The sequence below is a fragment of the Patiria miniata genome, unplaced genomic scaffold (genome assembly GCF_015706575.1).
Source record: "Patiria miniata isolate m_02_andy unplaced genomic scaffold, ASM1570657v1 HiC_scaffold_7, whole genome shotgun sequence".
Lineage (NCBI taxonomy): Eukaryota > Metazoa > Echinodermata > Asteroidea > Valvatida > Asterinidae > Patiria > Patiria miniata.
The window spans coordinates 34,560,533-34,611,816 of record NW_024037074.1 but is presented as its reverse complement, the minus strand read 5'-3'; the positions used below and the strand labels follow the sequence as shown (position 1 = coordinate 34,611,816).

At 41.0% G+C, this 51,284-nt stretch overlaps 3 protein-coding genes across 4 annotated transcripts; all 3 read left to right on the top strand.

Annotated features, from left to right (window-relative positions):
• Positions 1–2,674: 2,674 nt before the first annotated feature.
• Positions 2,675–3,649, top strand: LOC119745139 (microfibril-associated glycoprotein 4-like). The gene has a single exon (XM_038221362.1). It carries the CDS (start codon positions 2,675–2,677, stop codon positions 3,647–3,649), a length of 975 nt encoding a protein of 324 aa, XP_038077290.1.
• A 3,282-nt stretch (positions 3,650–6,931) lies between these two features.
• Positions 6,932–27,123, top strand: LOC119746456 (glycine receptor subunit alpha-4-like). Its single transcript, XM_038223415.1, has 10 exons — positions 6,932–7,268; positions 10,439–10,566; positions 15,304–15,374; positions 18,837–19,054; positions 20,614–20,696; positions 21,361–21,498; positions 24,364–24,593; positions 25,096–25,224; positions 25,884–26,177; positions 26,684–27,123. Exons 1-10 carry the CDS (start codon positions 7,057–7,059, stop codon positions 26,894–26,896), a joined length of 1,716 nt encoding a protein of 571 aa, XP_038079343.1. The 5' UTR covers positions 6,932–7,056; the 3' UTR covers positions 26,897–27,123.
• Positions 27,124–30,899: 3,776 nt separating this feature from the next.
• On the top strand, positions 30,900–50,831 carry LOC119744578 (ubiquilin-1-like). Of its 2 annotated transcripts, none has more exons than XM_038220573.1 (13): positions 30,900–31,092; positions 33,642–33,744; positions 34,784–34,833; positions 36,669–36,872; positions 38,660–38,785; positions 41,460–41,588; positions 41,942–42,095; positions 44,383–44,541; positions 45,575–45,720; positions 47,110–47,193; positions 47,833–47,948; positions 48,905–49,178; positions 50,035–50,831. In XM_038220573.1, the coding sequence occupies exons 1-13, from the start codon at positions 30,982–30,984 to the stop codon at positions 50,173–50,175; spliced, it is 1,797 nt and encodes a 598-aa protein (XP_038076501.1). In that variant the 5' UTR covers positions 30,900–30,981; the 3' UTR covers positions 50,176–50,831. The 2 variants fall into 2 exon arrangements, with proteins under 2 accessions (XP_038076501.1, XP_038076500.1); XM_038220572.1 differs by having other exon boundaries at positions 44,380–44,541.
• Positions 50,832–51,284: the final 453 nt, after the last annotated feature.

Below are 51,284 nucleotides of genomic sequence, written 5' to 3'. Positions count from 1 at the left end.
CACAATAAAAACAAGAAACAAGAAAAGGAGCAATGGTTGTTGGACTATGCCTCACTCACTAGAAAGTGAAGAGAGACATGTCTATCATCATTACACTGCAGTCACATTTGCCCTCAACTGATTCCCTACTTAATCCTAAACTGGGGCCGGGGCGAAATCCGCCCCCTCACTTTTTGGCTGGTCTCGACTCGAGACCAGCCAAAATATCGAGACCAAAGGGGACCGAGACCGAGACCAAGACCGAGACCACAGCTCCCGAGACCGAGACCGAGACCGAGACCAGCAAAAAGTGGTCTCGAGACCGAGACCGAGACCGAGACCGGTCTCAAGACCTACAACACTGGTGAGAATCATATTACAGACAAACTTTAAAATACCAACAAGACTTTAAAGGAAACATGCAGTGGAAATTCAGCTCATCTTGTTCTCTTGCACATTATTATGTGTCGCAACAATACATACAAGATCGTTATACTTGTTTTCGTTGGAAGTGACAAGAAAGTGGTAGTTTTTCAATTGTTAGCAAATCCTTTCATCAATACAATCGCATGTAATGGGCACTATTTTGCTTTTGTCAAAAGTCTGTGTGGGGGGGGGCAACGATATGATATCCGCCACTTAAAAAAAAAAAGTGGGGGAGGACTTGTCCCCCACCGATTGACGCCCATGAAAATATAGTTGGTTCAACCGGTCACGGAAGATGACCCGGCACGTCGATTCAGTTCGTAGATACAGAATACATGCCAAGAGTGCCGCCATTGTGACAATCGAGATGATCCACGCAAGTTGTGGTGTGCTTGCGGGACGTCTGGAGGTCCCGCAACTGTACGGGTGGTTTATGGGCACACGCAGATTTAAGGGGGCTTCGTGAATAACCCGCAAGTGCTTAAGTGAGGGTTGCGGGGAAGTTGCGCACCCGCAAGCATTTACGGGTGCTTTGTGAATAAGGACCCTGTCACTTTCCCCCACCCCAACGCCCATCCCCTTCGGGTTTATTTTTCAAGTACCCCTGCCCTTGCACCCCCCCCCTACCCCCCCCCCCAAAAAAAAACTCCCACTTCTCCCACCTCCCCACCCCACCCCACCCACCCCACCCCACCCCAACCTACCCCACCCACAACAAAGAGCATGGACATAAACCCTATACATGTACATGTACCTCTTCCCACGTATACTCATCCCTTTCCACTTAGTTTGTGCGCATGCGCCAACATCTCGCTAATGCCATCGCTATTGGTTTGTCAAAATGGCAGCGCCACGGAAAGGAAAGACTCGCCAAGTTTCATCTGAAAACATCATCTACATTTCGATAGATCAAGTGAAATACGTGCCACAGGATGAAATCAAATATTGTTATTTTATTCACCATGGTTTGTGATTTAAATTCGATGTTTTCAAGAAAATGTCGTTTTAGATTGTCTACTTTGCATTTCCACGCCATTATCGGTTAAAAAAGGGCTCAACTTTTGTTGGAATCTTGAAATGTTCTTCGGTTTCCCCAAACACCCCACTTATCACAGCATTTGAATGAATGAAGTACGAGTGTTTAAGATGCCATCATGGGGTTTGCGAGTTATTGCGAATAGGTTTGCGTTTGTTAAAGTTTTATTGTAGTTTCCGTCCAACAATTACAGTGCATGCATAAAGAAACGCTAACTGCGCGAAAGTCTAATTTGAGTCAGATTCAAGTGGAAAAAACAGAGAGAGAGGGAGAGAAAGAACAGTTCTGGCGACGATTGTTCAGATTTCTATCTCGGCAACATGGTGCTTCTTTGTAAGAGTAATGCAAGTAGTTACAAACTTCTTTTAAAGAACAAATAGTTTTCAACAGTGACTTTTCACCGATACAAAATGTATATATCCTTGGTGTAAACTCATCGTGAATTTCATCAAAATGTGTAGGTTGTTTGAAGAAGGCCGTTTTATCTATGAATATCATAGGAGTTATTCGTGCGTTAGATCATTTCCACGCTTTTGGTCTCCAATGAAATTGAAATGCATAGACATTGCGCTATACAGGTAGATGTAATATTACGACCTTCGGTGTAATTTTGTTATTCGGAACCATGGAAGTTGAAAGCAGGTGTAGTGAACAAATGTGGACTCTGAAAAACGGAATCGTTGGTTGTTATGCCCATGCCAAAGTGAAGATCATTATGGCAATGGCACGTCACGTGTTGAGGTTTAGAGTCCATATAAGGTAAAAGAGATCAGATTTCAAAGGAGTCCAAATTGTATATGACACTGCCTCCTGAATCAGCGTGGTCGATGGTCGCCTGGCAACCAGTGTGCCAAGAGTTGCATTTCAATTATTTGATCCATTACTTCGATTGGTTCAATACCTGGAAAATAACTGCAGTAAGGTCCCCAATAAACACGTTCGTTGTTAATAATGTGGCATGAATAGCTTCCTATTAGTGCCGAGTTACTTGTCAGGGCCATTTTCAGTTTCCAATCAACTTGAGCAGTATACATTTGTTGTATAATGTGCCACTTGCACATTACTGCTGCCGCTTGCCAACTGCAAGTGATACAACTCGCAACATTTCTGATAGTAATTCCTTCGGCTTAGTTCGGATTTTCGGGGTTGGAAATGTGGAGCCCTTGGTTGGTTAGCATTCTCGGTGTCCTTTTTACCAGTGTTCTCTTCATTTGTGGTGAAAGGCCCACAAATATGTGTAACCACCTGGTAAAACCGGATTTATTCGGTGCCGAGCACCGAGTACTGCGAGGCTTTGCGTTTCAAAGCGTCAGAGTCGTGTCTCGTGCAGCATGCGCCCGAGACTGCATCTTGGAGTATCGGTGTTTGTCGATCAACTACTTCGAGGAGGAGCGTCTCTGTGAATTGAATAATGCCACAAGGTCCCAGTACCAAGAGAACTTTGATATCCTACAGGGGAGCTTCTATATGGACTATGACAAGAACACCACTCTCTTGGAAGACGGTGGCCAACAACTGGGGGTCTTGCAAGTGGCGTCTTGCGAGGAGTTGCTTCAAGCTGGTTTGTCCGTTGGTCATCGATTCCCCAGCGGGATCTACAGTATTTACCCCAACAATCAAACTACGGCGGGTGGCGGCCTACGGGTCTACTGCGACATGGAGACCGACGGAGGGGGCTGGATCGTGTTCCAGAGGCGGCAAGACGGGTCGATGGGCTTCTACCTCTCCTGGGCCGCCTACCGGGCGGGGTTCGGGGACCTGGCCGGGGAGTTCTGGCTCGGGAACGACAACCTGCGCGCCCTGACCGAAGGAACTGGTAAAAGTTGGGATCTGAGGATCGACATGGAAGACTGGGATGGCGAGACTGCTTGGGCGGAGTACGGCGACTTTAGTATTACGGGAAATGAGTACGTCTTGCGAGTGAACACCTTCAACAAAGCCAGCACAGCTCAAGATTCGTTGCTGGAGACGCACAACGGGCAGCCATTCTCAACACCGGATCACGACAACGATGGCAATTTCTTCCTCAGTTGTTCGAGCTTGAATGGAGGGGCATGGTGGTACAAGAATTGTCACGATTCTAATCTCAATGGTGTCTATCTTTCTGGCTCCAGTGCCCCCTACAATCAAGGCATACAGTGGGAAAGTTGGAGAGGAGACAGCTATTCCTTAAAGAAATGCAGCATGAAGATGCGGGAAATAATTTAACTCGGACCGTTCTTTGACACGCGCATTTGAATCTCTATGTCCTGACGAAATTGGTGTGACTGTTGGATTATCAAAGTGGGGTAGAAATATTGTGAAACTTTGACTCGTGCCTTTTACATTAAAATGCAGTACATGTACCTTCGTCTTTGAACTTGAATGAAGATTTTACGGACATATTTTTGTTGTTGACTTTTTGTGTGTGTACTGTGCATTTCTTTTACCAATTGTGGCGCTGTTGCTGTAAATATCAATGTGTGCACAAACTGTATCTTAGTACTAGAAAATTCGATCTACGTCACGCTACTTTGTTTATTCATAATATTGTTCGTAGATTGCTGCATTACGTGGTTATTTATGAAGCAACACAGAAACAATTAGAACTACGCAAATAGAAAAAAACAATCCCATAAATTGCTTAAAATGGGACAATATGGTTTTGTTTCAAAGATTAAACCAGTAAGCTTAAAGGGAATGTACATCATTGGCTTTTGCTGTAATTTCAGAAATGAACTATTTTGAGGGGTTAGTTTAACAGATCAAATATTGTTACACTGACATGTTTGAAGTTTTGTGTTTGAAAATGCTGGAAAAACCAAGAAAAACAAAAATGTTCCAGTAGTCTGGTTCCCTGACTCCACTAATGATAAAATGGATCATTTTTAGATGCCGGAAAATTGTAAGGTAATGGAACCAGTCTAACTGGCTTGCACCCGTTCATGAACATGTAACCAATAGCAAACAAAATTTAGACTGAAAAAAAATGGTAAATTTGGAGCAGTAGTTGAAAAATAGTTAGGTTTTTCCAACGGTGGTCAGCCGACCACCGTTGGAAATTTATACGAAATACCACTTTTCTTGAAAATGACTTCACACCTGGTGCCATAATTTTACAGGATGCTTTAGACTGTCATTTACCAACATCCTAGTAAGGTTTTTCGTAAAAAAAAATGGTAGTTTTGTTTTTCGATGTTTGCAAATGTTGTATATTCCCTTTGAAATAAAATGTGCTTATTTCCATTTGTTCTTTATCTGCAAATAAACTTTTAATATGAACAAAACGTCTGGTCCATTAAACTTTACGACATATTTTTATTTCAGGCTAGGCAGTCAGTAAGCAGTTTGAGGCAACTGTTTATTTATCTCATTTCTGAAACACAGGTTGTACACAACACATTGAATACCGTAAACACCTGTTTTCTTAACTAGAAAGATAATTTACTTATACTCCCTAAATGCAACACTTTAAATCGAAATGTTCCCGGCCGTTGCTCTTCCAAGTAGGCTATGTATTATCTTTTCTCAATGACAAATCCTTCAGTATGTGTTTAAAAATAGACGGTGAAGCCTTTTTCCCACAGATTTCCTTCCATCTGTGCATCTGAACTAAATGCACGGTTTGAGCATTACCACTTTAACTGCTGGTGTCATAATGAAATTCGGACTCTTATGAAGTCTGGTCTCTTTTACCTTATACGGGCTCTAAACCTTACCCGTTTACACGCCACTGTCCTAATTAATTCACTAAGACATGCGCAATACCAATGAGTCCGTATGTCACAGAGTCCAGATTTCACACTACACCGCCGGCATGTGCCAAATCGATTGCAACGTGTGACAGCTGGTCAAGATTTGCCTTCCTCGTTGACATTATTCTAAGTCAATAACAGTGTAAAAACAACAAATATTCTCATATCCTTCTGAGTAAGAACACGACAGCTGTGTTAAGCACCAGGTGCATAAACAAAAGCGTGTTAATGCGAGAAAACGGATTTTTAAATCGCCCAAACAAGACATCCACGTCCGCATCGACTATCAAGATACAGTTAGTTTTTGTTAGTTAGTTTTGCCGTAATGCAGATCATTTTAGGAAATTCAGAATGAGCTGAGAGCTAATTGTCGTGACATTTTTAACATTACCTTGTTGAATTTTAATTTAACACCGGTTATTGATAACATTAATATGTTCTTGATGTTCTCGTAATGAAAGGTCGATGTGTCTGCCAGAATTATTTGAATCGCATCACTGGAGTCTGCAAATTGTTGTTGTTTTTATTCGGAATACGATGTGCACCGTAAACAAAATTAATTCTCAAATAAATTCATTTCAATCATTCAGTCACCGGAACATTTCTAGACTATGTTTTGCGCAGTCATCACTAGTCTACTGTCTCTGTTGAGGATCGAATGACTGCTTTCGATCATCGGGAAGATATGCAACTGCAGTTGTCATGGTATAGACGGCGGAACTTGGGAAGGGGTGTTCATGGTGTACATAACATTCACCGAAAAGCAAAACATAGACGCGCCCCTATCGACGAATAAGGTTAGCCCCACCCCCCCCTTTCAAAACCGCCGATGGAGTGTATCATTATTCCTGTCAGGATGGGATATTGATCCGGCTGTCTGAAGTGGAAATTGCATAACCTAAAAAATTAACGCACTGTTATAATTAACTGTATGCGACAGTCTGGGGTCATTAGACTTACACTCGTGTGCTATCACTTAATTCCGAAACAGAAGAATAATACATACATGGAAAAGGTCAATATTCTGTTCTGTTTTGTTTTAATTTTCGTGATCGCTTTTTTTTTCAATTGACTTGCACATCTATCAGGGAACTGACCAGACGTTTTCTCCTTTAAACATGTATTCGTTCTAAGGCTAAATCCGCGGGCTGTTTTATTATACCCCCTTTCGAGACTCGTCAAGTCTCGTTTGTCTCTGCTGTAGCAGCTCGACAGTGAATCGTGCGCTAGACTCAGGCCGAGTGAATTATTATATAAAACCATTTAACATGGGCTGAATGCATCTGGCGGTTTTCGAGACCTCACCTTCGTCTCCAGCATCGGCTATTAGAAGATTCTGACGTATAGGAACTCCAGATACAACAGACCGACGTTAAGACAGCGGGGATGGGGGGTGTCATTTAAGGCGTCTCCACATTAAAAAAGTCCAAATTTTAAGGGGGCCGACTGGCCAGCCAATTACCACAAATTCGAAAAGCGGGGGGAGGGGGATCAAACCTCATTTGACGCTAGGGGCGTTTTCTCTTTATTCATTATCTCATAAATCCGTAGAGTGCATGAAGGGAATTACATGTAACATCGAGGTAAAACACGTCGTCTACATTCCTCTTGGTTAAATTACTTTAACAAAAAAGCCATGAGAGGCGAATTCCGAGTACGTGGCACCTGGCAATAATGTGCGGGGGGCGTGCCCAAGGCCCCCCACCCCGGCCACGCCATGGGTTTAGAGTATTATCTTTTGGTTTGGACCTCAAAGCTGTTTAAAATTAGGGAAGAAGCCAAAGCTGAGACACACCCGTAGTTTCGAACAGCCTTGTAGACCCTCCGTAGCATTGCATGCTGTTTAATTAGTGTACCTGTCTGTAATTGCATTCGTCACAAATGAGTGACGTCCGTTTGTGTGGAGCGTCATTGTTCTGCTCGTGTTTGACTATCGGCGGATCAGTTTTCAGTTGGGCCTCAGTGGATGAAAACATCTGTGCGCTGTTATGCGGTAATAACAGGGACTTACACACGGCATACGCATGCATGACTGCAATGAATATGAAACTACCGGTATGGGTGGCTGTGGTGTGCAGTCTTCACACGATCAGGTGAGGAATTTGAAACGTGTGTTTACATTTTTAACAAACAGTACGTTTATAATCCGTTGTTTCGCCATTTTGTTTTGCATTGTTGAAAAAAAAACACAATTACAGTTGTTGCATTATCATTAGGGATTGTGGAACTAATATTGATGACTTAAGGCATGCCATTTTGAAGACGGATTTCTTTTTTGTTTTATCGCATTGGGCCTTTTAGTCTGAATCCCGGCCTTCCAGCATGCCAATCTGGTATTCAGTATTCAAGTTGGTTTGTTAGTTGCACAATAGTAAACAATGTCCTATCAATTTCAACGAAAACTGGAAATAGATTGCACTTTTCGAGGTACAAGAAAGTTGCTTCATCGAAATGAAGGTTGATTCTTCTAACAAAGACACAAACGAAGAGTTCGAAAATTAAAGAGTGGCCATAGGGACATTTACAGGGCCCAATTCGATCCAAATTTTCACAACAAAAAGATAGTAGGCCTATTTCTGTTACATTTTCACATTCAGTCGTGTTGATGCTTCAAAATCACGTGGAAACTCGGGAGGGGGTTCAGAATAAATAAAAGTTTAAGTTGGTGTATACGTAATTTTTGGGTGCGGCACCTTGAAAAAAATATTTTCAAATTGATTTGATAATTTTCTAACATTACATAATAGTTATGAGCTTTCCAATGAGACATCGCACTAAAAAATCGGTCCATGACAAGTAATCAATGTATTAATTTTAACTTCTGAATTAAGAGCGGTGCACTCCTAATTCGGTCTTCAATTTCTGAACTGGAGCGCCATTTAAAACCAACTATTAAAACTGTATAATTGCCTTCAAAAACAAACACACACGTTTATTTGTTATATAGGCCTACAGGACATATTTTTCCTTTAAATTTCGAAATTTTGAAAAAGCACATGTATAGCCTACCGACTCTATTAAATTATGTTTGATTCCTCCTGCAATGATATGATAATGTTGACGGTGGACTATGTTGTAGTTTGAAGATCATGTACTCCCGTCTTGTTACGAGTATGGCACTGCGTTGTTTCATTACGCAAGGCACTCAAAATAATGACATTCCTAAACTGCTGCCTCGGTCAAGGATTATATGATCACTCATGTATGTTATGCTGATGAAAATTCTGGGTCAAATTCGATCACGAATCGAAAAATTGGACCGGACACTCTTCCGGTCAAAATGTCAAATTATCGAGCGAAACAAACATTTTAATGTTTTAGTACACTGACACTTTCGCGTGTCAAAATGACACCTTTTTGGGTCAAACTTTGACCCGAAGAACGTCCCTATTCATAGATTTAACCACTGCAGGGTGAGTAAACTAAAAAAAAAACCTAAATGTCGGGACCATTGTTTGAGTGAACTTCTGCTTGTAGCACTTTCAAAATAGGATATGAAAGCCCAATTTATTGGCTTTCTATATAGTCGTTCAAATCACTCATGTACATTTGTAATTGTAGGGATGTGTGTGAATTGTTTACGTTTTGCTGAAAGAACGCACATATTTTTGTGATCCGAGGACAGAACTTTAAAACGGTGGTTGTGTTTAAAATCCGTAACTTGAAAAGTACATGAGTGATTTGAATGATTCTTGTACTAAAAGAAATTGGGCTTTCATATCTTAGATTTTGAAAGTGCTACATGCAGAACTTCACTAAAACAATGGTCCCAACATTTGGGTTTCGTTGGTTTTTTTTACTCATCCTGTATAGATTTCCCTGTCAATAAAACCATTCGAACATGTGCCAGGAAAAACTGCACTATATAGAGCCGATAGGGAGCACCAAGCAAACCTTTAAGAATAGAGTTACACTAATACACGTACTGCAATATTGATCCGTTGAATAAACTATGCACGACAAGCTGTAGGCCTACTTAGCAAATCTAATTAAAAATGTTACATCTTATTTGACGTACATCAATTAGATTGCACGCCGTCATAATGAAATTTATTTAGATGTGTATTGTTTTCATTTGTTTATAACAACGTGTTGCAAGGCCCTGTATTGTATGTCTATTTATAGAACGTGTTTCTTATTGGTTTTGGTCAGTGTAAACGTAAGTATTGTGGGACATGCACTATACCCCCCCCCCCCCGACGTCATTTAGACGCCTATACGTTTGTTTTACTTTCATGTTCAGGTTCGGTTAAAACCATGTGGTACTCACCTTTAAGCATTTTGGAGTCAGGTTGGCGCGTAGTTACTTTCCTCGCCTTCCACCGCTGTGACCTGGGTTCGATTGCCTGGGCTAATATATGGATTGGGTTCTCAGTCCCTACTTGATTCCTTGGGTTTTCCCCCAGAACACTCTTCTGGGGTTTTCCTCCCACATCTAAAACTGTAATGTCTTCTCGTTGTCTTCTTCTGACAGAATTCTTATGGCTTTCGAGCTACAGTGTCGATTGTCGGGGGCACTTTTGAGGAATGCTTGGTTTCATTACCAGAACGATATAAATACATTTTAAAAAGAAAAGAAAAGAGAAACACGAAAAAAAGGAAGAGAAACATAGATCTTTTGCACTGCAGCCATGTTTGAGGTCTGTGCGTTTGTGTCACTGGAATATATGCATGAGCAGACTCTCAAATATGGCTGTTAATGCAAAGGGTATGTTACAGCTTTACATGTCCGCGTCGTATGTGAGTTTCAAAAATTAGATATTTGATTTGAATTTATTTGTATACTTGACTAACTGGATCACCGATATGTACATGTACTCCGCGTATAATCCCATCTGGTTCTCGATGAATAGATTTTTGTATAGTATTTGGACTTTAATATAGACCATCTCATATATCTGGGCCATTCTATACATTTAGAGTCGAAAGTGTGATATCTTTCCTACCCCTAATACCTTGGTACTTTGTAATTTGCCATTAAAGTATCATTGAGAATGACTCCAAACGATTATTGTGTTTGTTGGGTAGGAGGTTTGCTGTTCATAATCATCCTTGGAGGACGACTGCATTAAGGGGTACATCAGAATTATAAAATCGTAGATGTCAGATGTAACAGCTAGGGACAGAAACAAACAAAAAGTGGCCCCCACATTTATAGAACGACCCATCTGTGAGATACTGGCAAGTATCAACTGTCAGATGTTTGCACTGGTGGGGATAAAAATGTTTGACTACGGATTTTGCTTTTATTTTTCAATTTCAGAGAAACGAGCTCGATGTCAAGTGAGGCAACACCTTTAGAGCGCAACACCGAGCTCGAAAATAAGACCAGAGATCTGTTCGAGAGCCTCCTGGATGGTTACGACAGGAAAATCCGGCCTTTCTTCGGCAGTAAGTGGACTTTTTTGTTAAAGGGTTCATGTGCTGAATTGTTTCCTAGGAAAACATTTTGTCCAACTTTCTACTCCTCTTAAATGTAAGAAAACCATTTCACATCCCTTTTTGTGTAATTTTATTGAAAAGTGCACTTCTTTAATCATTTAAAATATGCATGCTGGGGGCGCTGTTGCTGTGATGTCATTTCAGGAAGACACTGTTCAGTTTCGGGGTTTTCTGTTCAAATTGTAAACCCAAACTTTGCTCATTGAAAACATTTGTGAGTAAGATTTGCTCATTAGCTTACTGCTATGTACTGACACAACAACGAATCACCAAAGAAAGGAAAATTTACGGCGGCAAAATATCCAAAATTCTAGCAACTTTTTGTGCTGAAATAAGCTGTAACATTGAAGTTTCTGCCCGGAATGACAACACAGTTTTTTTTCTCATGAAGATTCAAATTCGCATTTACCATAAACCAAAAAAAGGCACCAAAATACTCTTTAAAATGGCAAAACGTAAATTGGAAATGGCCTCGCCTGCGGTGACGCAATTGGATTCTGCTTGAGAGAGATCGCCTTCCATTGTACGTGTTCGAAAAGAAAGGTTCACATTTTACGTGTTCGAATAGCAATCACAATAGTTTCTAAACAACCCGACACGAAAGGACCACAATATGACAGAGGGATGCGGTTCAAGGTTGATACAAATTGCAGGCAGACAATAGAAAATGTAGCCCTCGATTTTTGTAAGGACTATTGTCCGCCTGCATTTGGCAGGCCTAGTTGATTCGATTGTCTGCCTGTATTTAATGGATCGCCACTTCGACGGTCGTGGATGTTTTCTCTCAAACGGTGGGCACAAATTCCCATTCAATCCAGCGTATCAAAGTGACCACACCAGACTATTTGCTCCTGGGAGACTCAAAGCTGGGCTGAATTGCAGAACGGACTCTTTCGAGTTGTAAATAAGCCCTACGTAAAAACCCTGTTCAATGACGGTCATTCCGAATGTCATTTTATGTTGAGCTTTGGAAAGCTTTTTGTTTTTATGCGGAATCGGAATACCCTCATTAATGATAGTAATAAAATGGACAATTTTAATTGGGGGAGGGAAAAACTATGTAGTCCAGTTCTTAATTGACCACAGGGGCGGATCCAGGAATTTTTGCGGCGGGGGGGGGGGGGGGTTATTGGTTATACATCATCAAATCAATGCTGAAATGCAGACAGTTTTATTTTCTCCGAACACTTGGCCTCCGTAAAATCAATATGTGGGGGCGGGGGGGGGGGCCTCGTAGCATACTTTCAATGAGAGCGCTGTTCAAATCCGACGATCATGAACACTAGTCTTTATTACAGACTATGTACAAATACCTCCGTACCACAGCTGGCTCAGTCCGAATGTTGTGCACAGGCGGACATTATTACCGGTATAATTGTCATAATTTTTTTTTGGGGGGGGGGTGTCAGAGCGGGGGGGGGGGGTTTCTGTGAAACAAAACATTTGAGCGGAGTTGGAGGAGGGGTTTCGATCCCCCCCCCCCCGCGATCCGCGCCTGGACCAACCTAACCGTGAAATGAGCACACAAATCGACTTTTGCTTCAACCCCCCCCCAACCCCCGCCGGTAGGGACCTAGTCCATGGAAAATAATCCAGAGGAAAAAAAAGGATTTGGCTATAGAGGAATTGTCTGAAGAACGACATGCATGTATCAGAATGATAAAGACAGCACGGTGCACGTTACGAAAAACTGAATACAAGTCGTGCGGGCAATCTGCGCCACGTTATTGACGATCACTCGCAAAGCTTTCAGGGATATTTACACAAGGCTTAGGACAATACGCCATTCCTCGACTTTGCTGGAACTTTCAATTTTTACAGGAGATCTTTCGTCCAGAGTGGGCTCTAACCATAGAGCTATATTAAATTTAATATAGCTCTATGGTTCTGACGCGTTTCAAACGAAATGTTGGAAATATTCAAAATATATTGGTTCACACAACTACACTTTGAAAAGTCATGGTTTCTGTGTACAAAATAATGAATCCTCAAAAATCTAGCTCATTTGGAGCGCTAATCGCAATTCCAGGGTTTTTTTCTTTTTTTTAAAGCGTTGCTCGAAAAGCATGTGAACACTGTCATAGTTTGCAGGTCTCTACTGCATATGAGAGGTAGTTTTTATTCAAAACTCTTTGATATTTGATCTTTCTGTGTCTCTCTTCTAATTTTTTTAATAAGCGGTTCATGATTCGATGCCTTGTTTAACTGCTGGAAACACGTATAATAATAATCATCATCATCACCATCATCCGTTTCATTAAATGGAATGGCAGAAGCAGCTAGCATTGACAAAGTTATGCCACATATAGCCTTATCCTTCATGAGCTGCTTGATCTCAATCATGTCAAGACCAATATTTCATTGGAGATGGTGTCAGGATAGCGAAGTTTTCTCCCATGGAAAAAGCAGACAAAAAGCGACTCCCGCGTCAGACGTAAACAAACGGGCTTTTCAACATTTCTCTAAAAAATATATTTTAAAAACCGCTAAATTTAGACACACACCTTTAAACATAACCACACGACAAATATCATGAGGGGAAAAGGGTGCAGTGACGCAATATGTGATGAAGTTTATTATGGGGAAATTTCCCGACCAGAACAAGTTTGAGTCAACGATTTAACCCTAAAAGGGCCGGGGCGGAATCCGCCCCCCAACTTTTTCCGCGATAGCCGTGACATTTGTTTTCGCGACCCGAGCTGTTATGACTTTTTAGCCTCGAGCCTTAATGCGCATCTTTTGATACCAAAAATATAAAAATCGGACCTACACGCCGTGAAAACTGAACTTTCCCATATACATGTACCGTCGTGTACACAGAGCACAATTACCATTCGTACATAATAAATATTAATTAGCCATAATTCCAAAACCCTTTGACCTATAGTCATGAAATTTCTCGGGTATGTTCGTGATGAGTTGCTCTATGCATGTACCGAGTTTCAAAATGTTTCGTCACTCGATGGCCGAGATCTTGGGGGGGGGCGGAATCCGCCCCCCGGCTGAGAGATGGGTTAAGTCCTTAGCTCAAGGGAAGTATGAAAAGACTCATCCAAAATTATCTTGGATTTTGAGCTAAATAGTCTGGCCCCATTTGATGACTCAGAATGATTATTGTGTCGTCAGCTCCACGTGCACAATTTGTGGATGCGCGGAGCAATACATCTATTTTCATTATCGGCCCCTTATCAACCTTGATAGCTCAGAACATTGAGGATGTCGGCCTATTATGTTTGTCTAAAAAATAATGAGCTGAATGATTTAGACCTCGACTGTCTCGGTGGTCGCGATGACGACGATCGATCGGCGGTTTATTTTTGGCTTAGTGACAGATTAAACTGGTTTTGCAAAACAAAATCAGGGGAAAAACGCACTGCCAAGCCCATGCAGGGAAGACTGTTCATAACCCAACTGACATTTAGACGTTAATTTCAAGAATTCTAAGTCCATCACTATAACAGCTAATCCTTTCTCTGATAGAGTCACACACTTTTTCCATTATGCGATTAAAAAAAACTGATCGAAAAAGAAGAGTACTGGTACCAACTTTCGAAATTATTTCGTTTAAACTACTGTCAATTTGTATGGAAACAGTAAAATGTTGTATAATCGCAAATAAAATCTGGTTGACTACACCTTTGTTTCCGTTTGAAACAAAATGTGAAAATTTAATGCAGTTTTCTTTGATAATAAAGCAATAATCTGAACGGGGGAGGGGGGATACAAGGGAGAGCCACGGTTTTCGAGCCAGGGCGGGTCCTCCCAAAAAACCTCAACGACACCCCGCCTAATACGCCACTGCATGGGTGGAGCTTAGTCCCGAGAATACATAACACAGTGTGGCGCCCCCCCCCCCAAAGGAAACCCACTTTTGACAGCAATTTTCACCTACTCGTTGAGCATATTTCAAAAACTCAATTTAATGGTATTAAAATATTGATCTTGAAATATAGGCCTAAGTGACGAAAAAATGATTGCAAATGCATATTTTGTCTCTGAGATATGAACTTTCTATGTGCCAAACCTCTTTGTCCACGGACGGCTTTATTGCAACCGCTTGACTGAGCTAGCGCCGGAGCTTAATTTTAATACAAAAAAACCCACTAAACTAGACTTATACACGTGGACAACAGTGATTTTGGTGACTTGTATTCAAATTAGCATAATAACACTATTCTTGCGATTTTTTAAAAAGCTTTTTGTCACCATGTATGGCTGAAGAGCTATACTTCACTTTATTATAAAAAAAAAACCAGTTTAAATAATTAAGTAAGTTTATAATTCCTGTCAAAGTGTGTTTCCTTCTTTCTGCACCACCTGTGCATTTTACATGTCGGTCTGATACGCGAAGGTAAATAATTGACGCCTCGTACCTTGAGCGTCTGTGTTTTTGAGAATATTAATGACACTTTATATGAACATGAATCTGCTGTGTAAATTGAACAGCCAGGAAATTGTGACAACATTTTAAAATAAAGCATTTTAAAAGGCTCCACAAAACAAACCAGAACCTGCCACATGGCCTCGGCTACTCATTTCAAATTCATCTTCCCCGACAATAATTTACACTGTAATATCAACGATGAAATGACATGCTGTGTAACATCTTATCTGATGCCTGCAACCGCTCTGAATAGTTGCCATTATTATAATGACTTTCGTTACCTTTGCAATTCCCTTCCCAAGCTGGTCGGCCTGTGGACGTGAAGGTGGATATCTACCTGGCTAGCTTCGACAACATAAACGAAGCGGGCATGGTACGTTTGCTTAGTTAGTGTACAGTACTTTGTCAGACAAATTGCCAAGTAATAACTTCGCATCAATGATTGATGAGATTCCTGGTTTAAAGAAAAGAAATCAAGGAAAAATAAAGAAGAAACATTTGCAAGAAGAAAGACGTTATCATATTTCCGGCTGCTGTCATAGGCCATTTGTTGTTAGATGGCCCAACCCTTTATAGTACATGGTTATACGAATTGCCATCTATAATAACTCTGCATTAATGATTGATGATATTCCTGTTTTACAAAGATTCATGGAAAAATAAAGAAATAGGAGATATATTTACAAAGAACATACGTTGCCAATGGTTTCGTAATTCAGTGAGATAGCCAGTAAATTATTATTGTGTTTTTTTTTCTTGAAAAAAGACAAGGAACATTAGGTGTGCAATGAACCTATAAGGTTATCGGCAGACTTTTAGCCTTTGGGATTATACGTTGGTTTTTGTTGTTGTTTTTACTTTATTATTTATTTTTATTTTTTGTTTGCTTGAAGGACGACGCCAAGTGCATTTTTGGCCAGACCCTTTATAGTACACGGTTAGACGAATTGTCATCTACATGTATAATAATTCTGCATTAATGATTGATAATATTCCCGGCTCAAAGAAAAGAATCAAGGAAAAATAAAGAATTTGGAGATATATTTACAAAGAAGATACGTTGCCAATGGTTTTGTAATAAGCCATATTCAGTGAGATAGCCGGTAAATTATTATTGGGTTGGTTTTTTTTCGTGAAAAAAAGACAAGGAACATTAGGTGTGCAATGAGCCTATAAGGTTATTACTATCGGCAGACTTTTAGCCTTTGGGGATTATACGTTGGTTTGGTTTTTTTTTTTTTTTTTTTTTTTTTTTTTTTTTTTGCTTGAAGGACGACGCCAAGTGCATTTTTGACATTTTTGATTACTGGCATCATTCACTAGAAGGCTACTAGCCAATTTTAAGCCGCAGCTAAATTGCCACACTGGTTACACATTTTATTTTTGTATAAACTGTAGGAATTTAACCTCGTCCACGTGGCGTCGAGCAGTACGCTCCCATTAGCTGCTGTCTCACCCCTGGTATACTGGATCATTTGCACGTTCAAAAATCTTGAACATTTGAGGTACAGAATAGTCTTAAGCTTGGCCATGCTTGAAATCAACTTTTGAAGTTGTAAGTTATAATCGTACATAATCATGCAGTAGGACTATACAATATGTCCCCAAAAAGTGTCCGTCTGACTGTTAATGAAATAACCACAAAACCATGAGGTCAATTTTGAAATGTTTGGATGTGCATGTACTCCTGACCTTGGCCTCAACCCCTCTGAGTTTCATTTAATTTCAGTCACGCATCAGTGCACAATTGTCAATTGAGCACAACAGCATTTGTGGACACTGTGACCAAGTTCTATGCGTGCCTTGATCAATTTCAATGCTGTGTTATGTAATCTGTGTAAAATCCTGCACGTTGAGAAAAAAAGGCTGATGTGGTTTGGGATTGGAATCATTTGCCCTTGAGCATTAAGCTGATGTCTTGCCATGATGACTGATAGCCAGGCAAATGATTCCAATCCCAACTGCAGCCCTTTTCCCAACATGAAGGATTTTACACAGCTACTGAAAATTTCTGAAAATTACAGCAAAAGCAAATGATGTATATTCCCTTTAATACAGTACTGCAGTTGAATAAGGCAAGGAATTTGGTCGCAGTGTCCAAACATTTTACTGTCATCAATTGGCAATTGTGCAGCGATGCGTGACTGAAATGAAATGAAACTCATAGGGGTTGAGGCCAAGGCTTCGGAGTATCTGTAGTTATTTCAAACAGTCAGACAAACACTTTTTTTCGGGACATAATGTACACATGATTATAAGCAAAATAGAAAAGGGTGGATTGTTTTTTAATTCGTAATGAATGCCAAAGCACGTAATACGCAATGGAAATAGAATCTCTGAGCACAAGATACGCATACATTGCTTTCAATCGCGAAATACAGGACACACGTTTCCCTCCCAGGGTTTATACTATTGTCTCGAGATTGAAGGTAGACACTGGGAGCGAGGTTGGTGTGAGTTGTACTTTCCCAAATAAAAGCAAACTACCGTTACGGTTCGAATACCGTTAGCCTTTATATTGTGCGCAGGTATGACAGTATCACGACCAACATACCAACTAACTGGATAATCCATCAAAGTGCCATGTACTTAAAGGGAATATACAACATTTGCAAACATCGAAAAATAAAACTACCAAGTTTTTGCGAATTACCTTAATAGGATGTTGGTAAATGACAGTCTAAAGCATCCTGTAAAATTATGGCACCTGGTATACTGTCATTTTCAAGAAAAGTGGTATTTTTGTATCAATTTCCAACGCTGATCGGCCGACCAGCGTTGGAAACAACTGGCTTTTTTTTCAAATACTGGCCCCAATTGACCATTGCACTTGTTTGCAATCGATTACAAACCTATGAACGGGTACGAGCAAGCTAGACTGGTTCCCTGACCTTACAATTCCCCAATGTATGTAAACTGCTCTGTTTCTTCTTATATGGAGTCAGGGAACCAGACTACAGGAAATGATCGTTTTTCTTGGTTTTTATAGCATTTTCGAACCCAAAACCTCCAAAAAGTCAGTGTAACTATATTTGCTTTATATTTCCAACCCCCCCAATTCCATCCATTTCTGAAAATTACAGCAAAAGCAAATGATGTATATTCCCTTTAAATATCATGCGAACATTTTTTTTTCTCATCTTGTTTGCATGATGACTGTTTGATGGAAATTTAGCTAGTAGGCCTACATGTATTATGTAAATATTTGGATATCGAAAGACCTTTAGGAAATAGGACCTACGGTCATACGATGAAATATCATTGAAACCTAACCGCATTAACAAAATAGGGCGTACATATTTGTATATATAATTTTTTAAATATATATTTTATATCTTTTTTAAAGATAAGTCCAGAGTTTTTAAAAATTACAAACAGGTTAAATAATCTTTTAATAATTCTCTGAGTTTAAGTTATTAGCCACAATCCCTTTAAAGTTGGTGTATATACGTGCTTTTTGGATGTGGCACCTTGTGGCACAAATAGATTTTCAAATTGAATTGATAATTTTCCAGCATTACATTAGTTATGAGCTTTCCAATGAGACATCGCACGAAAAAAAATCGGCCCACAACAATTATTCAATTATTAATTTCAACTCTTGAATTAAGAGGGGGACGCTCCTAATTCGTTCCGTTTGTGCGCAACTTCTGATCTGGAGCGCGCCAGTTAAAACCACTTTTTAAAACTGTATAAAGGCCTGCAAAAACAAACAACCAAATTTATTTGTTACAGGACATAATATTCCTTTCGTTCGGAAAAGAAAATCAAAATTTTGAAAAACTTTGGACGAAAAGCCCCTCTTCTTATCTTTCTACTTTCAATTACTTTGTAGGAGTACGGCGTGACGATCTACCTCCGTCAGCAATGGAACGACCCTCGCCTGCGCCACCCTGGCGACGTGCCCCTGCCGCCCACCTCCCACTACGTAGACCACCTCTGGGTACCAGACCTCATCGTCACCAATGCAAAGTTTGCCGAGTTCAAAGACGTGACTTTCCTGAATCGCGTGGTAGACATTGATGAAGATGGGACTGTACTTTACGTCTGTAGGTTAGTAGATTAAATGTGATTTTCGAAGGGGACAAGTGTCTATGGAATACCCCCTTGCACAGCAAAGGCTGTTTGGTAATGGGAGCAGATTCGGCGTCTTGATCTCCAGATTCTGACCCAGGCGCCTTCTTTATCGGGTCTTCCTTGACCCGTTATTGTATGACAAAAACAAGGTAGCCTAGCCAAATTGACCAATCTACAGCTTAGTCCACATCACATTTCTGATCGAACTGACGTCACAATTTCTAAAGTTGATTCCGATTGGTTGGCGCGCAGGGTCACATAAAATGTGCATGCTGGGATATATCAGACGTTCGTCGTGTGGCTCTGCACACGCGAATGTCTGATACTCCAAGTACTGAGTTGTTGTGTCACAAATAAAACGAACCGTGTAACGAAATCATTCCATTACTAAACATGGGCCGATTTTTGTTTTAATCTATCTTTCGGGATGAAAGTCGAATACGGCATTGACAGTATACATCTTTAAAAAGTTGAGTAAGAAAAACTACAGGTCATCGCAAGGTCTGTGAATGGTTTCGGCTGTGCTACTCGTCAGCAGAACTCCTGGCACTCCCCGTGACTTACAAAATTATAGCGATTATAAAAGAAAAATACCATAGAAACCGATATTTGCAGCTGTGTATAAGGTTACACAGTGGGTAATGGAATTGCTTAAAATTGCGAGGTGAACCTTATTTTTTTTACACAACCTGGAAGGGAACCTTGGTATCAAAGATTAGATAAAAATGGATGCAAATATATATGGCTTCCAACTTGGCCTATAGACCATCTATACCAATTATGCACGGGAAACTGCGCAATTGTCTATGGCGTGGATGTGTATAGTTTGTATATGACTATTTTTTTTCTAGTTCTGGTCATCCATGACATATTGATATATTATATTGTACTTGATTCGGTTCAGTGATAACAATGATATTTACTTGTCTGCTATATATAGCGACTGTTTGGGTCAGTGACAATGATATTGTATCTGGCAACCTTAACATGGTTGTCGCGAGGGGGTGGGGGACAAGGGGGCGCTCCCCCCACCCCCACCCACCCCCAACACATGGAAAAGGGGGGGAAGGAGGGGGAAAAATAAGACGAGGTGAGAAGTCATATTGCTGTTAATTTAATGCACATTTAACAACATGGGCGTCCGCTGGGGTGTCAATGGGGGTGGGGTGGGCAAATGTTCCCCGCCCACCCTCGAAAAAAATGATAAGTTGAGAATAATATGCTAGAGAAAGTACACGGATTTTGAGAGCTTTGCCCCCCGCTCTAGAAAAAATTCCCGGCGACGCCCATGTGCATAAGTCATGTCATCCGCTCTCAATAAATCTTATGTAAAGCTATACGAGGTTTTCAAATGAAAATGAGAGGAAACCTGATTTAGTGAACAATCATTTGACATCTTGAAAACGCTTTGATCATTTCACTTAGTACAAGTATCCAATCTTTTCCATTGAAATCCTGGCAATTGTCGGCTGCTTGCAATCTTGGATTTGTTTATTGATTCATTCACTGCTTTCCATTTCATTCTTTTCAACCAGGCTGGCCTTGCAGTTATCGTGCTCCATGGATTTCCATCGTTTCCCCATGGACAGTCAGGGCTGCGAAATCGAACTTGAAGGCTGTTAGTTGACAATCTTTTTTTTTTTAGTTTTCATTTTCGACAGAAATAACAAGAAACAGTGACACCGTTCGTGGCCTATTGTTGGGAGTACATGTTAACATTCAGATCTTACATATCCTCTAATGTTTTAACAATAACTGATTCTCGATCATGCAGGATACAATTATACAGACTTATATCGCTGTGTTTTAGGCTGCACTGCAGTTGATATCAAAATATGAGGAGTTTATTTCCAATGCGCGATATACGCCATTTTGTTCCATTTTACAACTTGCGCGCCCTCCTTGTTTGGATGGTTGTTATAGTTAAACACAAGTTAAGAATACAATAAAGCGAAAAAAAGAAGTCCCGAAACAGCTGGTATAATGTTTCGATTCTTTATGAAGTTTCATAACCGCGCAAATTTTCACTTTTTTCAAATTGATATAGGCCCTAGGCCAATCGCGTTTTGCAAATAACTCTTCATGTGCTTGATATCGGTATATAATAATGTACACATTATGGTTTTATATATACATATTTTTGCCATTGAGACACATATTGGGCGGGTTACCAAATGGTATAGCTGTTGATGGAATGAAATATTATGTTTCATTGAAAATACTAATCAAGTCTAATTCGTTTTTGGTTAACCAAAAAACCCTGCTAATTGTTTCATTTGCAGTTGAGTACACCACAGACGACCTAATCTACCATTGGGATATAGAAATGCCAGTGGAATACCATCACAATCACCTCAAACTGCCGCAGTATAACCTGGACGGTAGCAATGTGCACACGTGCTCGCGAGTCCTGCGCACAGGTAGGTTTATACATGTATTCGCTCGTATACCAAACTAATTAACACGCTAAACTAATTGGACACGCTGACAATGCCAGCGCTTTGAAGCAACCTATCGCCATCTTGGGGTACCCAGGACGAACGCGCAGTGAACTCTAGTTTTGTTACGGGTAGTTAGTGTTGGATTTCGTCTTCAGGGTTTAGGCGGCGAAATTGAAAGAATTGCAGTTTCGGAAATTCGTTTCTAGGGTCTGAGACCATGAGAAATGATTCGAGTATGTGAGACGCACTTTGAAAATGTTGTGTCGAGTATGCCTACATGCTCATTGTAAGGTTATTATTGGGCACATATCGACTATGTGCATCACAATCATGTCCAAATGGTGAGATGTATAGGCAAATCACATACTGTAATATAGCGATGTATGAAACGTATGAAGCAGCTTAGAATAATCGTGTTTCAAAACATGAGCTCCAAGCCGCATATACTCGCACCATTTCTTCCGAGGAAACCCTTAGGCCTATAGTTGTTTTTATGAGGCCGGCCCATATAATATACCTTTCTTATGAGGCCAACTTCCCGCTTCACCACGGCGCGGTCCAAAACAGTTGCTTCTCGACAAGCGCGCAACTACAGTTTGTCACGGAGGCAAATTATTTTCGCTTTGTCTACTGAGACGTAAATGATTGAGATACACGATATAAAAATCCCAAGAGAGAGGTCGTTATTGCAACACTGCACTTCAGGCATGGCTGATTAAATTAACAATCAAGCAGCGTAATAGGTTGTCCCTAAATAATTACAATACATACGCCCACCAGAAGAGTATACACCTGGAGTTCTCTGAAAGTCTGTCTGGACGAGTAATTACAACAACAAAAACCGTTGGACAATAAAACAAATCAATTAAGTCCTGCCCATTGACAGCGTGGGAAGACCGAAATCACTCCACACAGACCCATTATTTTATATAAATTAATTCTCAACTATCAATGCAGATTGTCAGTGCCCTACTTTTGCAATACCGCCGTAATTAGCCTAAGGTCGATTTAATGCAACATAATTAGGGCAAGTTCATGTCCCATTTTTAAAAACTTTTTAATTATTATTTTTAAATTCGCTGCCAGTCTCCTTCATTTCAACTGTACTTGAAGGATATAAAGTTGCACAAAAAGTGTTCCAAAGAAAAATCAGAATTTTCGCGCTGAACCATTTTAATCTAAAAGGCCAATACTCATTCCTTCAACTGCAGAACAGACAACAGCGCCACCATATGGTGGTGTGTACCCTGGCGACGAGGTTGATATTGAACGTCTTTAAATAAACCTTGCCGCGCTCGGCGAAGAAGTTACTTGCATCTGCTTGACCCAACATGCTAGTTCGATCGTTTGCTTTTCATCGAGCTGCTGGTATTATGTTTTGTCATGGCTGAGGTTTTAAAAGAGCAAAACTTAAACCAACACAATCTCAAAATGTGCAATCAAAGTGTTTATGAATGCAGGCGTTTACACAAAGGTGTGAGGGGGTCTTGCATTCTAAAAAAAAAAATCTGGGTAAGATATACTCGGAATCTGAATCCACATTTTTTATATCAGTCCTTACAAGTGACCTCTTTCAGGGTCAAAAATGACATTTTGACCCAGAAAAGTGCCTTTGACCCGGCAAAGGACTGAACATATTTGGATTCAGATTGCGGGTCAATCTGACCCAGGAGTTTGTCTATAGACTTTGGGGTTAGTCTGGACCACCGTATTTGCGAAACAAAATATTTAATTTGTGGCTCATTACAATCTATTATGACCACAATACAGATAAGACAGGCAATGGATGAGCAACACTTTGGAGCATGAGATGGACATAATATTGTCAAGATTCAAGCATTAATTAAAGCAATGTCGGTTTTGATGTAGGCCTACACTCTGTAAACACTCCAGTTAGATTAAACTAGTAAACAGTCAACCTCATGCATGCACCCAGCTGACGTGTACGGCGCATCCCAAAATACCCGCAACATTTTTTTTTTGCGAGGCTCTAGCGTCGTCGCGGAAACACGTATCGCCATAATTTTTATATCATGTTAAAGCTTAGAATCTTAAGTTTATTCCTGGTAAGTATTGGTTTGATGTTTAAAAGGGTTCTGAAATATTTCCTGTTCAAATAAAGCCATGTCAAAAACAAACGCAACTGATTTCATGGAAAATCAATCATGCGCATTGTTTCTAATGTGGAAATGCTTCATGTTGATGATGTGACGATCTCGTTGCCTTTTACTTTCTGTGTTTCCATTTCTTTTCGATCCACGTAGACCACACCTTAAATAAATTCACAATATTGTTCTTCGTTTCAAGTTTAATGTGTCACATATCAACTGGTTTTTGTTGCTTCAACAGCTTGTTGACTCGAGTTTACATTTGATGTACCGCATAATCGATTTTCCTTGAAATCGGTTGAGTTTGTTTTCGACATGGCTTTACTTGAACACGAATAATTTAAAAACTCTTTTAAATATCAAACCACTTCTCGCCAGGTATAAAATTCAGATTCCAAGCTTTAAAATAGTGTACGTGTTTCTGCGCCGACGCTAGATCCTCGCAAAAAAATGTTGCGGGTATTTTGGGACGCGCTGTAGTATAAAGCTGGGTGCACGTTTCACTGTTCGGTGATTTTACAGTGTATACGCAAATAAATTATGTTATTGCCCTTTGCGCCCATTATGAATCCCGGGAAGGGACTGTCCCTTCCCGGGCTTCATAGCCCATGGGTTTACCCCACGCATTCAACAAAACCAAACAAGTTGTGAAGAGCAATAATAGAAGTACAAGGTGATACTGCTGGCGATAATCAACGATGGCATTGTTTCTCGCCATTACATTTGCATGCAACAGGAAACTACTCCTGCATCGGCCTTAGACTCATCTTCAGCCGTAAGATTGGCTACTACATGCTGCAGACCTATGTCCCCAGCGTCCTGTTGGTGGTCATGTCATGGGTCTCCTTCTGGATACAGATCAAGGGATCCCCGGCCCGTGTGGCACTGGGTGTGACCACGGTTCTGACCATGATCACCACCACCAACGGGGTCAGACAGAACCTGCCGCCAGTTTCGTACATCAAGGTAATATAGAAGCCCAGTGTAAAATTGTATGGCGCAGTTCGATCCTGCTCTAATCGATCTGTAGATTGGCTGTTGGGTCCCCATTAAACAGGCCATTGGTTTCATGCTGAGCATGTTGCTAATTCAAAACGTTTTAAGACGAACCCCAATTTTGTAACTGTTTAGAATATCTTCTGTAATTGCGAACTATAAAGTATAACCGCATGTTTTTCGTATAGTTCGATCATTGATCCCTAATTCTGCCATAAACGACCTGTTAATTTCCAAATCACATATTACACTCTTAAAGATAAAGTCCTTGGTCCGATTGTACACATTTCTGGGTCAAAAGGGCCGAGGTTTCCGGGTCATTTTGACCCGGAAACTACGGCCCTTTCCAATGATTCAGAGAATTGTCATTATTTTCTTGCCCCCAAAGTGTCATTTTGACCCTAGAGTGTATCAGGTAAAATATGACCCGGGAGTTTGAAGATTGTATCCGCAATGTATCTTTACATTATAGGCCATCGACGTGTGGTTCGCTTTCTGCCTGCTTTTCGTCATTGGTGCTCTGATGGAGTTTGCTCTGGTGCATTACCTAGTGGACCATAAACCCAGCATCAACATCAAAGACCGCATCAGCTCACTTAAGGTAGGCCTACTGTACATGATTAAACCATGCAGGACGGTCAAAGATTTCAATTGAAAGCTTTGAGGTGGTCTTGAATCATCATTATTGCTCCGAGTCACGTTATTTTTACCTCGCGTTAAAAAAGCCACATGATACCCTCTTTCAACTCGTATAAATTCACCTATCTCTTACGCATGCCAGCTCTCCTGAACAACCTTTTTTAAGGGCCAACGCAATGTATTTTTTATGCAATCCTTGAAAATGCACCTTTGTGGCCCATGTAACCTTCAATTCAATTGTTGTTTGCCATTTTCAAGGGTATTTTGGTGCCGTTTTGGGTTTTTATGCTAATGTGAATTTCAATATTCGTGAGAAAAAGTGTGATGCCATTTCAGGCAGAAACCTCAATGTTACAGCGATTTCAGCACCAACAGTTGCCAGACTTTTGGATTCTTTGCTGTCAGAGATTTTGTTTTCTTTGGTGATTCGTTATTGTATCAGTACACGGCAGTAACCCTTTTCTCACAAATGTTTTCAATGAGCAATTTCTGATGTGCCCTCAGTTGTCCGGAAAAGCATGGACAATGACTTGTTTAAAGTGTTTCATAGATGTGCACTTTTCACTAACATTAACCAAAAAGAGATTTATGTTTATTACTTTTAAAATGATTATCCAAAAGCGGAAACAATCAGTAGAGGGCGCACCTCCATCCCCTACAACACGCAAGCAGACTGAGGGAGGCGACAAAAACTGCATCGTCCTCACGATAGAGAACAAACCTACCACCATCAGGCGCGCCCTCAGCGGCAACACATCCAAACAGGCGCCACCAAGCGACACCAATTCAAACGAAGTCATCTCAGTGGACAAACTGACGGAATCCGAGCAAGATGATGTGGTTGAAGAACAGGGGGCGTACGTGAACCACGCCCACTTTGAGATGGAGACAATGGCTGACCACACCCAAAGACAGGTTTGTATTCCAGTGACAAAGAGAAATCTTATTACACTGAATCTTGACCCCTGATTGATTTTGGACTTACGACGTGGAGGCATCAACGTGCACATGCAAGCACGTGCGTATTCGCTCTGTTCAAGCTCCGCCATAGGCATGCAGAGCCTCGATCTGGCACTGAGTTTATACAATGAAAATAGCCGGTTTTGTGATCTAAACCCCGACTCGGGAATCACTGAACCGGCTATTTTCATTGTGTAAACTTGCCAGATCGAGGCTGCGCATGCCTATGGCGGAAGCGTGATTATGTTCGAACTTGTGAAGTCGCTTTCGATTGTCATGATTGTGAGCGTTTTCATCCCGTTTTGTGATTCATTTTTAAGACTATTTGGTTTGGCACGACACGGGACGCCTATAAAACTAGATGTTAGAGGATTGAAAACGGATTTTAAAACGGGCTATTGTGACACCACCAAATCATATTTTCTTCCACTTTGTACTTGGTGTTACCTTACCGAGTGCAGGTGACAGTGAACGGTGAGACAGTGAACCCATCCTCCCGTGTGGTCTGCGTCAGCGGCACGTGCGGCGCCAAGCGCAAGCAGCCCTTCCTGGACACGGGCAAGCGGATCGACGGCATCTGCCGATGGGCATTCCCGCTGGCCTTCATCATCTTCAACTTCGGGTACTGGATCGGCTACGCGCAGGAGCATGAGACACCACAGTTTGTCCCGTGATCTGCTTGGCGGTTGGGTGGTGCCGTGGGACAGTATAGAGGCGGTGTGGAGATGTTTTTCCCCCAACTGTTTGAAAGTAATATAGGCCAAATTCTAAAAATGTATCTCATAAATATATTAATGATTCGCATAAACAAATTGACATCCTGGATGACAGTACGACAGTGATAATATACAAAAGGTAATTTTGTACACATTTTGTAATCAAATTTACAAAAGCACAAGAATTAACCATAAACGTAAAAATGATGTCAACATGAAGGAAAAGCTGAAGCAGAGCTTTCGTACCCTTCTCTTTAGAGCAGGACAAGACTTAAAGTAGAAACACACGACACGGACGAAGACAGGGCAATGTTTTAAAGAGTGAGATTTGGTACATTGTTGAATTAGTAAACAAATGATGACTGAACAAATCAGGAAAACAATTCTTATATGTAAGTTTAGATAATCGTTTTTCCTCCAATTCTTCAGCAAATGAAACCACACAGTAGTGTATATACCAACTGAGCTGAAACTTCAACAAGTGAGGTTTTATAACACTCTCCGTTGGATTTTGAAAAGGGGTTATTATAAGAACCGAACAAAATGCATGAACAGCAAGATCCTATATGACGCGTGCCTTTAATATCCGATCCATGAGATTACCTGTCTAATCTTTTCTTTTTTTCATTCCCGTCATATTCAAAATTTATGGGACTAATTTGTATACTGTCGGAATGTTTCAGGCGAATAAATTCTATGGTCTCAAAAATACTGTATGTAAACGTTCATAACACAAATATTTCCAGGTATAGTTCCCATTATAATGTGTGTGCTGTTGTCGTCCATGACTAAACTTGTAGACTTTGTTAATATCAGATTTAGTTTGTATTTTCACTTATGCATTTTCCCTATTTATTATGTACAGTCGAAGCCTAAGGACACAACTTCTATAAGAAAAGTGTTTCTCATCCCTAATTTAGTTTACAGAAAAGTAATCTTTCTGTTCTTATCAATAATTATGTATTGGGGCCCAATATAAATGCTGTTTCTTGTCGTTCTTGGTAAGGCAAGAATGCTATATTATAAGTAGTTGTTGGGCACGGTCCGTAAGTTAAGACCTAATCCGAGCCTTTACTGATGAGAGACCCCCTTCAATGGTGAGACCATTGAGGCAGTAATCTGGTTCCCGGTCCGCACATTACTACTCCTAACAGGGGCAGGAACCCGGCAGTGTGCCCTGCAAAAACTGAATTCAAGCGGAGACAACAAACGTCTAGTGAACTGTGTATAGACTCCACTCAGTCGCCGGTTGGCCGCGCTGCATGCTCGGCGGACAAACATGTTCAAATCACGGTGACCCTATTAATGATTGTCCAATGCCTGACTGTGTTGTTGATTTTCGAATTTCCCACATGGTATAATTTTGACGTATTTGTTTTTTACAACACATGACCTGATACCTCAGCTGACGTCATCGCCTATGGTAACAAAACATTCTTTAAAATTCAGGTTGCATTTATAAGTATACACATTTAAAGTTTAAACTAAGCCTTCCTGCGCTTATTATTATATTCAACCCAAACCAGGGTCCACATTTATGTGACATAATTGAAATCTGCAGCTATATTATACAGAAAAGACATTATTATGAAAGTATAGTTTATGTGTATATCGTACGTATATTTTATTATCACCAAACAGCTACTGTATATTGTACAAGAAAATTTAAACAGTGTAAACTTTGATTTTAATTGGCTGCAGAGGTTAATGACCTCGTTGCTTTAAAAACATTTTTGGTAGGTGTATTATAATATTTTTTTAATGGTGATGAAATAATAGATTTTAGATATAACCATTCAGATATCGGTTTTTTTTTATCGCCGTCATTCAGTTAAAAAGTTCCAAAGCCACAGACCGCCATTTCTTTGTCTGCAAAAGTCATTATGTGTAGGATAAGCAGTAGCCTTTCGCCAAGGCCATCGTGTCTTAGAGCGGCTGAGCTGCGTAAGCCCAAAAGCACGAGTGGCAAAGCCACGAGGCCTTTTCGAACTTGATTTTGTTGAATTATTCATTGTTGTTGTGCAAATAAGAAGAGTGCTGAAAGGTTAACCAATCACAACGCGGATTTTGCCTAGTCGCTTCTATTTGTGAAAGAAGAGTGAGTAAGGAAGTTAAGATGAAAAATAAGTTCATATACAAATAATTTCTTGAAATACTTTTATAAGTAAAATTAAAATAAGATAATGTAAGAACAATTACGCGGTCACGATCTCGTGGCAAACTAGACTCGCATTTTTTGTTTTTAAATGTTGTGCAAGCATCTGGGCGCGTCGACGCGTCCGGGTAGTAGCCACGCACGCACTTAAAAGGCTGATGATTGGTTGGAATTTTGCTACCCTATTGGGGTAGCAAAAATCGAGATTATACAGAAAAACATAAGAAATTCTTGACAAGTTGGAAAAGGCCCTCGTGGCTTCGCCACTCGCATGTGTGGTCTCCCGCTCCAGTCGCCTCGCTTTTTCGCCGCTTTGTCTAATGCCGGCAAGTTAAGCCGCGATGGCCTTGGCGAAAGGCTAGATAAGCAGTAACTAATTAAAATGCACGTTACGCACAATCATGTAAATATTTTCCCCAAGGAACGTCTTATTTTGTGTGTCACTTTAAAACTTCATTTTCATAGGAAAGGTTTTATGAAAAAAAAATACGCCTTATAGCTGAAAGAATGGAAATTAAAGGAAAAATAAGTAATGTGCTAATGTTCAAGTAGTGTTATAATGACATTCCATAACCATGTATTTTTAGTTGAAGTACAACCCTTGATCGGACTTTATTTAACTTGGCCCGATGTTTATCAAAGGCCAAGCTCGATTAAAGATTATGACTGCCCTCCAGACAAACTATTTCGGCTAATGTGATGTATTTTCTTTTTCCATAGCACCCCCCCCCCCCCCCGGTACAAAAGTAAATTTTGTCTCTAGCTCCGGGAAAAGCATCCATGCAACACGATTTTGCCTACAAGTATATCCGTAGGTTTCCTTCGTGCAAGGACACCGTGCAAGGACACATAAGTTCGATCACCTCACCGCTATAGCGATACCAATGCCGAAAAAGGCTGGGGCCCACATCAGGGTGACCGTAAGGTCATGACTAAATTCTGCTAAATGCACTTCAAAAATCTGTCAGATATATCAAAAATCTGTCAAATTCCCCAGAATTACTTGAAATACACTATAAACACTTTAAAGCACATGCAGATGTTGTAATATTGCCTTAATTAATTTTCAAATAACATTATAAAACAATCTTTAGCCACATAAAGATAATATGAAATTGCATAAATTTCAGGCAAAACGCGGTTGCGTCAAGACGAAATCCGGTTCCCAGTGAACCTCAGCACCTAGACCAGGCAACTTGTCCTATTTGCAAGGGTTTGTTTGAAAAGATTGAAGCTTTTGTAAACAAATGTACCATTTTTTTGCAAATTTGCTGTTTTTCTGTCAACCATTTTTGCAGAATTCTGCCAGAAATCTGCCAAAAAAATCCATTCTGTCAAATTTTCTGCCAAACTCGTTTTTCAACAAAAAAATCTGTCAAAGTTAGCCGAAAATCGGCTAAAACGGTCACTATGGCCCACATACAAGTGGCAAACCTATGGTTGGGAGAGATGTGTGTGAAAATAAGGAACATAGCCTTGAAATCAATTTGGGACCATTAATTATATTTTTTCAGTTTTCGGCGCAGAGGCCGTTATAGCCTATTTTGTTGTGGTTGAATATTTCTAGGAATTAATTTTATTTTGGTGGCCAGCAGTTGGAAATTAAAGGTTTAAAAAAGATAAAAACACCGAGTCTAATTCCCAATTGAAATTCAAGGGAACATTCAAACATAGTAACATTGATCATGAACAATCCGAGCCAGGCCAGAGGCAGAGCTTGCGACAGGTTGCGCGGAAATGAAATATTGGTGGCGCTATTAAAAAATAACGGTGAGATAATGGATAATTCACTGATGATCGTCGGAGTTCCGTAATTCCATGTAAAACCACGATAGGACAAGTTGGGAACCAGTTAACTGGCGCATGATTACGCATAAAATCGCTCAAGATGGCGGAAGAAACTGCAGTTCCCGAGACTGGAAAGTTGATAAATATTGTTGTAAAAACACCGAAAGACAAAGAGACCGTCACTGTGGAAGCCACTGCGACGATAAAAGAGGTAATAAAATATTATGCACTCGGTTTTGTGGGATATTATTCTCATTCTCTTGTTTATTTTTCAATAGAAATATTAGTGAGAGTGAGACTAGGAGTGCGTAGATATTGCTGGTGGTACATTGCACTTGCCCAAATCTCGGACAACTCGGAAAAGGGATTTAAACCCTTCCCCACTGTGTCCATTGTTTGATGATCTGTCTGTTGTTTAATAAAGACTGTGTACGTGTTTCCTTAAAATTGGTGAGTATCAAATAATATGTTTAAGTCATAACTCGGAATAAGCAATAACTTGCATCGTGTGCGTGTCCACGATCAGACGATCGTGACGATGGAGATTGGAGTTGGGACCGTACACGAACTGGCACGGATCAATGTGCGCATCACGCAACAGTGCACAACATTGTTTCTAAGTTGCTGCGCGATTGCTCTTGGGTTTATGCTAATCAGAAGGTATTATAGGGCAATTTCCACATGTTTTCATGGTTATTGATCGTAATTAGCTTGAGTAACTCCAGCTGACATGCTCATATTCATCGCAGTGGCTATTGTTACGGCAGCCGTAACGCATTTCCCATTTTCTATCGTTACGGTAGACTGCAACCTGGCAACTTTTATAAAAAAACATGACAAGAAAATATAAAATTAGAAGGAAAAAAGTGAATTTGAACTTTATGAAATTCGGACTTTATTTCCCTTTTAAAAAAAATCCTCCAAAGCCTCAGGTTAGAAAAGGAAAAAAATTCGAGTGCAAAACTGAGATTCGAACCCGCAACCTCGCGGTGCAAAATCCTACCCTCTATCGGCTGAGCTGGCGCACTGCTCGATAAAACGTGGGGAAACAAATAATTATATACCTGCGTGCGTATCAAAAAAATATCGTAGAGGGCGCTAAACAACGAGTGCCGTAACGATAGCCACTTCGCATATTCATTCACATGTAGCGCTGGAGACATAACCTAGTCGTGAGAGTGTGGTAACAAGAGACCCTAAAATAATGGCCTCTCAAATATTGTCGATTTTCACCTCTAATATCCCACCTCAGATGTCATTTACATACCTCATACATTCAGCAGTCATTCACGAAGCTAATGATCGACTTGAAACAGACCACACAAAAAACAAATGTGAAAAATCTTGATGATTTCGGTGGCTTGTCCATAAAAAAACATCCAGGTCCAACGGCTGTCGTCCGTTTTGTTTGGTTAATTATGTAAATGCATGCCTCACGTGATGACATCGAAAAAAAATCTGCGCGTGCGATGTTATATCACACCGCTTTCAGGCACCGCAAGTGAGTTCAATTTTTCGTCTGGTGCGTTGTCGTGGAAAGCATTCTCGTTGTCTTGCTTTCCGCGACAACGCACCAGACGAAAGACGTCCTGGGTATAAATTCTACCACCATAGCGAAAAAAATTATAACACATTTTTTTCATAATTTTTACCTGACGGAGGAAGCTGAAATTTTGCTTACATATTCCTTGTGTCCAGAATTGTGCATGCGCAGGTTTTAGGCAAATATGTGTGTGGGCGGTGTGTTTACCGAAAATAAACCACAAGTTCTACGCTTGCGTTGAAAACATTTTCAGTACGAACTCTACGCGTGAAGACGTACACGCGTGTGCCGTTTGCTGCCGTGGCGGCAGCGTGCTAGGTGTGCATGCATGCGTGCACGTAATCCTAACACGGGTAGTTCGTAGTGAAAATCTTTTCAACGAAAGCGTGGAATTGCGGTTTATTTTCGGTAAACATGCCGTCCGCGGACATATTTGCCGTTCCTAAACCCAGCGCATGCACAATTCTGGACACAAGGAATATTTAAGCGAAATTTCAGCTTCCTCCGTCAGGTAAAAAAATGCAAAAAAAATGTGTTATAATTTTTTTTCGCTATGGCAGGAGAGATTCATACCCTGGACTCCGTTGCAAGTACACAACAGCGTCTGACCTGGACTAGCCATTCCCGGATAATCTAGTGACTTGTCTGCAAGTCTACAGGGACTGGATTTGCGTGCAGTGCACGTGCTTATTCACGGAATGACGTTGCGTTTGCGTGTTTTTAAACAAGTTACATGTATGCCACATTATCTCTTTCTATTTTTCGAAATATATATGTAGACCTAGTTTCCATTGGATTACAAACTTTTTGTTTTGTTTCTGATAACTCAGGCCTTGTTTTGGGCCCACTTTAATAAGCTTTGTGGTGAAAGATTGTGATCAATTTTGGCTTGCAAATTAGTACTGTACGGTAGATGGCAAAGCCAAATCAAATCTCGTGATGTTGTCTCATTTTGGTGATTGGTGTAGGGCGCCCAACGTAACACGTGATGTTTCCTCCTTGGGGTATTTGAACACGCGTTCTTACATAACCTACATTAAGGCTATATTATGGAAGGAAGAGATCCACTGTCTCCATTCAACATTGCTTTTACGTGTAGGCCTACCTGCACAAGTGTTAATTGTATGCATATACATGTATATTGTGATAGACCTTGAAATGATGACGAAAGCACATGTTTAAGAGTTAATTTTTATCCTTTTTGGTTTTTGTTGCAGTTCAAGGAAGAGATATCAAAGAAGTTCAATGCACCTCCAGAGCAGCTGTGCTGTATATTTGCTGGCAAGATTCTGAAAGATGCCGAAACCTTAGAAACACACTGTAAGACAAGTGAAAATGGCCTTGGTCTAACTGTTGTCTTGGTCGAAGTCTAGACTTGGATTTGATTCTTGTAATGCATTTAGCCCCAATCCCTCTGGCAAGCATGGTTAGGCCCTAGTCACACATTCATGGTTTGGAGCTACAGATCTCCACGGTTTGAAATTCGTAATAAATCGTGGGAGTACCGTATTCATCCTTAGTACATCCGTGGCTATCAGTCATCTTCCTTGGGTATTCATTGAGAGGCTACGGAAGTTTGAAACTGTTCATAACTTCCTTGGTGAACCGTCATGAAAATTAATCCTTAGTGCAACCGTGGGACATCCGTAGGACAACCGTACTTATTCGTAGTGTTATTCGTGGCTATTCGTGCATATTCTTGGAGATTCGTAGCTCATTCGTGGAAGAAATCTCTACGAATTCGCTACGAATGTCTTACGGATATGCCCGGATGTGCTAGGGTTCTGCTAAGGTTGTACGATGAATATCCACGCTTATTCATAGGAGAACCTTGGTCATCCGTGACCCAATCGCAGACAACTGTGGCGTTAACGTCATTATTCTTAGTAATACCCTCGATATTCTTCACCAATCCGTCTATATTCTTGACAAACCATGGTGTATTCGTAGAGAAACCGTATGACAGTCGTGGCTATCCGTCCTGAAACTGAAGTGTATTTTTAGAAAGTCGATTTCTCCACAAATCTCGACGGTTCATCGTGATCAATTGATCCTTGTTAAACCGAGGATATTCGTAGCTCCAACCGTGAATGTGTGACTGGGGCTTTAAGCCGCCGTGGTGATATAGGACGCTATCAAGCTTACTTGGGATGGAATCGAACCTCTGACCTCCGGCTTACTAGTGCAGACGTCTTACCACTCGACCACTGAGATGGTGGGGTCAACTGGCCGGTTAAGCCATGTTTGATTTTAGTCTTTTGATTCAAACAATATGTTGACATCAATAAACACTTGGAAATGAAAATATGACGGTTACTCATTTTTGTGAAAATGAAATTGATTTTTCTTTTCCTTTCAGCAATTAAGGATGGGTTGACAGTACATCTTGTCATTAAGTCTACTAACAAGGTAGGTTATCATTTTTTCCCCATATAAATTACATTATTTGCAGCTCACACTTTTAAATAACCTGGAAGTTCATTGTCGAAAGCTTCAGTGTTTTGACAATGTTTAACTTGCGTTCCTCAATTCTATTTTCGACTTTCATCTTAAAAAATAGTTTCTAAATAGCTATTTTCATTGCAATAAAAAAGTTGTTGACTTTTGAATGAGACATGTTTAGTTATTGAAACATTACTTACAAATTTCAAAATTCTTTGCAGCCTGACAATAATTCCATTCTCGTAGGATATGCTAGTTCCCGCTCCACAATCAATATCAATAATAGACAGGCCAAAAGCCAGTTTGCTTGCAAGGCAGATCTTTTTGTGCTCAAAATATAAAAACTTTTTTCCCAGAGGATTGAAGACGCCCCCTCCCCTTTCACCACCCAAAAAGGGGGGAGGGGGTCGATTGGTTGGAATAAAACATACAAGTTTAAACTTTTGTAAGAGAAAAACAAATTGAATTTATTGAAGAGCAAGGATAGCACAACCTAAGTTAACCAATGCTTATCCTGCTAAATTTATAGGATCCAAAACTAGCCAGTGTTCTGTTAGATATTAGGATCTTACATTTTGTAGTGAATTTCTCCATGATACATATTTTCCTGATTTCAGCTTTTTTTGTGTAAGATTTTTTTTTTGATTTCAGGATTTTAAAAGAATCCCTTTTCAACATCTGGAATTCTTTAACAAAAACATAATTTGTTTCACCTTTAAATGTTTCTATGGAATCATAGAAATGGGTATTTTAACTCTTTCAGTGCCCGCAAAAGTTGAAAAGTTTAACCCTAAAGCATGTAAAGTGCCTAACTTCGAGCGTTTTTTCTAATTGTTCAAAATTCTGTAAAAAAAAAAGTAAATAAGTTTGACTCACTATATTTGTTGTTGTTGCTCTCTGGTATATCCTTGGTACATTGGAAAGTCAATAGTAGTCACGATAGTGCTACACCCTGAAACACTGTCCTGCACACAGGGGAATTCCGCACTTTTTGCAGAAAATACGAGTGTCAGTGCTGCGCCCTCTCGCAAGAACTCGAATAAAGCAAACAAATACAGGTCGTACCTGAATGAAAATGATATTATTAGAAAGAGCGAGAGCGCCCCCTTGTGATAACATGCTTACTCTACCTCGTACATGTACAAGGTTTGGCGATTTTAAGTACAAACATTACCTCGTACATGTACAAGGTGGGCACTTCGAACTAACAAATATACTTTGTACATGTACGACTTTGGCACTGAAAGAGTTAAGGGAGTGCATTTAGGCAACTACATTGTACAAATACATACCACAGACCCTATCTTGTTCTGAGGTTCTCAGCGACCCTCAAACCCAGTGCCGATTATTTTGTGATTTTTTTAATTTTTCCCCCATGTCACCCATGACAAACCTCCAGCTGAATTACTCCAGACACACGTACCCCATCACTCAATTACAAAGACATTCGTGATGCGATCAAGCTTAATAGTCATTTGTCGCGAATTTTCATTTGGAGATTCAGGCCAAAATAGGGCCACCTCATCACATCACCTCAACACATCTCTGGGTGTTCTGACTTCCATAATTTTGGAACTAAAGATGGTATCAGCATGCGGTTTTCACAGCAGTAATGCTGAGATTGTGCTCTTTTCAAATCTGTAAAAAAAAAAAAAAAGTGACCAGGGTTGACAAACGACTCATTTAGCTTGATTGCATCACATTTACTGTTCATACACACACACACGCAGTCCATAAACCTCAGGTTTATCCCCGTTCTATCTCACTGTTCATCCCGGTATTTATTTTGCCCCCTCTCTCAGGCTCAAGAGCAGGCAGCCACCGCGGCACGCCCACAGTCCTCCTCGTCCTCCACCAGTACGTCGTCCACCACCACCCCTGGTACCACCCCAGCACCGGGTGGTGGGGGTGCCAATCCTTTTGGCCTAGGGGGACTGTCGGGTCTGGGCAACATGGGCTTCGGCTCAGCTAACTACCTGGAGATGCAACAGCAGATGCAGCAACAGGTGAAAACAAAAAACGCTCAACCTTTGAGCAAATTTCAGCACCGGGACCAATTTTGTGGAGCTTTTAAGCACAGAATTTTACTAAGCACGGAAAATATTGTCTTAGCAAAAATAGGTTACAAGCCAAAATGCCATGTAATGTATACTGCTTTCGACTGGTACTCTGCTGATTTTTGCTTAGCATTTTCTGCTTATAAGCTCCCTGAAATTGGGCCCAAGTTTCCTTGTAGAATGGAACATTCCGTCTGTCACCTCATGAAATTATTCTTACCATTTCACTCATAACCATTCGTTGTTTGTGAAGCAGTGAAGTGGTGTCATCAGGTCATGCTCCAGACTGGGACCTGGAGTGTTCTGAAACGTGCAAAACTAAATCAGGCCAACTTTACTCACTCTTTTAGCCAGCAAATTTCTCCAAAATTTTCGTTGGGCAGAGAAAAGGTCCTCAGTATTTCACCAACCAAGTTCGAAGACTCAATTCAATTTTTAAAGGAGACATTTCTTCAATATTTTGCACATGAGAGGGAAGTCAAGTGATTCAAAATGAGGCTAACGACTAGACTGGTACATGTCCAACCATGGTCCAACTGTTTGAAAAAAAAACCTGACCCTTCCTTCATTGTCATTAGTCTGGTGACTGACTATGGAGAAATGTGTAGTAAATACAGACTAGTTCCTAACTTGCTACATGTTTCTTTTGGCACAGTTGATTAAAGCAGTTCTGAAGTGTTGTTGGACTGGTTGTTTCAGGTGCCAGTCTATTTTCTTGTATTGCATGTTTTCAATACCTTAAGTTTTGGGACGCTCATACAATGTATTGAGAGTTCCAAAGTTCTTTGGTGTGGTTTAAAAGCTTAGGGCAAGCAGGCATATTTAGTAATGCTTCACTGCTCTCCGGCCTCTGCAATGCTTTTTTCTATGCAGTGACTCTCTGCGTGACACAGTTACTTTAACACTTAATATCCCTTCGCCTGAAATGGACATGTAGGGTTAAATGGGTTTTCCATATTGCTCTGAATATTGACTTCCCATTAGGAGGATTAACCTTTAAGGACCAGCACCCGATTTCATCAAACTCTTCGTAACTTAAGATGCATCGCAGCGATGCGACGCGTCGTATCTCTACGATGCATCGCAGCTGCGACGCGTCCTGCGATCCATTTCGCAAAACACGTCGTAAGTGCGACGCGTCGTAGGTGTATTTATAGCACAACTCGGTGACTGTTTTATGTATTTAGACAGCGTACAGTAAATAGTCGTCTGATATTCAACAAAGAGATCTCTGCTCGAAATTTGTTAAAACGTAAAACAAAATGGCGGTCGTGCAATGCAATTTTGAAGGAAAGCAAGCTCTCAGTGAACTGTATAGCTACTTTGAAATTTCAACTGCAATATTCCAGTCTAATTCATAATTCTTCAATGAATTTTCTATTGACAACTTTATACACATTGCCTCGGTATTATAATCTCGTTTTTGTCATGTTTATGGCATTAAACTGGCTTAGAAAGGGACTCTTCGTATTTTGCGATGACCACTAGACACGTCGTAACTTGCGACATGTTTTAAGCCATTGTCAAGGAACTTACGACGCGTTTAACACATCGCAACTTTTGTGAAATGGATGATACAACGCGTCGCGAGTTGCATCGTGTTTTACAAGTCGTAACTCGAGTTGCGACGCGTTGCAGCCCTTCGTGAAATCGGGTGCAGGCTTGTAATATACCCCAGTCATATTGTATCATGTGAAATTTGAAGTCTCACTCCTATCCGTTCTCGTAACTTGCAGCTGCTGAGCAACCCGGACATGATGCAACAAGTACTGAACAACCCCATGACACAAAGCCTGATGCAGAATCCAGACCTGATGAGACAGATGATCCTCAGCAACCCACAGATGCAAGAACTCATGGAGGTGAGAGGGTGGACCAAACACTTTTGTCACTTGGTCCATACTTTTCATACCATATTTGCATTTTCTAAAAATGTGTACGACGTTCTGGCAAAACGAGACGGAACTGGGCACAGGCCGTTGCAGAAAACCGGATGGTTTTCCAAAAAAATTGCAAAAAAGTGGATGGGGTGATTTTCAGATTTATTGATATTTGTAATCTTTGATACGTCTGCTACACATATTTTAAAAGAAACAGTATAAAAATCGCTGAATATAAGTGTTTTTTAAGGAAAAACAATTGGCATTTTTCATTTTCAAGAATTCATAAGAAGGAATTTTGCATCGGGGTGATGTAAATCAAATTAGGTTTTGCCGTTCTCCGACGTATAAACACTGTATACTCAGTGTGTTACCTCCCGAGTGAAAGTTAGAAAAAATCTTTCGGGTGGGGTTCAGTCCCACCCAAGTGATTTTTCCAACTTTCCCTCGGGAGGTAACACACTGAGTATACAGTGTTTATACGTCGGTGAAGGGCAAAACCTAATTTGATTTTCAAGAATGCAAAACTCGAAACTTTAAAGTCCTTGTCTCAGCATATTACTTTTTCAACATGTTGATTTATATGAACTTTAAAGAGCCATAACTTGTCAACAGAATTACCGACTGAAGTGCAACAAACAATATTGTAAGGAGACGATCACTCTCTTTCCTAGTACAGTGGAACGTCACTATACCGAACACCGCTTTACTGAACATTCAGCTATGCTGAACATCATCCTTGACCACTGTTTTTTGTGAACAAAGCGTACCGAACATTGTTGTTGAAAAATGTCAACAGAAGAGCGACAAGTGCCTATTATTTCCCCAAGGAATAGAAGGGGAAAGCCACCCATCGATGTAGGTAGTAAGCTCAAAAACTGTGTAATGACATAATTCAATAGTCGGCACGTGTTCAGAGTCATCTTCCAGTAACTACCAGGACATGCAGGGTGAAGTTCTGAAGGGCGCTATTTATTGAAAAGTGAGTACCGGAGCACCGGCAGCTTAAAATCACTGTACTGAACGATCGCTATTGCGAACAATTTCTGTGGATCCCGCGATGTTTGTTATCCAGTTCGTTAGTAAAAACGTTATACACGCTCGTGCACCACCGATTACTAGTGCCCATTGGATAAACGCTCGAGTTGCGTTTAGCTTCCAGTTCCATTCGTGCTATGCTAGATGATGTCACACTAATGAACCGGATAGTACCAACAAATCCTCATTTTCCACCTCTGCCCAGTTCTTTCTCATTTTGCCAGAACTCCCCACAAATACCTATTTCATCCCTTCAAAGTAGCTTCTGTTGGCTTCTAATGCGTCAATAAAGCCCCACCACTTAATTCCCAAAGCGCTGGCATTACTCTGACAGGGGTGTGATTTTTCCGGATTTTTCCGGATTTCCGGATTTTTAGTCTAACGTCTGTGGAATTTTATGGGGATTCCGGAATTTTATGCGGATTCCGGATTTCCAACGTTTTCTGTATCGCCCAAAAACTTCTAGCGAAATAGGGCCTAAATTACGATGGACGGACTGGTGATACAAGTCTAACAAGCAGTGCAGTCAAGAACCTGATAGACATCAATGCAGTGTGCACAGTGGAGTACTTGAGGACCAGACTAAAATGATTCTCAATGGGTTTGCACCTAGTGTTTGAGTATCGCGTGTGGATGTGTGTGTGTTTTGTGCATGTATTGTGCAGTGACGATCGTGAGCAAGCAATTCGCGAACACATTGGTGTCAATATTGCCGCGATTTTGTCAAGGAATTTAAGAGTATGGTTGGAAGAACTGGAAATAAAGTGTCACTGTGGATGGAAATCAGTTTGAGCTGCAGTAGTGCTTTGAAAAATAGCCACCACCAACACAAAATTTCAAAAATGTTTTAGAAGCCTGGGACGTGGGAGTGGGACTGGAGTTTTAAAGTAAGATTAGGCGTACTATAAAATAATTATAAAGCACCGTTCGTATTTTTTGTGTGAATCGTTTTTTCTCTTTGCAAACATGCAAAAATAATAACATCACTCACAGAAAAAGACATTTTGAATCAATCACATGTGGTTTATATTATTTAATGACTAGACATTTTCCCCTAATTTTCCCCCATTTGTTTTCTTAACTGAAGCGATAAAATTTGCAAGCATTACAGAAATTACAAAATGTACATGCCCTATATGCACAGATGTGCATGTATATGTATACATGTACATCTATACAAGAACATGTACAATAATACATGTACATGTATACATGTACATTAGCTCGTGGATTTTTCGTTTTTGTCCGATCACACCCCTGCTCTGAAGTAGGTACTGTCTTCAACCCTGCATGCAAAAGCTTTGGCAGGGTCTAGGATTCGTGAAGAAGGCCTTCTGGCCAGTTTGGATTTGATCCTAGGAAACAACCAGAAGTCGCATGGATCTAGGAGTTGGTGTTCCATCAAAATTTCGAGAGATTCGAGACAGTCTTCAAGTCCATCTGCACCCTGACAATGCAGGACCTCACAAAGCCCGCCTTGTCTAGACCTTCCTGCTTGTGATTTCACCTGCTTCCATGGACACGTGTAAATTGCAAGCTGTAGCTTGGATTCGGACGCAGGCTAACTGCACTTATGTGATCCAATTGATCCTGTGTACGTTTTCTTTCACACGTGTAGCGCAATCCGGAGATCAGACACATGTTGAACAACCCCGAGTTGCTGCGACAGACTATGGAGATGGCTAGGAATCCAGCCATGATGCAAGAGATGATGCGCTCACAGGACCGGGCACTCAGTAACTTGGAGGTCTGTACAACTTGTTTAAAAGCTCGACAAAGAGCCACAGGTTTTTATGTGATGATTCATACTTCTTAATTATTCATGCTCAAAATCGAGACTCAGAAACTGTGTTTCTTGTTACTACGCTGTTAAAACCGTTGATTTATATATTTGATATAATATCCAATCTATTGATAAAATGTCTGCGTAATTAAGAATTTATGATAATATTGATCACATATCATGTAATTTAGTCTCTGTTTCGCTTCTTTGTTTCCCTGCTTACTGTTCATAGCCTCTGATGTTTCCATCACTTTTTGTCCCCAAGGTTTGCAGTAAAATGATTTTTCATTCTTATCGTATCTTGTCTGTGTTGAAAGAGTATCCCTGGTGGTTACAACGCCCTGCGACGGATGTACACCGACATTCAAGAACCCATGCTGAATGCGGCACAGGAACAACTCGGAGGCAACCCCTTTGCTGCCTTGCGCGGTGGCGGTGGCGGTGGCAGTGGCGGTCAAAGTCAAAGTCCAGGTGAGGTCATCTTCACGTTCTTGATGCATAAGGCGAAGGTCCACTATTGGAAAGAGTGTGTACAAAACATATGGGAGTTATTTGAATAAGGGAATAAATGTGTGCTCCGGAGGTTTTTATCACTCGTTTAATACCGCTTAGAGTCTGGGTGCTGATAATTACCCGAGCCGGAGGCGAGGGTAATTATCAGCACCCAGACTCTAAGCGGTATTAAACAGAGTGATAAATACCGACCGAGCACATATTTATTCCCATTCATAAATACCTTATCCGTAAAAAAATATCAAATAATTCGTTCAAAAAATCCCGATTTTGTTCAACAAGTTCACTTCATGCTTTTTGAAACATCCCTCTAGCAAAATAATGGAGTGTTCAGCTGGCGAGTAAGATGTAAACAACCCTTTTATGGAGATTGACGCGCGCGTAACATGTTCTGCGCGATGTCTCGCAGAACGCACCTGGGGCGTTGCGTTTTGAATTTAGAACTATAAAATTCTGACTCGCTTGTAGTGTTGCGCATGCCTACGTGAGGATTGTGAACGTTCAACCAATGAAACGGTAAGAGGCACTGGATTTTTAGGAGTCCATATTTTATTGTGACACTGGAAAAGTGTTTAAGACCAGCTAGCCATGTCTTTATCATCCGTTTAAGACCGGCCACGTGACGGGCTCTCGACCAATAGGAATGGCTAAACTGTCTGAGGTATTTATGAATGAAAGTTAAAGTATGAACAAAAGAAGGATAAAGGGCGGCCCCCCTCAATGGAAGGTGTTTGCATACATGTATTACATACACCCCGAGGACAGACACACAAAGAGAGAACAACAGATTCTCTATTGTCCTCGGGAGTTTGTCTTTTCCTGAGAGTGGTCCTCGGGAGTGAGGACAGACACACAAAGAGAGTACAACAGATTTTCTATTGTCCTCGGGAGTTTGTCTTTTCTTGAGAGTGGTCCTTGGGAGTGAGGACAGACACACAAAGAGTGGACAACAGATTCTCTATTGTCCTCGGGAGTTTGTCTTTTCTTGAGAGTGGTCCTCGGGAGTAAGGTTGTGCAGTTAGTCTACGGAAAGTGTTATATTATAGGAACAAAGGGAAACACAAAGCCTTGTCCTCGAGAGTAATGGGAAAACATGATTATGCGGGGGTGAGTATGTGAACACCGGCAATCGTGGACCTAGGACAAAAGGGTTAGGGCACAATACGTCCACGATTGACTAAACATCCACTATTGAAATTCATGTACAAAACCAATGAGAGCTGTTGCTAAAAAAGAGTACAAACAAAGGAATGAGGATTGGGGACAATAGGGGGTCCACAATCAGCGTGTTAACAAAGAGAGGGGTGTGTGCATTGTGGGGAAGGGTTTTTGTATTAGAGAAATTAGCAGTGTTGTAACCAAGTCAATTTTTTTTTAATTCGAGTCAAGTCGCCAGTCAATTTTTCCCGATTCAAGTCAAGTCACAAGTCAATTTTTTTAAGTCTGTCTGAACATGCTAAGCCATAATTCATATGACAAATGTACATGTACATGTACCCTTTCTCTGACATCCTTTATTGACGATACAAGTCTTTACTTTGCAATATATGAATACAAGTTACATGTAGGAACTGTGCCTTATTGATGCTTAGCTTACTACATGTTTATCAGATCCTTGGCTTTCTATCATCCAAATTTTGCAGAAGCGCGCAAAAGTTGTGTTTATTTAAACAAAAGTGTTTATGCCAGCAAGTCAAATTTATTCAAGTCAAGTCAAGTTGCTGGTCAATAAAAAATATTGACTTGAGTCAGACTTGAGTCCGAGTCAGCGACTCGAGTCAACAACACTGGAAATTAGGGCCGAGTTGTGGGGACTTTCTACTGTCCCCATAGCTCTTAGGTCCCCACAATAACTACAAAACAAATGTACGTTTGTTTTTAAGTGTTAAAAGTTGTAAGAAAAGCATACTTTGGACAAATCTATATTATAGACCGTCTACTGCTCTGGGGCCTCGGCCCAAAAAGTTCTCTGCCGAGTATTTTGTGGATATTTCTCACCTCTATTCTCACCTCTAGCATTAGTAACTTCATAGGCAGATTACGACTACCGATCAGTTGGTAAAGAAAATTGACTCAAAGTTCCATGATTGATGAACCCTTTTGAATTACAGAGATGATCCTGGGGAGCAGACTCCAGTCTGACACCTATTTTTCTTAGCCAGAGGGAGTGATACTTTTAAGTAATATCATTACTTTTAAATCCCTCTCTGTTTGTTATCATCCCCACCTTCTCCAACCCCAGCAGAGACCTCCGGCCAGCAGGGACGCGAGAACACAGAGCCCCTGCCCAACCCCTGGGCACCTCCTTCCTCGAGACCTGCCGGGGGCACCACGCCGGCGCCAACCAGCACCACAACCCCAACCCCCAGCCCGTCGACAGCTACCCCTAGCATGACAGATACAGGTCAGTCAAGAAATGCAAGCAGTTGCTATCTATAGGACGAATTCGGCAAATAAACCAGGGGTGTGAAATCTCAGCTTTAAAGCTGATTTCAGCTTTTTTTGTTTTGGATTTCAGCTTTTTTCCCTCACTTGCTGTGTACAAAAGTATAGGAGATATCCAAAGTTCAGCTTTTTTTACACCTTTTCCAGCTGTTTTCAGCTATTTTTATCAGTGGTCACTCACACCCCTGATAAACTTACAAACCTAAATTGAGGCGGAAAAGCGCTCGAGCGCATACTTGGTGGAAGGAGCATTGAGTGCTTGGTATCACCTGTTTGCACTCATATTCTCACCTTAGTATTGGCTTCCAAATTGAAGTCATCAAATTTGTAATAGGCTAATCAGGTATGCAACTTTTTCTCAGATCAGCCAATTTCCTCTTTTTCACTTCTCTTGTAAACCATCAAAACTTGAAAAATACTGCAGAGAAGGTGGTAAACTTTTCAATTTCCTGATTTATTTTTGGTGACCTCAGTTGCATGTCTGACTTATCTGGCAAAAGTCATTATTGAGGTGGTGCCACATTTATGCCCTCATTCGTGACCTAAATGAGTTCGTTCTGCAACATATCTGTCCCACGATGTGGCAGTTGTTATTAGCAGTGGGAGTTAATCCAACAGGTTCTCTTCGGAACCACACATACTCAAAAAAGAGATAGTTCCACATGGTGTTACCGCAAACCTCTCACATATAGCAGTGAGAGATTATTCAGTACGGTCTATAAACAGGACCAATTTTTATCAGAATGTGCTCAAACCAGTAGGTGTTACACTTGTCCATTTTATCTATGAGTGCGCTGCCCGTGGGTGATGGCTTCAACCTGCCTGGCTAGAGGCCGAGTGAAAAGTAATCCCGCGCCTTGTTCCTTCTTGTTAAAATAATCCCGGCGCAAATTGGGCAAAGCCCTTATTGATCAATACCAAGGCCCCGTTTGTTCTCATGTTCTGTGCACCACTTCTCACCCGTCTTTCTTCTTCTTTGTTATCCCCTTCAGCGGGGGGCCTTTTCAACTCCCCAGGCATGCAGAGCATGTTGCAGCAGGTCTCCTCCAACCCGCAGTTAGTCCAGAACATGCTGCAGGCACCCTACATGCAATCCATGCTGCAGTCTATGTCCAACGACCCGGAACTTGCTGCACAGGTACGTGTGTAGGCCCACTATTGTCAAGCAGTACGCCTCGTGATCTGGAGATCTTGTAGGTAGTTCTGTAGGTTGTGGGTTCAAGTCTAGCCTCTGGGGTCATGGTGAGTGTGTCCTTGGGCAAGCCACTTTGCAAAGGAATAACTTGGAACCTATAGTGCAAATATCGTCACCATTCTGACGAAGTGACGAATCCTCCCAAAGCCGAGATTTTAAGCAATTTGAGATTTTTGGATATTCTAACATTTTATGATGTCCTGTACATGATTACTAAATTTCGAGACACAAAATTGCATTCTTCGATTAAAATAAGTGGTAAATGTGCGGCAACTCAGTATTTCGTTTCGACGCAGGTGACGAAACTCGATTCATCACTTAGTCTTTCTAATTTTACATGTGTGCTATATTTAGATTTATGTAGCCTCTACAAATCTGCATTCTAAAAATGTGTAACTTTTATATACCCATGCGCGACGAATCTGTGTACAAACACAATTCTACATATGTGTGACCAACCAGTACTACCATTTCCGTTTTGGCGAAGTGACGACTATCTTTAGTAATCAATGTCTCCTAATTAAACATGCTTTTATGAAAATAGAGACACATTTTTTGGCAATTTAACTTATGTGCTGTCGCATCAGTTATACTCTTTTCAATTCTGGGGAAGAAATGTATACGAAAAAGCAATTTGAAAAATCTACCAACTTCAAACGCGATTTTCTCAAAACTCGGTTTTGCAGCTGTGTACGCAGATTCTTCACTTCGTGAAAATGGTGTTTGTGCTTGTACTCATTTGCGTTGAATTGACTCCACAAAACTGCATTACCCTTCTAAATGCTGAGATAGTTTTAGGTTTTTTTTCGTGGGCCCAATGAGCACGGATAATAATACTGTCATGAAGCAGGTGACTAAGAGTTCTCGTCCCACTTCTAGTAACACGACATAGATTTTGTCTTTCAGGCTTACACCAAAAAAAACACGTAATGCCAACCAAAAAAAGTCTCCGGTTTCTGGTATGCGCGCGCGTCGCCGTAGCCATGCGCGTCGGCAAAATGAAAAAGTTTTTTTTCAATGAAAGATGATGTCTCAAAACCGCCAAACTCACTGGTTTGACTGGAATCCTGCTGCTGCACAATTTTAAGGTGTTTTTAGATGGGGTTATGATCGAGAATAAGCTTTGTGTGGCCTCTCTGGTCTCCCATAATATTAGCACTAAGTTTAGTCGGGCACCATTTGCAGTCATCAGCCGACATTTGAAGCCAAAAAAACAGGTAAAAAAAAAAAAAAAGCCGCGTCGCCGCACCACTTTTTGGGCAAGCTCCATACCAGAAACCGGAGACTTTTTTTTTTGGCCTAAGCCTAGGTTTTGTTTTTTTGCTCCTGTAGATTATGCGATCCAATCCCATGTTTGCCAGCAACCCAGAACTGCAACAACAGATGACAACAATGTTGCCCAGTTTTCTCCGCCAGGTAATCATTATAAAGTTTTTTTCCCTGATCATCCGTTTTCCTCACTTTTAAACTTCCAATGACTGCCTTTAAGAAATTGAAGAACACTGTAGAAAGTCTTGCAAAGCCCGGAAGATTCGCTGTTTGTTTAGAATCATCCTCTTGGCAAGTTGTCATGTTTTGTTCCTAAAGCCGCAAGTAGCCAATATTTTATCTAATAGGTGAAGAAGCTAAATGATCTCAATAGGCTTGCCCTGAATCTGTTCATATAACTTTGATTACTGGGGGGGGGGAACATGTAGGGGTGCCATTTAATCCAAATGGCTGTGTCCATTGAAGAAGGTTGCACTGATTATCTTTCAAAACTTTGGCAAGGACATTAATGGCAAACTCGACTTTAATAATTGCTTCATCCATTTCCGTGCTAATATTTTGAAATTCTTCAACCACAAGCTAAACAAAATTGGCCACAAACATGAACAGCAGTCATTAAAATTCATCTTTTGTTGCATCCCAGAATGTTTCTGAGTTCTTTTTTTTTTTTTGCAGTGGTGAATTAAAGCGTGGAGTTCCATAGTGTGTTCTTGATTGCATTTTCAAGATGCATTGTTTTACTTAACAAAAAAATGTGTTTGTTTTTTTGGACATTTCCTAACATAGATGGAGAATCCAGATGTCCGTAACGTAATGACCAACCCCAGAGCAATACGGGCAATTATGCAAATACAGCAAGGCATGCAGGAGCTGCAGTCGATAGCGCCAGGGATCTTACCAGGGTGAGTAGCCAGCATTCCGGCGGTCTAGGGTTCAAATTCTGTATTATCACCACAGATGAAATTGATGATCCATTTATGCACAAACCACAAAGCATTGCCATCTACCATTGTGACGTATGAGGTGAGTAGCCAGCAGTCTGCTGGTCTAGGGTTCGAATCCTGCAATGTAACTTCAAAGTCTTACAGGGTCAGTAGACAGCCATCTCCTGGTTTAGGGTTCAAACTAATGTTGTGCAAAACCGACTTGAGTTGGGTCGGGTCGGTTTTTCCATCATCTCAGTCAGGTCAAGTCGGTGCCGGTTTTGCGTTTGCGTTTTTCGGGTCAGCTCTGTTCAGTTGAGCCATCTTGTGAAAAACCCAAAATAAACCAATATCATTGCAGAGTTGCTGTGCCCAGTACGACCAACGTCAATCGTCCAACGTCAACCCACCGCGAGAATGTGCATGTGGTTTGCGGTCTATTGCGCACAGTCTATAACGTGTAGGCCCACCTAACGGTACAATTATTTACTGAGAGATGACGATTTTCACGCGACGCAGCTAAGTTTAGGCACGAAACGTCGACACAGTTGCCTAAGCCAGATGTTCAGGGGTTATTCTGGTTGGTTCGGTTTTGGGTCGGTTTTTGCTTGAATGTTTGTCAGATCGGGTCGGATTGGATTAGGGGTGTTCAGATCGGTTTTAGTTCGGATTCGGTTTATATCTAAAATGTTCCGGGTCGGTTTTGCCTGGTCAACCCGACCTGATGCACAACATTGATTCAAATCCTATAATTAAAACACCATCCCAAACAGGCCTTTTGTACAATTTTTGCATTCTCCGTAAAATATTCCTTAATCTTGCAAAAATTCTTCGGCACCTAAATGTGGATTATGAAAAATCTTGTAGTGATGAAGAATAAAAGTTTTGTAATTCTTCTCTTAAATAATGCTTCAAATGTTTTTTTTTAAATTCAGGATGGCCGGATCGGGAGCAGGAGGGCTTGGTGCATCGACAACATCCGCCTCAACGCCGGCCTCCACCACCACCCCTGCCACCGCCCAGACAGATACAGCCGGTACCACCACCACCTCTGCTACTACCACCAGCACTACTAGTAGCACCACGACCCCAACAACTGGCACCGCCCCACCGGTGGGGCCACTAGGGGGGCTGGGGAGCGACCAGTGGAGCCAACTGATGACACAGATGCTGACCAACTTGGGTGCTGGTGCTGGCACAACACAACAGGTATTTGATTTATAACCCGTTACTTGATGTTTTAGACTGGCATTTCCAGAGTCACATCGTGCCAAATAGTTTACCCAGTTCACGTCGGATAACGTGTGTACACGCAAAGGTTTTGCGGTATTCGGAACGGATGACGGATAAACACGGAAATATCTGTCTGCGACCTGCTCGCAGCGAGCAAGGCCGGAAATATCAGGGTGTGCTACCCGCAGATGATGGCGTGAACCCGTCTGGCATCGAGGTCCGTGAAAACAATCCTGCGCCTAGGTCCGGTCAATGTCAAAATCATCCCGGCGCGAACTGGTCAAGAAACAACTCTGGTCGACCTAAATCCATTTTGGTTTCAGACAGATAAAACTGCAGCTCACCTAATCTACAGGCCACAACGAAGACAGGATTCCACCCCTTTGCTGCAGTCACTATTGGTTGCCGATCTCCAAAGGCAACCCAACTGATTGAAATTGACAACACAGATGTTGAAATTGTTCATGAGTTTATATTTTGTTGCCCTTCGATGTATTTTTATAAACACTGTATACAGAGTGTTGTCCTGAGTGATTGTGTGAAAAAAATTCACGAACTACTCGGGTGGGACTCGAACCCACGACCTCCTGCTTACTAGTGCAGACGTCTTACCACTCAACCATTGAGCTGGCCGGGGTAGCTGGCTGGTTGGAATCTGATATAGCAGCGGGTACCGAAACCAAACTATTCAGACTTATTATCCATCACAAGTCCTTGGACTACAACACTGTCTCTGGCTGACTGACCCATTTGATCAAGTTGGGTCACAAATAGAGTGGAGCATTCAGAGACTCTTCATTACCATTTTCATCTTCATCCTCCTCTTTGACAGCAACCTCCAGAGGTGCGTTTCCGTCTCCAGATGGAGCAGCTGGTCAACATGGGCTTCAACGACGAAGCGAGGAATCTCCAAGCTCTGATCGCCACCGGCGGAGACGTCAATGCGGCCATCGAGCGGATCCTGATGGGGTAACATTCAATCATGGAATCAAGGAATATTTAAAATGTCAAAAATAGTTTGTCTGTTCAGCTGACATTGAGGGCAAGCTTATGGAATCAATCATCAGAACTATCTTAAACAAAAAAATTGTTTCCCCAACTTCATCCGTAAATCCTGGTAGTATTACTATAGTAAATCTAGGCATTGACCGAAAAGTACCGTGGGTCTCCCAGTGCACTGTTGATACTCCAGTCACTTCTGTACCGCGTTTTGTGTCATGTGTCAATTTAATTTTCATCAAAAAGACAAACACTTCTCCCACCTTGACTTGTAATCTGTCACTATTACGGTAGTGGTGTCACAAAATGGATTTGTGGTGAAAGTTGGCCCGCGGAGTCTTTTAAATAAAAAGAAAATGGTTGGCAAGGAAAATGATGTGGTTTTTTTTCTTTCCAAAATCATTGCTTTCTAATAATACAGTGGGTTAAGTGGTCAAACTGCCCTGGAGAAATCAATATACAAATATTAAGATTGTGAGACAAAGTGATAAGACTCGGCCACATTGTGAGGGAATGAAGAAGCTGTACATAAAGCCATTTTGGTGAGAATAAACAAACGCGATTCCAAAATTCAAAAATTACGTTTATGCAATCTTTACTTCTTAGATGGAAGTCATCACTAAATTAAAATAATTTGTTTGACTGGACAGAAAATTCAGCAGCGATAGCATTCACTCAAAACTATATGTCCCATATTTTATCGTAATTTTAGAGTTTGATCAAAGACATTGACTGGAGCAGGGTTAGAACCTGCAACCTTGGGATTGCCGTTCCAGTGCTCTACCAACTGAGCTATCCAGCCCTTTGTTGGGGGTTCCTCAATTTGTGAATGTCTTTGTTCAAGGGGTGCTGGTCGGTTGCCACAATTTATTATCAATTTGTAGTCATATCACCATATGTAATTAACTTCATGGTTCATTTTTGATTTACATGAACAGAATGTATGTTACGCATAAACAAATTTGAAGTGCAAAGTGGAATACAACGAACACACCAGCACAAGAATCAACACTGTAAAGTTTTTAACTCATCAAATATGTCCAATGTTTATACAAGATTGTAGGAAAACTTGACTTGGTATGG

What these genes read in the sequence shown, in the direction of transcription:
- LOC119745139 (XM_038221362.1), top strand. Translation starts at nt 2,675, where the DNA reads ATGTGTAACCACCTGGTAAAACCGGATTTATTCGGTGCCGAGCACCGA.
- LOC119746456 (XM_038223415.1), top strand. Translation starts at nt 7,057, where the DNA reads ATGAGTGACGTCCGTTTGTGTGGAGCGTCATTGTTCTGCTCGTGTTTG. An exon ending in ACCGCATCAGCTCACTTAAG is followed by an intron (nt 25,225 to 25,883) that starts GTAGGCCTACTG and finishes ATTATCCAAAAG; the next exon opens with CGGAAACAATCAGTAGAGGG. An exon ending in CTGACCACACCCAAAGACAG is followed by an intron (nt 26,178 to 26,683) that starts GTTTGTATTCCA and finishes TACCGAGTGCAG; the next exon opens with GTGACAGTGAACGGTGAGAC.
- LOC119744578 (XM_038220572.1), top strand. Translation starts at nt 30,982, where the DNA reads ATGGCGGAAGAAACTGCAGTTCCCGAGACTGGAAAGTTGATAAATATT. An exon ending in AGATGCAAGAACTCATGGAG is followed by an intron (nt 38,786 to 41,459) that starts GTGAGAGGGTGG and finishes TCACACGTGTAG; the next exon opens with CGCAATCCGGAGATCAGACA. An exon ending in ACCCGGAACTTGCTGCACAG is followed by an intron (nt 45,721 to 47,109) that starts GTACGTGTGTAG and finishes TTGCTCCTGTAG; the next exon opens with ATTATGCGATCCAATCCCAT.